Source organism: Primulina huaijiensis, chromosome 12, assembly GCF_012295235.1.
Source record: "Primulina huaijiensis isolate GDHJ02 chromosome 12, ASM1229523v2, whole genome shotgun sequence".
In the NCBI taxonomy this organism is placed as follows: domain Eukaryota; kingdom Viridiplantae; phylum Streptophyta; class Magnoliopsida; order Lamiales; family Gesneriaceae; genus Primulina; species Primulina huaijiensis.
In genome coordinates, this window is record NC_133317.1 from 8,796,146 (window position 1) to 8,868,234 (window position 72,089).

The 72,089-nt window shown below is 36.3% G+C and overlaps 3 protein-coding genes across 5 annotated transcripts; 2 read left to right on the forward strand and 1 right to left on the reverse strand.

Moving 5' to 3' along the window:
• Positions 1–29,610: 29,610 nt before the first annotated feature.
• LOC140990495 (uncharacterized) lies at positions 29,611–34,767 on the reverse strand. Of its 3 annotated transcripts, none has more exons than XM_073460212.1 (7): positions 33,962–34,767; positions 33,338–33,440; positions 33,159–33,224; positions 32,344–32,517; positions 32,155–32,251; positions 29,943–30,084; positions 29,611–29,837 (listed from the first exon to the last, which is right to left on the reverse strand). In XM_073460212.1, exons 1-6 carry the CDS (start codon positions 34,539–34,541, stop codon positions 29,959–29,961), a joined length of 1,146 nt encoding a protein of 381 aa, XP_073316313.1. In that variant the 5' UTR covers positions 34,542–34,767; the 3' UTR covers positions 29,611–29,837; positions 29,943–29,958. The 3 variants fall into 3 exon arrangements, with proteins under 3 accessions (XP_073316313.1, XP_073316314.1, XP_073316312.1); XM_073460213.1 differs by having other exon boundaries at positions 29,611–29,841; XM_073460211.1 differs by having other exon boundaries at positions 29,611–29,844.
• Positions 34,768–52,653: 17,886 nt separating this feature from the next.
• Positions 52,654–62,047, forward strand: LOC140989887 (biotin carboxylase 1, chloroplastic). Its single transcript, XM_073459394.1, has 17 exons — positions 52,654–52,905; positions 53,043–53,134; positions 54,143–54,468; positions 55,948–56,089; positions 56,346–56,444; positions 56,557–56,613; positions 56,848–56,919; positions 57,327–57,416; positions 58,271–58,330; positions 58,666–58,851; positions 58,950–59,042; positions 59,123–59,204; positions 59,494–59,600; positions 60,603–60,678; positions 61,084–61,130; positions 61,225–61,287; positions 61,723–62,047. Exons 2-17 carry the CDS (start codon positions 53,075–53,077, stop codon positions 61,777–61,779), a joined length of 1,617 nt encoding a protein of 538 aa, XP_073315495.1. The 5' UTR covers positions 52,654–52,905; positions 53,043–53,074; the 3' UTR covers positions 61,780–62,047.
• An 884-nt stretch (positions 62,048–62,931) lies between these two features.
• Positions 62,932–64,362, forward strand: LOC140989327 (putative GEM-like protein 8). The gene is made up of 4 exons (XM_073458521.1): positions 62,932–63,364; positions 63,460–63,543; positions 63,642–63,916; positions 64,029–64,362. The coding sequence occupies exons 1-4, from the start codon at positions 63,163–63,165 to the stop codon at positions 64,203–64,205; spliced, it is 738 nt and encodes a 245-aa protein (XP_073314622.1). The 5' UTR covers positions 62,932–63,162; the 3' UTR covers positions 64,206–64,362.
• The last annotated feature ends 7,727 nt before the right edge of the window (positions 64,363–72,089 follow it).

The following is a 72,089-nucleotide window of genomic DNA, read 5'->3' on the forward strand; positions in this document are numbered from 1 at the left end:
GGCGGTGACGATTGAGTGGATCGAGTGCAACAGTACACATCCGAAAACCTTTATGTTTCCGCACTAGCTTGATAGATTCATGATTTAAAGATTTATAGTTTATTGTTAGTTAATCTTTTTAAAGGTCAATTTAGGAAGTTTTTGTTAATTAATGTTTTAGGATTTATTTTATGCACTTGAGATTTTTATATATTTAATTATTATGATTGTTGATGTTGTTAAGTTATTTTATTTAGTTTAGTATTTTAGAATTTATGATTTATGATTAGAAAAAAAAAAGTCGAGGTCTTTTTGTGGGGCCCCGGGTCCGATATCTAATACTAATAATTATAATTGTAACAAACCAAATGATCGAGTAAAATACATAATTTGTGGTTCACAAATCCACATAAACATCGTCAAAATAATTTAATTGTCTCAAATGTTTGAAATATAATTTTCAACATGCCAAAATAAAGAAATCCCAACATCATAAAATAGCTCCTAAGACCCGAGAATCCCACTATAACTCGTATCTCCTCGCCTTGAGCTGGACTCTGGCATCCCAAGCCTCGCCTCACCTACCGTCAAGCACATGAAAACAAGAGGTACCGGACATGCCGGTGAGTATAAACCCAGTATGATACAATCAATAACATATGAGAATTAAAGTGACAAATATTTCATATTAAATTCATAAAGATGCAATATAATGTAATGCATGATCAGAAGCTGTGGGCTATCAATAAATCTCAAGATCAAGTGAATCATCTGGTCATAGGGTACCCAAGGAAAGAGAATCCCCCAGCAACATCCACCGACTCATCCGCTCGAGGTGGAGTGCTGTGTTCTACAATCCCAAGACTATGGTGCGCATAGAGAGAGTGTTCAGGCCATAGCAGCGACCTCCGCATACACTATGCCAACTCAACTATAGCCCCATACGTCCAACAAATCAATAAATCAAGGCGACCTGCGCCATATCAAATCTGAATCAACAAGTGGCTCAATATGCAATGTAATGATTCAAATCAATATCATCATTTCAATATTATAATAAACTCATCTCAAGGCCACAATCATCATCAAATCACAAGTAATTCATCGAGCCATATAATTTTCAATTTAAAATAAAAATGATACTTTTACCTCGTATGTTACCGACCGTAACATACCTTTCAATATTACCAAAAGAAGATCGAAATGTGTAGGTGAGAAACCTTGAACCTTCGAAGTCTACTATAACTCAAGAACTCGGATCATTTATCAAAACAAAGCAATTTCTGTACAAAATTCATAATTAATTCAATAATGCTTCGAATCAAGATCCGCAATTTTGACATTCAAGAAAACTCAAATCCCAACAATTGTGTAAAGAAGGAATCCATATCATTTCTTAACTGTAATATGACATAAAAACATTCATTGAATCATTTTGTCAAACACGTGACATGCGTGCTAAAGAGTTAGCTCCTCTACAATTCCATTTCTTTTTCAAAATATCAATACATACAATACCATCAATCATTATATTAACAACTTTACCTCAACACTTAAACCAAACAACCCATTGTTTTCCCTTCAATCACTAACCCAAGGAAATAAGCTTTCTTACCTTGCTTCTAAACTCTTAAGGAGAAAAACTTCAAATCTCCAAGCAAAGATTAAGGTTTCAATCAAAGATTAATGTCTTGGAAGAAATTGGATTGAAGGATAAATGAAGAACCCTAGCTTCCAAACCGATAGAGAGAAGAGAAGGAGAAGGAAAATGAGTAAAAAGATGATCCCATTCGATTTTATGCCTTCCCAAACACCAAAACACGTTTTTTGTACAAGTGCTTGGCGCCATGGCGCGTGTTTTGGCGCAGGGGCGCGCACCATACTGCCCAACACCCAAAATTTCAGCACTGGGCGCGCCATCGCGCCGGATCCTGCGCAGGGGCGCGCAGTATTCTGCCAAGACCGCATTTTTAACTTCAGAATTTGCGAAAGTGGTAAACTACAAAGTTGTAGCCATATGTCTTGGCTTGCATCTCCAATTGGCTTCATGTCATTTGGAGGTTTGAGTAAAAAGTTATGCTCAATCTCCCAACATGTGTCATTGTAGGAACGACGATACGCACGACACACTTCGGGGCACTTTTGGCTCGTCTTCCCTAATGATTTGACCAAAACTCAATATAAGAAAGTTATAGCCTTATGTCTTATCGTTCTAATAAAAGTAGTCTCACATCAATTGGATCAATATACAAAATATTATGCTAAAAACCACAACTTCTGCCACATTTTTCATACCGTTTCTGCACTTCCATTACCTATTTAACTCAAATTCAACCTTTGATTCTACCCATCCATTATCTATTCCATTCTATAACATTCATTACCATTCATACCATAACGTAAAGCCATAAACCATCACAACTACTGTCACAATTTTATTTTTTTCAAAATTCGGGCATTTCAATTCCTCCCCTCTAAAAATAGATTTTGTCCTCGAAATCAATCATCTCTTTCAAGTCTAAGATGTAATGATCAATACTGAAAATAACACCAAGAATAGAAGCGTACTTCATTTGAATAACTCTGGATATTTATGTCTCATTTTATCTTCTAATTCCCAAGTTGCCTCTTCGACACCATGTCTGTTCCACTGTACTTTAATCAATGGTATCAATTTATTTTTGAGTTGCTTATCTTTTCTATCTAGAATTTTAATCGGTCTCTCAATGTAGCTCAAATTCTGATCTAACTCAACTTCATCGGGTGGAAGTACATGAGAAGGATCTGGATGATATTTCCTCAACATAGATACATGAAAAACATCATGAACACCTGATAATGCAGGAGGAAGAGCTAATCTATAAGCCAAATCACTAACACGTTCCAAAATCTCATACGGACCTATGAATCTCGGTGATAATTTACCCTTCTTTCAAAATCTAACTGTACCACTGAAAGGAGATATTTTCAGAAAAACTCTGTCACCTTTCTCAAAAATCAACGGCCGTCTCCTGATGTTCGCATACTTAGCCTGCCTATCCTGAGCAGCTCTCATACGACTCTGAATCAATTTCACCTTCTCTGTCATATCTCTTATCATATCAGGTCCTACAATTGGTGCTTCAGATAAATCGTCCCAATACAAAGGAGATCGACACTTCCTGCCATATAATGCTTCAAATGGTGACATTCCAATGCTCACTTGATAACTGTTGTTATAAGAAAACTCGACAAGTGGTAACGAATCCTACCAACCAATGCCAAAATCCATAACTACAGCTCTCAGCATATCCTCTAATGTCTGAATAGTACGTTCTGACCGTCCGTCTGTCTGAGGATGATATGCTGTACTCAAATGCAAACGAGTACCAAGGGCCTCTTGTAAACTCTGCCAAAAATGAGAAGAAAATCTGGGATCACGATCTCATACAATTGACTTAGGCACACCATGCAATCTCAAAACTTCTCTGATGTACAATCTGGCAATTTGATCATGCCTATATGTCATCTGATAAGGAATGAAACACGAAGACTTAGTTAATCTGTCAACGATAACCCAAATCGCATTGCAACCCCTCGACGACCTCTGCAATTTCGTGACAAAATCCATGGTGATATGGTCCCACTTCCATTCTGGAACCTTAAGGCTATGCAAAAGACCTCCTGGTCGCTTTCTTTCTGCTTTCACTTGTTGACAATTCAAACAACGAGATACAAATTCTGATATGTCAGATTTCATTCTTTTCCACCAAAATTGTTTCTTCAAGTCATTGTACATCTTTTTACTTCCAGGGTGTACACTGAATTTACTGCAATGAGGATCACGCAAAATTTGTATCCTCAACTCTGAAATATTAGGAACTACAATACGCTCATTCACAAACAAAATACCCTCATTATTGACCTGAAATTCTGATTGAAATCCTGATTTAACGAGTTCAACTGATTTCTGAATGCTTTGATCCAACCTTTGGGCCTCTTTAATTTTTACAAACAACTCGGGCTCTGCCTGAATCATAAATACTCTTACATGTTGAGTATCTACCACAAAATCCAAACCAGAGAAACAACATTCTTTTACTAAATCAGATACACTGCTAGTGATCAAAGACATATTACATACTTTTCTGCTCAAAGCATCGGCTGCTGCATCAGACTTTCCTGGATAATATTTTATTTCGCAATCATAGTCTTTCAACAAGTTTAACCAACGTCTCTGTCTCATGTTCAACTCCGCTTGTGAAAAGAGGTATTTCAAACTCTTATGATCAGTGAATATCTCAAATTTCTCACCATACAAGTAGTGACGCCAAATCTTTAAGGCAAAAACCACTGCTGCTAGTTCCAAGTCATGCACTGGTATCTAGACTCATGTGGCTTCAACTGTCATGAAGCATAGGCAACAACATGGCCATGCTGCATTAATACACCACCCAGTCCTTGATGTGAAGCATCAGTGTGCACTGTAAATCCTCCTACACCTGATGGAATAGTCAGAACTAGAGCACTAGTCAATCTCTGCTAAAGTTCAACAAAACTAGCCTCACATGTCTGTGACCAAATAAATGGTGCATTCTTTTGTGTCAGCTGGGTAATTGGCCTTGCAATATGTGAGAATCCTTTAAAAAATATGCGATAATAGCCTGCCAAACCCATAAAACTACGTACCTCAGGAACTGATGTCGGTCTAGACCAATTGATGACTGCCTCAACTTTACTCGGACCAACTGATATACAAGCCCTTGAAATCACATGTCCAAGGAAAACCACTCTATCCAACCAAAACTCGCATTTGGATAATTTAGCATACAACTTTTCAGTTCTCAAAATTTGCAAAACAGCTCTCAAGTGCTCGGCATGCTCAAATTCAGATTTTGAATAAATAAGAATATCATCAATGAATATCACAACAAATTGATCTATATACCTTTGAAACAGACGGTTCATCAAATCCATAAATACCGCAGGTACATTGGTCAACCCAAAAGGCATAACCAAAAATTCAAAATGCCCATACCTGATACGAAAAGCAGTATTAGGCACATCTGCCTCTCTAACTCTTAACTGATGATATCCAGATCTTAAATCAATCTTAGAATATACAGAAGAACCCTGCAACTGGTCAAAGAGATCATCAATCCTTGGCAAAGGATACTTATTCTTTACTGTGGCTTTATTCAACTGTCTATAATCGACACAAAGCCTCATAGCCCATCTTTCTTCTTCACGAATAAAACCGGAGCAGCCCAAGGTGAAACACTTGGTCTTATATATCCTTTAGCCAATAGATCCTCAAGTTGTTCCTTTAGTTCCTTCAGTTCAATTGGCGCCATCCTATAAGGAGCTCTAGAAATAGGCTGTGTACCTTGCATCAACTCAATGTTGAACTCAATCTCTCGGACTGGAGGAAATCCTGGAATTTCATCTGGAAATACATCTGAAAATTCACTAACAATTGGAATATCTGCCAATTTAGGTAATGACCTTGAAATATCAATTGCATAAACCAAGAAACATTCTGCTCTTTTCTGCAACAAACGAGTCATGGACAAAACAGATATCAAAGGAATCTTAGCTCGAGAACCCTTACCATAGAATGTCCAGTGATCTGTCATATCAGGCCTAAACTTAACAATCTTCTGAAAACAGTCTACAGTAGCCCTGTATCTTGTCAACATGTCAATACCAAGTATGCAGTCAAAATCAGACATCTCCAACACAATACAATCAAGCTCAATGACATTATCCTCATAACGAAATTCACAACCACTTATCATTTCTGCTGACCTCATCACTTTGCCCAGTGGAGTAGAAATAGATAATGTAGATGATAATGGCATAGAATGCAGTGAATGCAATGAGACAAAGTGCTCAGCTATGAAAGTATGTGATGCACCAGTATCCATCAAAACATAAGCAGGATAACCTGAGAGAAAACAATTACCTGCAATGACATTATCTGGAGCATTATGTGCCTCATCCTCCGTGAGTGCAAAAACTCGACCCTGTTGTCTAGGTGGCTGTCCTACCCTGTGGCTACCACTCTGTTTGTTCTGATCTGATCGGTTTGACTGCTGATAGGAATGAACTGTAGGGTTCTGACGATTCTGGTGAGGTGTCTGTCTCGATGATCCCCCACTCTGAGACATATCACTGCCACGGTTAGGACACACTCGAGCATAGTGTCCCACCTGGTTACACAAGTGGCAAGCTCCCGAGATTCCTCTACACTGATCGGTATAATGTCTACCACCACACTGACCACAAGTCGGACTTGAATAACCAGTGCTCTGAACTGAACCAGACTGTCTCGATCCACTAAAACTCGAAAAATTACTGCCATGCCTCTTAAATTGCTTGCCTCTAGCCCGAAACTGCTCTCTTATGTTGCCACTGTTACCGCCATTATTACCCTGTCTGAACTGCTGTCTATACTGTGGCTGTTGGGGTCGTTGCATCTGAGAACCTCTCTGCCTAATGATTCCGGTTTCAGCTCCCTTGGCTCGATCAAGAGCCTCAGCAAAAGTGTTAGGCCTTCCGGTATTAACCAAGGTAAAGATATCAGGGTTAAGACCATTTATGAAGTGATCGGCCTTAGCTTCTTCATCGGATGCTACATGAGGAGCAAATCTCAGTAAATTCGAGAACTTAGCAACATAGTCCTCAATATTCAAATTTCCCTGCTTTAAATTTGCAAACTCGGCTCCCCTATCTTTCCTGTAATAGGTAGGAAAGAAACGCTGATAAAATTCAGATTTAAAAATATCCCAGGTAACAATCGTATCTCGACCCTCTAAAGCTTTCTTGGTCATGATCCACCAACTCTCAGCAACATCCAATAACTGATGAACAACTAACTTGATTCTACGATCATCTGGATACTCAAGAGATTCAAATAATTGATCCATATTCTCCAACCAGTTCTCACACTCTAATGCATTCTCGGTACCCTTCAACATCGGTGGGTGCAAAGACTGAAATCTGACTAACAGTATCTCCATCGGAGTTGGAGTTATATCCATCTGAGTATGAGTAGCACTGCCCTGATCTTGTGCCACTGGTACGTTCTGTCTATGTCTACCACGACCTCTACCTCGAGTAGCCATGTCTGATATACAATAGATCAAACACATATAAAATCACAAAATCACAATCATCTCAATCTTGTATCAATCATTTCTGGCTCTCGAGACTCAACAATCTCAAAAATTTCGAATAAAACTCAACAATATAATATCTCAATTTAAATCATGTATTTCACATCATAGCACAATGAAAATGCTAACAAATATATCACATGATCAATCAATTCTAACTGACTCGATCTACCTTGTTCCCAAATATCTTACGCTCTGATACCACCTAATGTGGGGCCCCGGGTCCGTTATCTAATACTAATAATTATAATTGTAAAAAACCAAATGATCGAGTAAAAATACATAATTTATGGTTCACAAATCCACATAAACATCATCAAAATAATTTAATTGTCTCAAATGTTTGAAATATAATTTTCAACATGCCAAAATAAAGAAATCCCATCATAAAATAGCTCCTAAGACCCGAGAATCCCACTCTAACTCGTATCTCCTCGCCTTGAGCTGGACTCTGGCATCCCAAGCCTCGCCTCGCCTACCGTCAAGCACATGAAAACAAGAGGTACCGGACATGCCGGTGAGTATAAACCCAGTATGATACAATCAATAACATATGAGAATTAAAGTGACAAATATTTCATATTAAATTCATAAAGATGCAATGTAATGCAATGCATGATCAGAAGCTGTGGGCTATCAATAAATCTCAAGATCAAGTGAATCATCTGGTCATAGGGTACCCAAGGAAAGAGAATCCCCCAGCAACATCCACCGACTCATCCGCTCGAGGTGGGGTGCTGTGTTCTACAATCCCAAGACTATGGTGCGCATAGAGAGAGTGTTCAGGCCATAGCAGCGACCTCCGCATACACTATGCCAACTCAACTATAGCCCCATACGTCCAACAAATCAATAAATCAAGGCGACCTCCGCCATATCAAATCTGAATCAACAAGTGGCTCAATATGCAATGTAATGATGCAAATCAATATCATCATTTCAATATTATAATAAACTCATCTCAAGGCCACAATCATCATCAAATCACAAGTAATTCATCGAGCCATAGAATTTTCAATTTAAAATAAAAATGATACTTTTACCTCGTATGTTACCGACCGTAACATACCTTTCAATATTACCAAAAGAATATCGAAATGTGTAGGTGAGAAGTCTTGAACCTTCGAAGTCTACTATAACTCAAGAACTCGGATCATTTATCAAAACAAAGCAATTTCTGTACAAAATTCATAATTATTTCAATAATTCTTAGAATCAAGATCCGCAATTTTGACATTCAAGAAAACTCAAATCCCAACAATTGTGTAAAGAAGGAATCCATATCATTTCTTAACTGTAATATAACATAAAAACATTCATTGAATCATTTTGTCAAACACGTGACATGCGTGCTAAAGAGTGAGCTCCTCTACAATTCCATTTCTTTTCCAAAATATCAATACATACAATACCATCAATCATTATATTAACAACTTTACCTCAACACTCAAACCAAACAACCCATTGTTTTCCCTTCAATCACTAACCCATGGAAATAAGCTTTCTTACCTTGCTTCTAAACTCTTGAGGAGAAAAACTTCAAATCTCCAAGCAAAGATTAAGGCTTCAATCAAAAATTAATGTCTTGGAAGAAATTGGATTGAAGGAGAAATGAAGAACCCTAGCTTCCAAACCGATAGAGAGAAGAGAAGGAGGTTTGACTAAAAAGTTATGCTCAATCTCCCAACATGTGTCATTGTAGGAACGACGATACGCACGACACACTTCGAGGCGCTTTTGGCTCGTCTTCCCTAATGATTTGACCAAAACTGAAAATAAAAAAGTTATAGCCTTATGTCTTATCTTTCTAATAAAAGTGGCCTCACATCAATTGGATCAATATACAAAACATTATGCTAAAAACCACAACTACTGCCACATTTTTCATACCATTTCTGTCCTTCCATTACCTATTTAGCTCAAATTCAACCTTTGATTCTACCCATCCATTATCTATTCCATTCTATAACATTCATTACCATTCATACCATAACGTAAAGCCATAAACCATCACAACTTCTACCACAATTTTATTTTTTTCAAAATTCGGGCATTACACTTTTCATCAACATTCATCTGACATTCGTATACTGCAGCTTTTTCTGAAATGCGGCACTCCTACTATTAGTTGCAGTCTGCTTGAACTGTTTGTCGGTTGAACGTCTTAATTCTTGACGTGTTCAGTTGAAAGATCAGCTGATAAACAATAGCTGATAAGCTTACAACTCTATGTAGCAACTGATCATCAGTTTCCAACTGATCAGTCAGTTGTCTGCGTAGTTAAGTCCAGCTGGTTCATTTTCCGGTGATTATCTTCGCATTACTCTTCAGTTAAGGCAACGGCCAGTTCGCATATTTTGATCAGTTACCGCCAGTCTTCTAGATCAGTTAGTTCGATCTAATAAACGTTCAGTTTGTCAAATCACAAAAATTTAGTTTTCAACAATTTCTCTTTTTTAGGTTTTTGACAAAACTTAGAATAAATGAACTGATCAATTGAATACTTTGTAGACAAAATAATTTCTTTATTGACAATTCTTCCACTATACAGATTCGTACAAAGAATTAGAGAATAAAGAATCTTGTAACTGATTAAAATAACTCAAAATCTGCCATAATCTTTGACTGAATAAGTGTAGAGACTGTGTTCTAACTGATCTATTATTTCTTAGCTCTTTTATCAGCTGGTGGTTGATCAGTTGGTTGAATTGGTCTCTTTTTAGATTCTTTCTGCTGAGATTCCTTCTACTGAGCTTCTTCTTCCCTCTTTTTGTCAAACGCCTCCACCTTTTTGGATAATGTTCGAACTTCTGAGCTGATGTTAGAAACGGCATTCATCAGAAGATCTTGCATTATATCCATTCGCTTTGTGAGAGAATTATTCAAATAATCAAAGCGTTTGTTGAACATCTCCTGAGTGTTGAAATGTGCTTCAGCTGATGCTATGTCTTTTCAGATTTGATCCATATGGAAGAACAAGTTCGTAACATCTGATGTGATCTTTTGTAGACTCTTGAATGTGTTCTCCTTCATGGTATCAGTCTTCATTGTATGCGCCAGTTGCGTTGATTTGATGCCATAAAGAGAAGTCATCATACTGACAAGTTTGGTTTGAATAGCCTGAATCTCTTCGAACATTGATTCAGTTTCTATATGAATTCCAGGAGACATGGCTCCAGAAGTTCTTGGTGTCTCTTCACTATTTTGTTGATAAAATCATCAATGCTCTGTCAATTGATTCAAGTCTATTTGTTTCTGGCACATCTTCTGTTATTTTTCCTGAAGCTTTGGAGGAGAAGAAAGATTTGGATCAGCAGCAATATTGGAAGGTTCTTCAGTCTGAGGATCAGCTGAGATAGTAGATGGCTCTTCAAAAAGCTCATCAGCTGATAAAATAATTGGCCTTTCAGTTGATGGACTAGAATGTTGAATCGCGACTTCCGACTGAACTGCTTCTTCAGTTTGCATCAACACAGTCTGTGCGACTGGTTGTTCAGTTAGACTTTGTTCATCAACATGCACTTCTTTAGTTGTTACGGGCACCTCCTGTTCAGTCATGATGGTTGACTGAAATGGCTTGTCGATTGCTGCTTGTTCAGTCGTGGCAGACGACTGAACTGCCTCTTCAGTTCGAATCAAAATAGCCTCTTCGAATGGTTGTTTTGTTTCCTTTGGCTCTCCAGTGACGAATGTAGATAAAATATTCAGATGAATACAGTGGCAACTGATTGTATAACTTCGTCGATATTCGCCAACGATAAATCAGCTTCAGTGTAAAGCTGAGTTTTTGCAGTTGAAGATAGAGGAGCAGAAGTTGTTGGTTGCACATCCTTGGTCGAAGGAATATTTACTTGATCAGAAGATTCAACAACTGGTTCCTGGGATGGCTTTTGTGGTTTGACTGAAGGTTCAGCTTCTTCTTCTGATGAGTGATCATGAGAACTTGCTAGAATGGTCAGTTCTTGGTCCAGTTCCCACTGTTTAATTGCCGTCTAAAGTGAAATGAGATCCGAGTCCAGCTGATCATGAACTGCTTTGTCATTAAAGGCAGTTGGAATGGTAGGATCATAGTTTTGCCTTAGCTGAACAATCATCTGATTTATTTTCTTGGCACGGATTTGATCAAAGAAATATTTCTTCCTTTGCAATGCTTGACGAATTGTAGCAGCTTTGACCAACTTCAGAACAATAGTCTCCAGTTTGACAAATTTCTTCAAAATTGACTTCTTCTCTAACTGCTTGGCAAACACATCAGTTTTGAATCGGACCATTCGTCATATGTTTTCAGCTTATTCTCAGAAAATTCATTGATCTCAGTCCAGATAAGAACAACGTGAGTTTGAATCACATTAGTGGGTCGGGGCTCTTCTGTCAACTTGCCATTTCCCTTGGTGTCAGTTAGAGCAAGAGGGATGTTCAGCCCTGAAGAAGTTGCATCAATGTTTTCTCTGATCACTACCCCATTGGGTCTGTCAAAAGATAGAGAAATTGGGCCAGTGATAGAGATTAGTAGAGCTTGAACTCCAACAGGTTTCTTCTATCACCAGATTTGGTGATAGACTTCTTTTGTTGTTGAGCAGCTGAAGGAGGTAACTGAACCTCTGTTGCAGTTTTGGTTGCCACAGTCCTTAATGGTATGGCCTTGATCGGCTGTTCAGCTGCAGGTTGCATCAGCCTCTCAGTTGGAACAGTGACCAGTTCAGCTACTAGTTTGATTTTTGGTGCCCTCGGCTGCTTGGGTATCTTTGGAGAAGGATTCGTCTCAGATTCAGTCTCACTGACAATCAGTTTACGCTTGATTGTCTTCTTCTAAGGTAGTTTCTTAGCTTTCTGAGCCTCCTTCATCCCGATTTCTTTCTTTACTTTCAGGAAATTGATAGGGGAGATGTCCAGTTTGGTTTTTGGTGGCAGGAAATTCTTGGCATTAAAGATCTTGAACTTGGATGATCTCTCAGAATCATCACCCACCATCCCCTTTGATTTCAGCAGATAGCTGAGCTGAACAGCAAATCCCTTGTATTGCTAGGAAGACTGAAACATATTTTTCATAATATTGAAGATGATGCTTCTCCAATTCAGTCTTTTCTCAGCCATTATAAAAGTCATAACCTGAAATTTTTCCAGCGTAACAGCAGCAAATGACCATGCCTTGGCCAATAATCCTTTGGCCACTATAACAGCCAGCAACTGCACTTCTGGCTTCAGTTCTTTCATCGGATCGGAAACCTTGATTTTGCATCCGTCAGCTGATAGAAGAGTCTGCATCTCCTCTGTGTCAGAAGCTCTAACTTCAGATATGTTAGCTGGCCCATCAGTAGGCAGCTGAAATAGATTGCTGAAAGATTCCTCATCAATTATCCGCAACTGGTTGTTGACAGTGGAGGTGATATTGTCATCGGCAGAGATAAAACCATTGGCGTATAAGTCTTGAATCTCTTTAGAATAAATCTCTTGGGAAGATAATCCCAAAAATGTCTTGAGTCCAGCCGATTCTAGTTTCTTGAAGATGTTCTTCAGTGCTTCATCAGGAACTGACAATACTGATGCAAAGTCGATTGCCATTGTGTTCAGGATATGAGCCGGAATTTGGTTTGCCATTGCTGATTAGTTTGATATTCTGCGAGAAAGGAGTTTGAGTTTGGATTTACTCTGTAAATCAAAGTAAGCGTAAAGGAAAACTGAAATGGGGCGGGGTGTTGTACATATGCGTGTGACGGTTCAAATTTTAAACACGTGTCAGTCCATGAAAATTTGAATAAAAACGTGTGGTTGTAAGATAAAAACGTGTGTGGAACACGTTGGTCCACATTTTAAAAAGCTATTCAGTGAAAGACAGCAATTAATGCGCACACAAACAGTCACATCACTTATTATGGAATATTTAACGATTAATCAGTTAACTTATTGGAGAAGATCAGTTGGGTCAGCGAATGAGTGATCAGTTGAAAACTGATTAAGTTCAGTTGAAGACTTAACTGACTATTGTCTTCTCAGTTAACCATTTAAATTCTATATAACCCCTCAATAAATGCATATAAATAAAAGAAAGGGTCAGAAAAACTCAGTCTGGATAAGTCAAAAGCTTTTAGTTGACGAGAGTCTCTTCTTCTTCTTCTATTTTTTCGATATCAGCCTGACTATAAATAAAATTAAAAAAATTAGATGACAACAAATTAGCACAAATGTCTAGTTCAAGCAGTTCCAACTTTCATGTTTCTGCATCAACACTTCGTCGATTGGGGAGTTTGAAGAAAACCATAGAGGAATATGTCTTGTTGAAAGTCATGTCCTCTTGGATCAAGGTGTAACAACTCCAGATCGTTTATCTTAACGGAATGATTCTTACTGCCAGACAAAGGGCCGTTGCATGAAAATACAAGCGGCGTTTTCAAGTCAGCCAAGTTTCAGAGCTTGCCACTGATCAAGTTCTGTTGCATGTGATGCTGAGGAAGGAGTGAAATATGCTCGAAAAGATATCCTCTTTAGACGCCTTTAGAAGATTGAATTGCCATGATATTTTTAATCGGACATCCCTCTGGCAAGATGCCGTTGAGAGGGAAATGAATCATGTAACTTGGTTTCGATTTTATTAAAGATAAGTGATGTTACAATTCATTGTTGTCTCTTTACTCATCTGCAAGATTAACTGACATCAGTTGACAAATAGTTCTTTAGCTGAATGGATAATAACTGATAAAAGACTAACTGCTTAAAAGTGAACATCAACTGACATAACAACAATAAAATTGATATATAACTAACTGACTAAAAGTGAACAACAACTGACATATCAACAATAAAGTGATATAATTAAGATAAATCAATTAAACCAAGTATATTGCGAAAGTGAAAAAACTTAGTCTCTGATAACGGTTTAGTGAAAATGTCAGCAGCTTGTAGTTCAGCTGGCACGTATTCGAGTCTGATTGCTTTCTTCAAAGCATGATCTCTGAATGAAGTGATGTCTGACATCAATGTGCTTGGTCCTTGAGTGAAAAACTGGATTGTATGTGATCGCAATTGTGCTGGTATTATCACAAAATATGGGAGATTCTTTCGCATTGATTCCATAATCTTTCAGTTGTTGCTGAATCCAGAACAGTTGGGCACAGCAGCTTCCAGCAGCAAGATATTCTGCTTCAGTTGTGGAAGTAGCTATGGATGTTTGCTTCTTGCTGAACCATGAGATCAGTCGGTCTCCTAGAAACTAATAAGATCCACTGGTGCTTTTTTGATCTAGCTTATATCCTGCATAATCTGCATCTGAAAATCCAACTAAATTGAAAGAAGAATCATCAGCATACCATAATCCCACATTTTGTATGTCTTTAAGATATGTTAAAATGCGTTTGGCAGCAGTAAAATGCGATTGCTTAGGATCTGCCTGAAATTGATATTCCCCCTTCATCTTTGTCTAGTTTAATCGATGAACTCATGGGAGTACTTGCATATGAACATGTTTCCATGTCAAATTTATTCAGCAGTTCCTTCGTATATTTGGTCTGACTGATACAAGTACCAGTTTCCAGCTGCTTTACTTGCAGACCGAGGAAGAATGTCAGTTCACCCATCATACTCATCTCAAATTTTTCCTGCATTAACTTAGCAAATTTCTCCCATAATTTAGGATTAGTTTACCCAAAAGTAATATTATCAACATAAATTTGAACAAGTAAAATGTGATCATTATTAGAAAATTTGAACAGAGTCTTGTCAACTGATCCAACAGTAAAATCATGATCAGTTAATAATTTTGAAAGAATTTCATACCAAGCTCTTGGAGCTTGTTTAAGACCATTTAAGGCTTTGTTCAAATAATACACATGATCAGGAAAAGAATGATTGATAAAACCTTGTGGTTGTTCAACATAAACTTCTTCCTGCAACTGACCATTCAGAAATGCACTATTTACGTCCATCTGGTAGACTTTAGATTTCCTGAATGATGAATAGGCAAGGAACATTCTGATTGCTTTCAGTCTTGCAGCAGGTGCATAAGTTTCATCGTAGTGAATTCCTTCTTCTTGCATATATCCTTGTGCTACAAGTCTTGTTTGTTGCGCACAACTGAACCATCTTCGTTCAGTTTGTTTCTGAATACACATTTTGTACCCATAATAGTTTTAGACATTGGTCTTGGAACTAAGTTCAAAACATTGTTATGGGTAAAATGATTTAGCTCTTCTTCCATATCATTTATCCAGTTAGGATCAGCAAGAGTTTCATCAGTTTTCTTTGGTTCCAGTTGTGAGACAAAAGCTGAATAAATAAATAAATTAAGCATTTGATTCTGAGTTCTTACCGGATCAGATGGATTACCTATCATCAATTCTGGTGGATGTGATTTCTTCCATCTGTACTCATCAACTGTTGTGTCCATTTTGTCAACTGCTTAAGTTGGCAACTGGATGTTTTCTTCAGTTTCAGTTGGTGCTGTATCAGTTGGTAGCTGAATATTTTCATTTTGCTCCATCAACTGATTATCAGTAACAATTTCCTGTTCAACTGATTGATCCAGCACTTCTGGTTCTGGTGTTTGAAGGATATTTCGATTAATGTGATTCTCTTCTTCATTATCATCCTCTAAACTAATATCTGTAAGGGGGTCAACAAACTCAATTGGATCAGTTGGCTTATCAGTTAGCACAGATTTATAAAAAAAAATAACATGAATAGACTCTTCAACATTCAAAGTGATTTTGTTAAAAATTCTATAAGCTTTACTAACTGAAGAATAACCAAGAAATATTCCCTCTGCATATTTAGCATCAAAGGCTTTTAAATGATTTTCGCCATTATCAAAAATAAAACATCTGCAGTCGAATATCTTGAAGTATGAAACCACACGATGGTGTCCATGTCAAATCTCATATGGTGTTTTCAAATGATTCTTATTAATCATTGATATGTTCTGAGTGTAACATGCAGTGTTTACTGCTTCTGCCCAAAATTTTTGAGAAATACCAGAATCAGCAAGCATTGTTCTAGCAGCTTCCTTAAGGGTTCGATTTTTTCTCTCAGCTACACCATTTTGCTGAGGTGTTCTTGCTACTGAGAGATCATGCTTGATTCCTGTATTTTCTAAAAATTGTGAAAGATTTTGATTGATGAATTCAGTCCCTCGATCAGACCTTATTAGATCAATCCCAACTGATTTTTCATTTAAAAGTCTTTTGAAAAGCTTAATCAGTTGTGCAACAGTTTGGTCTTTGGATTTGAGAAAAATAACACAAGTAAATCTTGAAAAATCATCTACGACCACCAAAGTGTATTTCATTCCCCCTAAACTCATTCCTAGCATAAGAACAAATAAATCCATATGTAACAGTTCTAAGCATCGGGAAGATGATTTACATCCTTTGTTTTTAAATGAAGATCTTACTTGCTTACCAAACTGATATGCTGAACAAATTTTATCTTTTGAAAAATCTATTTTGGGCAAACCAGTTACAAGATCATGGTTACTTAGATAGGCAATACACTTAAAGTTTAGATGGTTCAACCTCTTATGCCATAACCAGTTTTTTGAAGAATTGGAAGCTTTAAGACAAACTGGTGCATAAGATTGTTCAGTCCAACTTACATTGTAAGTGTTTCCACAACAATTTTCAGTTAGTATGACCTCATCAGTTGAGTCCCTAACTGAACAAGTATGTCTGTCGAACTGAACTGAGAAGTTGTTGTCGCATAACTGACTGATGCTATTCAAGTTATACTTCAAATTCTCAACTAGTAAAACATCTTGGATAGTAAAATTACCATTGATAAGCTTACCCTTACCAACTTTTTTACCTTTGGAGTTGTCTCCAAAACTGATGTTTGGACCATTATATTTGATCAGTTGTGATAGCAGTTTTGCATCTCCTGTCATATGTCGTGAGCATCCACTGTCCAGATACCAAATGATTCTTTGTGTGTATATGTCACCTGCAATCACATACAATATATAATTTTGGTACCCACATCTATTTGGGTCATGAACTGATTATTCCTTTAGGAACCCAGACTTGGATCAGCCTAACTGGCTTTCCAGTTGCGGTGTTCCAAATGATATTTCTTGGCTTGTGTGTGCTTCGTGTGTAGTGTGTAGATGAGACAATATGAGCTTTAGCCTTTTTCAAATGGTTGTTTAGCCGATATCTTTTCTGAACTGGCTTGGAGTTATAGTTATAGGAATAGCCATTTGAAAAATTGTTGTTGTACCTTTTAGGTGACCAACTACATGAAACATTTGGAGTTTTGAGGCTATAACTAATACCATACCTCCTGGAAGTAGGCTGAACCACTGGTTTACTTGGCTCAAATTGTTCTTGTACCAAAGCCGATTTTACAAAGTGAATATATTTCCCTTTGCTTATGTTCAGCTTTGGTTGAGTGTCACTGGTGGATGTTTCATCTTGGTTGCTGAACCCTAAGCAAGTTTTATCATCAACTGATGTTTGCTTACTTTGCATTTCAGTTAACGTAGCTGATGATTTATTCCATGCTTTAATCATCTCAGTTTGCTTTTAGTTCTCAAGTGCCAACTGTTGAATCATTAACTAATTCTTACTTCTTTCAGCATTGAGCTCAGCAATCCCCCGTTTAAGACTCAAAAAATCAACTGATTCATCAGTTTCAGTTTTATTATCTTTGGGATCAGTTTGCTTTGCCCTGGCCTTCTCAAAAGATAAGGCAAGCTTGTGATACTCATTAATCATGTCGTAGGTTTTCCTTATCTGGTTTGTAGTTAAGGCAGTTGTGACAGCTGGTGTAGAAGGTTCTCCTTCTCCGGTTTGTAGTTCAAACTCATAGGCCTTTAGATCAGCAAACAAATCATGAAGTTCGACCTTGTTAAGGTCTTTTGATTCTCGCATTGCCATGGTCTTGACATCCTATTCTTTGGGAAGACCTCTGACCACTTTTAGTGCCACTTTTTTGTTTGAGTACACATTTCCAAGTGCATTCAGCTCATTTACAATAAAACTGATTCTTTCATCATATTCATGCATGGATTCACCAACTTTCTTCTTGATATTATCAAATTTTTGAACAGCAACTGATAGTTTATTCTTCTTGATTTGCTCATTGCCTTCACATAACTGAATCAGTTTCTCTCATATCTCTTTATCAGTTTTGCACATTTTGATTTTGTTGAAAGTGACTTTATCCGGCGTTTTGTATAGGATGTCCTTAGCCACATTGTCCAGGTTGGCTTTCCTCTTGTCTTCAGTTGTCCATTCCTCTCTGGATTTTAAATACGTTGTTGTGCCCCTTCAGTTAGGGCAACAGTTGTATTAGCTTTTAAAATTTTCATGGGTCCGTTAGTGATAATGTACCAAATGTCGTCGTCTTGTGCAGCTAAATGAGCCTGTATTCTTATTTTCCAATCATCGAAGTTTTCTCTGAAAACATAGGAATTTTGTTGAATGAAGACATGGTAATCAATTTAGTGTATAGGAATATTCAAGGACAAGATTCAACTGCTCTGATACCACTTGATAGGATCGGTTACGAGCTGAAAGAGTGTTTAGAAGGGGGGTTGAATAAACACTTAACGATTTTCACAGCTTTTTGTAATATTGAGTCAGTTTAGTGATGAACTGAAACTCGAGAATCTTGTCAGTCGATATCAGTCAGTTAACAAGTAGTGTGAGAAAATAAACTAACTAAAAGATAGAATATAAACTGAAATAAGAACACAAAGATTTTGGATGTTCGGAGATTTCAATCACTCCTACATCACCCCTTCTATCACAAAGATAGGATTTTTACTAAAATACTTTGATCGATACAAACAATTGCAAAGACCCACTTCAATTTTGGACTTAACACTGCCAAACTGAAACTCTTAGTTTACAAATGAAATTCTTAGTATAAAACAGGACTTGAAAAAAATTTAGCACAACTAATCTCTTTAAGATCAAGTTTTACAACAGCAAAGTTTGTACTAGAAAAGCTCGAAGTATAGCCTGAGTGCTATCAGTAAATACAATAAGTGTGAGCTTTGAATCTTAGTATAATTTCAGCATAATGATTGCAAGTAAGTCGGATATATTTTGTTGCTTTGTCTCTGCTATTTATAGGCTTATTTTCCAACGGTAACAATTAATATAATTTGAATCTTTTATTTATCCGTTGTTTGCCATGTCAACATTCATCTGACATTCGTACAATGCAGCTTTTTCTGAAATGCGGCACCCCCCCCCCATTAGTTGCATTCTGCTTGTACTTTTTGTCGGTTGAACGTCTTAATTCTTGACGTGTTCAGTTGAAAGATCAGCCGATAAACAATAGCTGATAAGCTTACAACTGAATGTAGCAACTCATCGGTTTCCAACTGATCAGTCAGTTGTCTGCGTAGTTAAGTCTAGCTGGTTCAGTTGCTCTTGATTATCTTCGCATTACTCTTCAGTTAAGGCAATTGTTAGTTCGCATATTTTGATCAGTTACAGCCAGTCTTCTCGATCAGTTAGTTCGATCTAATAAATGTTCAATTTGTCAAATCACCGAAATTTAGTTTCCAACATAAATATTTTAACATCTTAAATCAAAAAACCTTAGAAACATTTAAAATAATCATATTAGTATATAAAACAGCATTCAGGACACTGCCATGACGTTTACTACTTTTTGGGTGTGAAATTACCGTTTTGCCCCTAGGTGTAAAACTTCACGTTTTGACATTTTCTTAATTCTGTCGACTCTAGACCATCCCAAATAATTATTTAATCTTACCTTAATTTTTTCGTATTTTTATTTAGCTTAAATCGATGGTTTTTAAATTAATCTTTAAATATAACATATTAATGTGTTTTAATCAATAATTAAACCAAACTTTAATATAACATTCTCATATTAAAATTTAGACTTTTAATAATTATTTGGCCTTCGTGAACCATGACTCGACCCCCGTGAGCCATGTTTCATCTTAAAACCCAATAAAACACAAAACTGAACCCTTCCCTTAACCCTCGAGCCAACTTCGATTTTCACCGAGCCACATCTGAGCCACCCTGAGTCGATCCCTGACCAGCCCCTCTAGGAACCCTCCTGGACCCTTAGAACCCATTGGACTCGACCTTAGCCCCAAAATCGAAGCCACAAAATAAGCTGCAGAAACAGCCGAAAAACCCACCAAGACTACCCTTGAGCCATGTTCGTTTTTCTCGAGCCAAGCTCAAACCACCTCGAGCTAAACCCTGCCCAGCCCCTCTAGGGACCGTCCTATCCATTAGAACCATAGTAACCGACCTTAAGCTCGAGCCAAAACCACAGCAACAGAACATGCCATGGCCGAGACTCCTCTCATGCTAGGACCCCACGTTTTCTGCCTAGCCGCCTAACCATCGAGCCAGCCCTTGAACCAGCCCCTCATGCTGTTGGATCTCGGTTTATCGTACTCAAAACACAGCGGAAGTTTAAAATTTTTATTTTATTTTGACATTCAAAATATATTTGTTTGAGCACTCGTATGGTTTTATGAATAAACATTCATAGGACGTTGGAATTTTATACCTTTTGTGAATTATATCACATGGCTCAAACTAATCCGGTATAGGCAGATCTAGCTCTTGATGAATTCCTACGAACGATATTCAAAAAACTCCTTCCTTCAAACTTCTAATCAGGTCCACCACTAGATGATTTTTCCTCTTCTAATTTGCACTAGAAAAATTAGAAGAAGTTTTTACGATGGACATTAAAAACGAGATACGGCTCAACCAAAACCCTTTTGATGGAGGCCGAAATTTTGAGAGGAGAAGGGAAGAGATTTTCGAAAATTGGAGGTTAGTGGAGGCTAGGGATTTTTTTAAAAATTGTGAATGAATTATTTTTAAACTCAAGCCTAATAAACATATATAGAAGCTTATGGCCCATTAATAAAATTAAATACTTAATTGGCTTAATCAATTAATTATTCTAGTCCAACTAGTTTAATTAATTAATTAATCTTTTAAAGTCCAATTAAGAACCTTAAGAATATGTATGTTGGTTTTATACTCCTACAAGCCCATTATACATATACCCATTATATTTAATTTAAATCCCTTATATATTCAACATTTGAATTTAATATTTAAATTATAAATTCAACTCCTTGTATTTATTACCTCCAAAATTTAATATTTAATAAACTCAACTTTTGAGCTTAATAAATTAAATCCATCAGAAATTCAACATTTGAATTTAATATTTAAATTATAAATTCAACTCCTTGAATTTATCACCTCCAAAATTTAATATTTAATAAACTCAACATTTGAGTTTAATAAATTAAATTCTCAAATTTTATAAATTCAATTCCTTGAATTAATTCTCTCCAAATTTAATAAATTCAACTTCTTGAATTTACTATCTCATAAATTCAACTCCTTGAATTTATTTTCTCAAAATTTAATTATCATAAATTCAACTCCTTGAATTTACTATATCATAATATAAATTCAACTCCTTGAATTTATTCTCTCAACGGGAACAAACGATCCAGTGTTTGTGTGACCCTCAATGGTTCAGGGATACAGCTAGCCGTGGGTTCACAACTCCTTGTGATTCAGGACATAATCCTTTATTCGGGCTTACCCTTATTTACCCCATTCTATCTATCAAAATTTGATCATGAGAATGTCAGAAATCATATTTCTGATTAAACTCATCGAATCATGGTAAGAGCGCCTAGTAGCATCGCCCCATGATTCCCTAGGTATCACTGATAGTGCCTGCAAGAACCAGTCGATTATGATTAACGTATAGTACGGTCACTTCATCTCATATATCCCGATCGAATCTGCAACCATTGTTTCATCGAGGGTTGCATAATAATTCGATAACTATGTGACACATATAAATAGTGGCATTGCATGTACTACAGGAGAACTCCTTCCCCAACGTACATATCATACTCTGGCCAGAGATTCCACGCACTATTATTTCATCAGATCACATAGGATATTCACACCCGTAGGTGAGCGGCGAATCCCTGACTACGATGCACTGGCTCCTATATGTATCGCAACTGTACCCAACCTCGCCACCTGATGACTCCGCTGGAGCCGATAAACGAGTCAAAGCACAGCCCTAGCATATAGAGCCTCAGTGTTGTCCCGGGTCGTAAGGACTAATGGTGTACAATCATAACCACGGACTTATCCTCTCAATGAATTATAACCACTTGGAAAGTTCGAGGGAGGGTTGTTCGGTATAATCATCGTATGACTACCCATCTGCATGGTTGGACATCTCTATGCCCTTACCAAGAAACGCAGTACACAACATCACAGATGTTAGTCTCGAGCTCAAGCGACCTTTATCCATGTTTTATGCGGCTGAATCGACTAGGAACGAATTTAGAATATGCAGTGTTTACAAATGAGTTTCAACATCGAATTACGATTCATTTGTATTAAAGTATAATCAAGGACTTTATCTATGCTGATAGCATGGGTATACAGATAAAGTGAAACGAAATCATTAAAAGTTAAATTATATTAAAATAAAGATTATTTATTACAACTGAGTCAATAAAATCACTAGTCAACATTTGACTTGCAGAGCATCTACTCTAACACATGCACCCTCCTAGGACCCTAAGGACCTAACCTAGCTCAGTCCAAAACCCCCTGGCCGAGCAACTTCCTCCCTACACGCTGCTGCAACCTGCGCAACTCCTTGGCTTGTCTAGGACTCCACTCCAGCCTCTTGTCCCGAGTCCTAGTGTGGCTAAGACTCTTCTCTTGACCCCTCACGGACCCTAGCTAAGCCCTGGTCCCAGCCGAACCCAGGCCCAGCCACCAGCTCTTACAACCCGAGCCCTGAGATCATCAAACACACATGATCGGTTCCAGCTTGTTCCTATGCGTGCATGTTTTCGTGTATGTTCTAGGACCCTAAAACTTGGGTAAATATCCTTGATCAACACCTTAATCATGGCAGCCCCTTAACAACATGTTAAACATAAATTTGGATCAAGTTCATGCCTTAAAAGTTCACATGTGATACAAAATCGAAAATTGTTTCATGATGCAACTTGTTTTCATGCAAAAACGTTTTAAATAATTACTATGGTGTGATAGATGATTAAAAAGGGAGAATATGACGCGTCTTTGTGTTTTTAACGCACTTATTCGTTGATGATTGAAGAACGATGACACGAAGACGATGGCCTGATTTTTCCTTGCAATTTCGAAACTTTCCTTTGCGTGTTTTCCTTGAGTGCCGTGAGATTTGTTGATGAAAGGAGTCTTGTTGATTTGTTGGGGGAAGGTGCGTGAGTTGTGATTTAATTAAGGGGTAGTATGCACTTTAAGTACTAAAAAACTTCTAATGGTAGCTTAGGCCCATTAACAAGGTTAATTATGCCCAATAATCTCATTAGTGTTTAATTAAAATATTTTGTTTAATAATGTTTGTGACATTATTAGCAGGGTTGTCAAAACGTTCGCGTTTTTGTTGAAAAACCAACACCGAAAAAATTACGTCCCGGCGTATAAAATCACATCAAAACTCCTTATTTTCAAAAATAAGAAAAAGCATCAACCATATTTTAAATAATTAAAAAAATTATTTAATAAAAACATTTTTTATTTTTCAGCTATCGGTCTCCGTTCCTCGATCGCAACTTGAATAACCCAAAAAAATACATTTTAATTCAATCATGTAGAAAATTATATTTTAAAAATGCCAACATGCACAACATATTTAATTTATCCAATTAAAACAATTAATTGAAATACACAAGGAATTTAATAACATGTATGCATGTGGTTCGCGTGAACCTTCAAATTTTCGGGACGTTACATTGCGACTCCAGGATTTTCAAGGAGGCACCAATATTCGCCATGTGGGTCTCTAGGTTGTCAAGCCTAGACTCAGTCCTAGCCATCCTCTTACCAGATTCAGCAACAAATGTCCCAAATAAATCCTCAAATGATGGCTTCCCTTCCCCATTTGATATATTGAACCCCGGTAGAGGATTCAACACATTCTTATTATTTGCGTAAGAAAAATTCTCATGGTTTCTTAAACTAGGATGATAAGTATTAAGGGGAGTGTTACCTCGATATCCTCCGTATCCACCAAAATTTCTGTTGTTGATGTATTGAACTTTTTCATAAAGATGTGATTCTTCAACAACAACCGGTGCACCTTCACCCTATGTTGTGCTAACTTTATTCATAGCAGCTATCTGTGTAGTCAGTGCAGATACTTGCGCAGTCAATTATGTAATAGGGTCCATAACATAAACTCCAGCTGTCCTCTTTACTCCTGGCCTCTCAGACGGCCACTGGTAGCTATTTATAGTCATCTGTTCAAGCTAGTCATAATCTTGATCAGGAGATTTGGCAAAGATCGTGCTACCAGCCTCAGCATCCAATGTTTCTCGTGTTTGCCCATTCAGACCATTGTAGAATAATTCAATTTGTACTCAGTCATCAAAACCATGATTTGGGCATCTCCTCAACAACTCCTTATACCTTTCCCACGTCTCATACAACTGCTCAAAATCATTCTGCCTAAAAGTGCTGATCTCGATCTTCAACTGTGCAGACTTCTCAAGTATAAAATACTTAGTAAGAAACTTCGTTGCTAACTCCTTCCATGTCGTGATGCTCCCTAGCGACAGTGATTGGAGCCATCATCTTGATTGGTCTTGAGAGAAAACGGAAACAAAAGTAGTCTAATAATATCATCAGGAACATTATTAATCTTTACCGTGTCAGTAATCTCCAGGAAAGTTCTCAAGTGCACGTGAGGATCTGAAGTGGCGGTTCCACCAAACTGGTTCTACTGGACCATATTTATCATAGCAGTCTTCAGCTCGAATTTGTTTGCATTTATGGTCCACCGAGCAATGCCAGAATAATGTGCATTGATCACTGGTCTGAAGTGATATTTGATAGGTATAGCTTCTGGAGGGTTGCGTCTTGCATCTTCTCTGTTTTCAACCATTTCTTGTATCTCTTCTCTTTTTGTTTTTCTTAATCTCCGTGCAATTCTTTCGATCTCAAGATCAAATATAAGCAAGTCAGGACTTTGCGATATTCGCATACACTGTCAAATAGAGGAAATTACCAAATTAGTGATTATAAAATAAAATAAAAAAACAACTCTAAATTGAAATCTAGACTAACTGATAACAATACTGATATAAATTCAAATTTGATACTCTCCGACAACGGCGCCAAAAACTTGTTGCGTATTTTCCGCTCTCAAGCGCACGGTTGTCAAGTTTTAATATATGAGAGTAAATTATTGTTTCCAGGAGTAGTGTATTATTAATAAACGTATACCAATACTTGTAATTAGAATAGTCACGACTTTATCTAGAAAAATCAATTAATGATTTGGTCTGCTTAAAATGAATTAATTGCAAATAAATATTAATCTAATCACCGAATGGAGAAATATCAATGAGAGAAAATATATAGATGAGTGATTTCACTAAGTTTTCATAATAATTATTCCCGGTTGTATTTATATTCATGAATTTCAATCATTTAATGTCCAAGAATACTTAATTATTTTATTAACCCTTTCCCAAGTGACGAATAAATTGTATCATTCAAACTTCGATTCAAACATTCCTAATAAGAATCTAAGTTTAAATGATAAATGCAAACAATATTCTTACCTAGGCCTCGCTAAAGTTATGCGCCTTCTGAACAATATAAACATTCAACGATGTGTCTCTAATGATCTATAATTCTAGTCCCTCTCCCGAGTTGTAGAATTAATCAGACAACAAACAATTTATGGCCAGTAAATCGCAAGCGATTAAAAACAAAAAAAAAACACAATTAAACCAAAAAGAATTCAATCACATAAACAATCGGGTCAAATTATCGTATCCACAAAGTTACGTCACACTCTAGAATGGAAAATTAGTTCATAGCAAAATTTAAATAAAAACAACACATGTTCGAAAGTTTAGACATCGCAGCACAAGAAATAAAAAAGGACGAAAGATTAGATAGCAAATCAGAACTGGCGTCTCGGTCCCCAGATTCGTCGTTCTTTGTCATTGCGATCAAGTCTTGCGCTACGATCTTTCGTCTCGTTCTTGTGCCCTTGTTCTCTCGCGGTTTCCTCCCAAAAACGGTTGTTGCCTTATTATGAGCCCTATTCTTCTTTCATGTTTCGTTCGGGCCCGTTAATTCAAGCCCATTTGATGAGTCTCCACACATACTACCGCCGCGGCTCTGCACCGTGTGTCGAGGGTGTGGCGCCGCAGTGCTTGCTCCTCAGCGCCTAGGCGCTCATAGTTCTACAGTTGAGTGTTGCGGCGCTCAGTATCAGCTCCTAAGCGCTTATCTCTCGGCAGTGTAGGCGTCGTGGAGCTGCTTATTAGCGCCTAGGCGCTTATTACTCGGCATGATAGCGCTGCAGCGCCTGTCCCCCGCACACAGTAGCGATGTGGCTCTCGTCGATCAACCGTTCGACACCAAAATTGTCCCTAATCGTCCTCAATCATCTAATTGTGGTTTATCTCCTACATGACACAAAAACAACAAATACCAAGCGTAATTATGTCCCAAACTAACATAATTCAAATGGATTCTCATATAAATTAAGTGAAATTCTTGCAGTTATCACATCCCATACATCGATGTTTTTTTTATGATGTTCAGCCCAATTATAGTTTCGCCGCCCTTGTCAGGTGGATTCATGAAATTCATCCCCATCAAACGATGGCCTTGGAAAGTGCTACAACTGAAAAAATTGTCAGAGAACTCGGTCTGTGTGATACATATCGACAATGTTGAAACATATAAGCGGGCACACCGAACACCGATATTCTTTTTCAAATTAATTGGAAGAACACCCATTTAAAGTACAATGAATGGAAAAAATCAACTAAGATGCAAAATTATAAACATATATAACTTGCAATTATATTTAGTTTTTTTATTAAATACCTGGTTGGATTTCATTTGGGATGTAAACGAACCAAATTGTTCGCGAGCTATTCGGATCTCGGCTCGATAAAAAGCTCGTTTGAATTCGTTTGTTAATCATATCAAGTCAAGCTCAAGCTCGATTTCGAACTCGATAATTTAATCGAACCAAGGTCAAGTGAAATGATATTCGTCTCGTGAGCATGCGAACATGTTTGTTAATATGCTGGCGAGCTCGAGCTCGAGCTCGGCTTGTTTAGGTGGCTCGTAAGCTCGAGCTCTGCTCTTTTGTTGAGTTGACAAATAAAAATATTAGCACGGATAAAATTTACAATTTTATGTGTATTTTAAAATTAGCTCATAGATATATTTAATCTTTACCAAACTCGAATCAAGCTCAAACTCGAGCTCAATTGTATGTTTTAAGAGCTCGAAAATGATCCGAGCTCAAGCCAGATTTGTTAAACATGATAAACGAGCTATTAATAAATCAAGCTCGAGCCCGGCTTTATTAACATTATAAACGAGCTTTTAACAAGCCGAGCTCGAGCTTTTTTTGCGAGCTTAGTAATTTCAAGATAATTCGATCTCGAGCCTTATGATAAATGCTCGAATCGAGCTCTAGCCGAGCTCGAGCCTCTGTCAATATTAAACGAACCAAGCTCAAGCCTGATACTATATGTCTTGGTTTGGATTGTTTACATTCTTAGATTTCATCTTATCCAACAAGTCACGAATCACTCGCAATGAGTGTGTAGTAATATGGGCGCACATAAAATAACAGTTCCACCTACATGAAAATAAATTTGACAATATATTTACAACGTACATAACAAAAACGTGTTTGCACAATAATTTATAAATATACATTTCCCCAAACGGAGGGATGGAAGGATTCGGTCATTATGATCATCGTCATCAGGAATGTCGCCAAATGGATCTGAACAAAGAAAGGTAATTCTAGAAAATGCCCAAACCTGGAACAATAATGCATAAATTAAACATAATAATGAGTGCAAACGGAAAAAATTTTTCCGAAATAATAAATAATTTGTAATTAATATATACATGTAAAATGAAAATTGATCATACTATTTCACTTTTGCCAATAGTTGATGCAATACGCAGTTCACCGTAGAGAAATGCTAGTACAACACTTCCCTAACTGAATTTAGAAACCTGATTATTGTCTTGGAGAAGAAGTAAGTACATCAAATTTGCTGAACAACTATCCGAATCAGGTAACATACATCCTCCAAAAATCATCAATGTCACACACTGAGTATACCGCTCTACTTCTAAATTTGAGATATTATTGTTAATCAAATTTGATCTACAATATTGATCTAGGGCTGACATTATCAATTTGTTACCTCTGAAATTATTTATATGTGGTAGAAAACTCAACCAAATTTATATTTGTTAGCTTAGTAAAACGAAAAATAATAATAATACATATTATAAAATTATAAATTTTAATAATAATATTAGCAATAAATTATTATAATTGATATCTTAGTTAATTTNAAAATCATGTAATTAGATTACTAATATCTTTGTTAAAATTTATACTTACATTGTCAAACACACGTGCATGTCTCGACAAATTTTTTAACCACATACTTACAAAAATTTGACAATAAAATTGGAAATGTAATTACATTATTTTGGAAAAATTGATCAAAAAACATAGTTGTATGATTATGATTGGTTCAATGAAACATATATGACTAAAAATGTCACACATCAATACATATAAGACTGAAATTCATATTTTGTCAATATAATACAAATTGTATATATACATTGCTTGCTTGTACAAATGATTTTTTATTAATAATTATTATTAGAGTTAAGTTAGCAATTAGACAGCGAACAAATTGAATTGAAAATATCTGTAATTATTCGGTTATAATTTGTAAAATTATTATGTGGATAATATACTATTTTTTTCTAAAAAATGATGTAATTACAAAAATATTAATAATTTGTTTAGATGGGTAGTAAATTTTTGAATTTTTGTATAATAATTAAGCAATTATATTAAATATACGTGTGTAATTTGTTTATGAGATGAGGATAATATTTTGATTTGAAAATTAATTTATTCGGGATAAAAGTAATATTTAAATTTAGAAAACGATTATATCAAAAGACCAAGTTAGTTAGTAGGGATAGAGACGAATGTCAATTTTGTTATACGAAAAGTTAGAAATTTAAATAACCTTTTCCAAGAATCAACTAATTCGCAGGTCGGAGTGGAAAATAATACCAAATATTTATATAATGTCAATTTCGATATGATGACTCAAAAAATTTCGGTATTTCAAATTAAATAACACCAATTTTTTTCATTTTCGGTATAGATAATATTATATATATACCGTACTGAAATTTCGATACACTACATTTTTTTGGTAAGAACGTCTGAAATTTATGTGGTACCGAAATTTCAATACCGAAACTTCTCGGTACGATATTTGATATTCTTTTAAAACTAGGTATACCATACCGAACCAGGTCTATTATTAGGTCTCACTTGCCAAAATGTCTAGCATTTGATTTCAAAATTTAAAATATTATCAAAGAAAAAGACACTATAAAAATACGATACGAACTATTATCTATTCAATATCAGTCTATTCACACTACTAAATTATAATTTAAAGAAAAATGATCCAAATTTGAGGCCACAATTGCCATAATAGAAAATAAAGGAAAATTAAAGGGAAAAGTATTTATTTAATAAAATAAAATGTAATGAAGGTAAACTGTCTGCGCTTGTTGTCTTGTTCCTTAACCGGGTGAAGTGCCAAACGCCTATAATCTGTCTGCTGCAACGGACGGACAGAACAAAAGTAAGCTAAATATGTAAAGAACACATTTTCAGCTATCAAACCAAAAAACCTAAATCATTCACAGGCTTCTTCACCTGCCTGTTGTGAATGTCAGCGAAATTCGTCGTGGTAATCATAATCGCTATCTTCATCATCGTTGAACACAGCACTGTAGAAAACATATGGGCTGTCGATCATCTCGGTCAACGTCAGACGCCCATCCTTATCTGCATCAGCCTGCAAAATTAGCATTGAATCTTCAACATTGTCAAGACCACAAATACTTTTCACGGGCATCCATCAACAAACACAATTTTGATCCCAGAGCAGCATTTTTGGAATGCAGTTTAAAGACTGACATATAAATACCATATTTGAATAGGTTAATCTGTCTTCGTGAAATTCACTACTTAATATGGGCAGGTGATAGGGGAAGCACAACAGCCCAATAGCAACGGAAGACCTATAATCAACTAGTTTTGAGGCTTCCACAAACATGTTCACGAATCTTATCCATATCCTCGAAACAATCACTAAAAACTCCTTTTGGCCAACTCCATGCTTCAAGGCTGTCAAACATATTCCACACTCCCAACATTCTGGCCTAAACTTAGGGAGAAGGATGATGCACATACTGCCAGTTAGGTTCCAAAGAATGAAAAGATACAAGATACTTGTGTAGCCAATTTTTAGCAAAGTTTGAGTCTTTCTAACTTGGGGAGAAATTACAGAGAGCAATGGGATAGGATGAACCTTATGTGGGAGGATGCTTTAAAAAATCAGAGCTGATATGTTGAAAACCAAACTCCATTTGAGGACAGGATTGAATTCGATAGTGATCAATATGAAAGCTACATGGCCACAATTCGATATTATTGCACTGTGAAGTGTTCTCGGCAATAATTTCAAGAGGCCAAGCTTATTTTCGTTGGTTGTTTCACGGGAAAATATGAGCTTTATAATGTATTGTTTACTAGGTCAAATGAGCAAGACTTGGATTGCTAAATTATCGCCCAAAAAACAAAGAATATTTTGGATGACATAACAAACAGAGAGAAAAAAAAAGTCAAGAAATTATCATTAAATTCCGATAAAATTACACGAGATAACATCAGTTCATAAATTAAAAGGTACTAAGATTATGACATTAAATAATTTAACGACTCACATCTTCAAGATAATTTTATGCGAAGCACTAAATTAATCAAAATATTTTTACAGAAAAAACTTAGAAAACCATGTCTAAAGTTAGTTAACTTGAATATTCTTAAGTAAACATGATCAAGGACTATTTTAGGCAGTGAAATATATTTTCCAATAAGTCTTCATTTTAATCTGAGGAGAAAGCAAATATGACTAGTTATTGAAAAATTGATCGTTTGAGCATGCATCTGGATTCACATGAGTTGAGGAATGACAAATGGGGAGAAGAATGTGGCCAGGAAGATCGACGATAAATAACCTTGTAGGTGGTGAAACAAGGGGTAGGTGGAGAAGGGGCTGCACAGGATTTTAGCAGAGCCTTAAGTTATTTCCGTCCCATTCCATTTTAAACAATACTTATTTACTTCATGTGAACATTTTGATACAGTCATCACTTTCAAAGACTAATAAATTCCATCTGAAGTAGCCAATTACACTATCTCATATATGTCATGATTGTAAAAAATTTACTCACGTGCATTCTCCTCTCCATCCTAAAGTACTCAAACTTGTAAAGCCTGTGGGCAATTTTATTTCAATCAGTAAAATACTTTTGATTAAAGTAATTAACTCTGCCACTTCATGTTCCCTTTCTATTCCATCAAGGTCAAAGTCTCAAATACTACCAAGAGAAAGCTCTGATTCAAGTTGGAACTCAACCCCTTCATCTTTATTAATTATATGATTATTCGTAGTCATAAAGCTACCCTCAAAACACTCCACCAAGAATCAGGAAAATTTAGAGTCAGCTATGAGAGCCACCGATCATTTCAAAAAATACCACATCGTCTACAATATATTAAACGACCAGACCAGAAACAACAAAGACTGTGATTTTCGTCTCATACCACAAATCCACAAAGGACTATCGACCTCAACTATGTTCAAAGTCTATCTGCCATCATTACAGCATATGTTTATTAGCATCTATGTATTTACATGATTATCTATTTCACCAATGTACTTCCCAGCATCACCTCATAAGATCTCTGAGCATCGTAACATACACCCTCATTTTCAATATTCCATAAACATTTTTTCACGAATTTAACTCGTTAAACATAAAATAGTAAAACATGTGAGGTGTCCCAGTGAAACAAATACCTGCTGCATTATGTACTCAGACTGCTGTTTAGCATAGTAATGTTCTGATGGGTGAAGCTTTCCAATAAGGGGTAGCAATTCTACATCAGATAAGTATCTAGGTTGAATAACATTTGGGTTAGTTTCATAGTTGTACAAGCATTTAACATGATCAGTCAATCAATTCAAAGAGAGATGGCAGTTCATTACCCATCACCATCTTTGTCAAGCTCAGAAAACAATTTTTTGGCAGGGGACTCGTTTGAATCATCAGAGACATGAGAAGAATTATGGCCCTCTTCATCATAATTTCTAACCAAGTCAAAGAGTCCATGGAAAAACTCATTGAAGTTCACTTTGCCATCTTTGTCACTATCTCGTTCCCTAAAATGGAAAATAATGGAGAGTGTACAAGTTAAAGAGCAGTTAGCAGATCAAAATAAGTTCATCAGACAAGTACACGCCCATAATGACCAAAAAGGCATTGTCTGATGATGATAGAAGGGAAAAGCTTTTGCGATGGTTAAATATTTTGCATTGTTGACAATCATAAAATAATCTCTTCCAATAATTCCATTTCTTAAATTTGGTAGGAGGGAAATTTTGTGGCTAAATTTGACTCCTGTACATGTAACGAAAATAAAGGGTTCGTAAACTGATATATCAAGACATAAGTAGAATATCACTAGTCACTAGATGTAAAAGTTCGAGTTAATAAGAAGTGGGCCAATGGTTTTCTATTCAAACAACATGTTACTTTTAGATAAAAATTTACATAATTGACACCTTCGGGCTATAAGCAAGATCATTCTTGGGCCATGAAGCAAGCGAGATTGACAATAGATTGATACAACAAACGAGGAAACTTAAAGAAATATTTGACCTAGTAGTCCATACAATCTTTTAGAAATTGAATGGTCAAGCACCGGGTATGCTACTATATAGACATAGTATATACAAAAAAGAGCCACAATAAGATAATGAAAACGAATAGAAGTTAGCTAAATGTTAAAAAAATATAGCACCTTATCTCCTCTCTGCACAACCACTGAAGCAACTTGGGATTCTTGGTGTCAGCTGGATGAAGAAAGCTATAATCAAACAAACAATAGAATTAGTCCATGAAGAAAACTTAATATGCAGAGGCAAGAAAGGCAAATCATTTAAATTTCCTGTAGACAATTTCTAGAAAACTGAAACATACTCATTAAACTCTGTGATATTCAGAAGACCATCTCCATCTGCATCAGATGCATTAAAATGGTCCTCTTTCCACCATCCCATATCATATCCAAATGAATCATTACCTGAAGCAATACAAAGGAATGAAATTAGAAACCACATTACCTAAAAAAGGCACATGAAATTATAGTGAAGATCTATTAACTTGCTTATTCTCACTCACTGCAACAAAGAACCTTTAATTTGCCCTGCATGCCTAATACAGATTATCATACCAAGGACACAAGCAAACCCCCCATCAAACACATTAGGAAACAGACTGGATATGTTTTGTATAATAAGAATGCTTCAAAGTAGCTTAACAGCATTGGAACTCTAAAGTTTTAAATCCACTTCATTAGATACGCTCATAAATCAGTAAGATATAAAAAATCAAAGTAAAACGGTTAACTTTCACTGACTGACATCTAGGATCTTGAAATCCTTAATCGATCCATGGCTTTGAAACGCCAGCACCGTTCAAAGATTCAAGAAAAGCAACAATTTTGTAAGAAACTTTGAGATGTGTTATGAAAATATCAACCAAAGGGAATCCATAACCATAATAGAAACCCTCCAATCTAAATGCCAAAATAATAGCATTCACCAGAGGTCTTGACCCAGTTGGGTGGCTCGTACTCAGCAAAAGACACAAAACCATCTTTATTTTTGTCATGAGTTTCAATCTCCCTCTGTGTTCGATGCAGCACCTCTTTCATACTCTGATGCAGGTTCCACTGAGTCAACTCTCTTTCGGTGACATATTGATCAACAGGGTCGACATCAATCTTGGGGAACAGGAGCACCAGCCTATTAGTGACATTGAAGCGTTCCTCATCATTCACATAATCCTCGGCATCCATGAAATCCTCCCACTCCGGCTGAGGCTCGTGACCCATCGCCGACTGGGTATGCAATTCGGGTTGGTGGGTTTGAAAGTAATGATGCTCCCATTCCTTGTCCTCCCTCTTCCTCTCGATTTCAGCAACAAGTGGGTCAAAGGCAGCAGCCCGGTCGTGATGGTGGTGCGGGTCGACAGGTGGATTGAAGGTGAAGTTGGAACGTACTTTGAGGCGGCGATGACGGTGGCGTTGGCCGTGAGAGCTGCTGTTGTTGGAGGAGCGAGAGATGAGAAACAGTAGAAGTATCCCAACAGCAATGTAGATTATCACTGATGCCTTTCCCATTTATTACAAACCAAAATTCGAAAGAAAGAAAAAAAAAAAAGAGAAGAAAAGCCACAGAAATCGATACAAAAACTCCGTATGAATGAATTCACAATGCGGACTGGATTCAATGAACTCCTGCTTCGATCCCTTTATTCGCAGAAAACACGAAAAAAAAATTTGAAGATGGCAGATCTAATGTAGTTGGACTCTTCGCGAGGAATTAAAGTGGAAAACGAAGAACGAATACTATATATATATCTTGAACATATATTCAAGAAATGTACAGTGTAAATATNATTCACCTTCATTTTATATATATATATATATTCACCTTCATTTTATTCCTATTCACCTTCATTTTATATATATATATATATTCACCTTCATTTTATTCCTTAAACTCCAATAATTGTAAGCCATTGAATTAATTCCACGGTCACGTGTGTATCTTGAATATTTACACTGTACATTTCTTGAATATATGTTCAAGATATGATGATTAAAGGGTTAGAAGAAATTAACTTGTTAGGGATTAGATTTAAATTGAAAAAAGAAAAACAAGAAAACTGTTTCAAGAAAGTGAGGAAAACTGTCAGCTCGTATTGATGTTAATGGGAAAATTATGTGCATTTTTAATTATGAATGACAAAGTTAATTCTATTGTCATTTGTTGAGTTCATATTTCAGATTTCATCGATTTCATAAATTAGTTTCCTAGTTTCAACGCTTAATCAAGAAGATTATAATTCGCCAAATCGAAGCTCATATACTTCTTGATTAAATGTTATATCTCTACAAATTTTTCATATTTCAACACATACCGGTGTCTTATACGCCCGCGACAAATATTGTGCAAACACTATGGATTGCAAAATCGCGTGTTGCCCTAACCAGCTTGACACTCATCTAGAAATTGTCTCCTTGCAAAAGTCAGGAATTTTATTTGGAGATCTCTACAATCTTGTTCACCTACCAAGATGGCTCTACACCGCCGAAGAGATGTAGTTTCTAAATGGTGCCCCTTTTGTCATCATGAGCGAGAAATAGATCTGGTCATGGGCTGGTCCGGGTTCAGGTCGGATCTGGCGGTTTAGGATTAGTAAAATCTCGACCCTTAATTTTAACCATCCAATATGGTTACGGTTTGTGTTGTCATCCGGTAGTTCGGGTCCGAGTCCGGATCAACCTGTTTTTTTTTTAAAAAAAATTATTGTTAATAAACATTTAAAAATTAAAAAAATTAAATTTAAAAAAAAATGAACTTATATAATTAAAATTATATGAGTGTTTATGTATCATCTTTTGATGTAGAGGAATCAAAGCTCATGTAGTTGTTTACCTTTACATACTTACCTTTAGGAGTGAAGTTGCTCAATCACTCACATTTTCTCAAGTCGTTTTTCGAATGTTCCCTCATTTTCATCTTGGTCGTCTTCATCACTTTTGATATTTTATGTTCGGGTAGCGACTTTTGACCAAACATTGAGCATGTATTGGGCTTCCAAATTTTCCGACCTTGAGTTAGAACGTATCTTATCTAATATATTTCGTCACATACTAAAATTTTACTCAACTGCAACTGTTGAAACGATGCAAGCTAGAATTCTTTTTGTCATTATAGACAAATTGGATATACTTGTGTTTTTTGCGACCACCGTGGCAATATGTCAAATGTCTTCTTATCTACATCACTAAAATAAAAAAAAGTAGTTGTAAAATAATTTTCAAATTCATGACTAAAGCATTAGGAACCTCATAAATGTTTCGTCAGTTCTCTTAATAAAGTTATGTTTTAATAAATTTAGATGTAATACTATTAGCGGTAATGAACTGAGATTCATGTAGAATAATTTGTCCATCATATTTGGTATTATATTCATTATAAATATCATATAAATGAGTTCTAATATTTAAAAAAAACAATGAGACAGATAAAATTGTTTCCATCGTAGGGGCTAAAGAATCATAATATAATTGGCCAAATCGAGGCTCAGACACTTCTAGATTAAATGTTATATTTCTACAAAATTTTCATATTTTGGCATGTACCGGTGTCTGGAACACCCACAATGAATATTGTGCAAACATCATGTATGGCAAAATCGCATGTTGGCCCCTACGGTCTCGGATACCAACTGGATACTCATATAGAAATTGTGTTGTTAGAATAAGCGTTCAGCGAACCAATTTGTGGCTTTGGCTTTATTGAGTATAATGTAAAAACGATATTTATTTCAATAATATTTTATGGTTTTATCCAATTATGTCATTTACTTTATATGTATACCAATGCAAGCTGCATAAATAAAATTCTTGAATATATAATAGGTACTATGAGGTCTGTCTCTCAACGTAAGGTCATGAAACTCATTAGAAAATGTATCATATATTCTAAATAGGTTCTTAGTCGAATCAGCCGCCTAAAATTAGGATAAAGGTCGCTTGAGTTTAAAACTAGCATATGTGATGTAAATGTCATGTTTTATTGATAAAGGTATGAAGATATTCATTCATACAGATGAATGATCATTTAATGATTCACTGAACAATCATCCATCGGACTGTCCAAGTGGTTATCACTTATCGAGTGTAATAGTCTGTGGTTATGGTTGTACACCATTAGTTCTTTTACTCGGAACAACGTAGAGTCTCTACATACTATCATGCACTTTGATTCATTTACCGACTCCATTGAAAGTCATTAAGTGGTGATGTTGATTGTAAATTTGAAATATGTATGAGCAAATACATTGTAGTAGGGTATAACGCCTCAAATCTTAGTTAGATATGTTGATATATTTAATTTCAATACTAATAAAAGTAAATGGGGCTTTAAAATAAAACATTAAATGCTTGAATTTGGCCCATTTGTGGTTAAACATAAATTGAGGACCAAAAAAAAAAAAAAAAAACCTCACACAGTAGTCGTGTTCCATCGGTGTGGGGAAAAGTAGGAGAGGGGGAAAATAGCTCATCTTCTATTCTCATCTTGATACCACATGGATGAGCCCACTATCCCTTGCCCATCCCTAGCCCAAATGGAAGACAAGCCCATCAAGGGCCCATGTATTCTCCTATAAATACCAGGTTTGAGCGTATGATAATTCATTCAATATATTACTTTTCAGAAGCACCATTAGATGCTCCCCCCATATATCCTCAGTCTCTGACTTGAGCGTCGGAGGGGCTACGCCGGGACACCCTCCCGGTCGGCCCCCTTCTAACGGTCTTATTCGTGATTTCAGGCTCAGGACGAAACCTGCGTCTGGACTAGTGACACTTGCTGGAATCGGACCCTAAATTTCCCGTGAGTATCACTTAGCCCCGTCTATGGGAAGCTTTGAGTTGAGACGTAGAGATGGTAGAGAAGAGAGGGAGTGGAAGAGCCACCTCAGCATCATCGCATCCTCGGAGGGGACCCAAACCATCTCATGCTGAGGCAAGACAGGAACAACCGCATTTTGAGACGAGACAGGAACAACCTCGTCAAGAGACAAGAGCCGAGCAGCTCCTTCACGAGACAAAGGTCGAGCAAACCCGTCTCAATGAGAATGTGGGGAACTTGACCGTGGAACAGTTGGGCCAATTTATTACCCAGACAGTAGACGAGGCCATGAAGAGAAACCAAGAGTCTATGTTTGCTGAAGGACGAGCCAATCACCAGGAGCGAGAGTAGAATGTTGAGGGTCATCAGAGCAGGGTTGAAGAGACGCAACCCCTCCAAGGTGGGGAGAATCCAGAGATGGAGGAGATGTGGAAGGAGATAAGAATGTTGAGGCAGCAATTTGGAAACAGAGCTTCAGTGTCCAAGAAAGAGAGTCCTTTTTCCCTCGCCATTTTGGAGGAAGGGCAGCGTAGGGGAGTATGACGAGCATACGGACCCCGAAGAACATTTGGAGAAGTTTGAGAACGCAGCTTTGTTGCATCAGTATTCAGATGGAGTCAAGTGTAGGGTGTTTCTGGGCATGTTGGTGAGGTCAGCCCAGCAATGGTTTACCACCTTGCAGCCCAATTCCCTACGATCTTTCGAGAATTTTTTCGTTGCTTTCTCGCATAGATTCGCAAGCAGCAGAAAAGCACCAAAGAAATTATTTGAGCTTGTTTGTGATGAAGCAGCAAGAAACTGAAACTCTGCAAATTTTATCCGACGTTTCAACGATGCAGCGCTGGATATACCAGATGCTTCCCCTGAAATCATGATAAGTGCCTTTATCCAAGGACTGAGAGGAGGGGAGTTCTTTAAATCGTTGGTCAAGAAACCTCCATCAAAATATGATGATTTGTTATCTCGGGTGGAAAAATATGTAAATTTAGCATGCAACGCCCCAGATTCGACGACTATCCTCACTGTACCAAGACGAGTCTTTTCAGCGTGCTTATGTCCTCACTCAAACGCACCCTAGAAAACTTTTCAGGAGGTCACCCATCCCAAAATTTCTCCAAGTCAAGCACGCTTAACTTTGGAGTTCTTGTGCGATGAGCTACCGAAAAGAAGATGCACTTTCGTGGTATGAGTAGTACATATCAAATCTTTTAAGCCCTCTTACACTGTACAGTCCATTACATTGAACAGTCTCGAAATCCCTCTCCTTCCTGTGTAAGATCGGTTCATTCATGTTCCCTCCGCCTAGAAGCCTGCCAGGGGCCACTCATTGTCCGTTCAACCTCATGGCACCGGCGATCACCTCCCGCCCTCTTCAGCCCCGAGCCTCACATGCCCACCAGCTTCCGCTTGGTTCGTCCCCGAACCCACACCGTACTAGGAGAGGTCGGCTATGATACCAAATGTAACGCCCCAGATTCGACGACTGTCCTCACTGTGCAAAGACGAGTCTTTCCAGCGTGCTTATATCCTCACTCACACGCACCCTAGGAAACTTCTCAGGAGGTCACCCATAACAGAATTGCCCCAAGTCAAGCACGCTTAACTTTGGAGTTCCTATGTGATGAGCTACCGAAATCTTCATTTCGGTAGCTCATCACATAAGAACTCTAAAGTTAAGCGTGCTTGACTTGGGGCAATTTTGAGATGGGTGACCTCCTTGGAAGTTTCCTATGGTGCGTGTAAGTGAGGACATAAACACGCTGGAAAGACTCGTCTTGGTACAGTGTCGGTAGCTCATCACATAAGAACTCCAAAGTTAAGCGTGTTTGACTTGGGGTAATTCTGGGATGGGTGACCTCTTGGGAAGTTTCCTATGGTGCGTGTGAGTGAGAACATAAGCACGCTGGAAAGATTTGTCTTGGTACAGTGAGGACAGTCGTCGAATCTGGGGCGTTACATAGAAGATGCCCAGAGGCATAAAAAGATGAAGCAGCGGCATGGAGGAAGTAGAGTTGAGGGAGCGGAAAGAGGAGGGATAAAGAGAGGTGCGGGTGAGAAGGAGGAGGATAAAGCTGGGGACAGAAGACAATTCGCATCACATGTTCCTCTGGTTAGGAGTCGTGACGAGGTGATGGAGGTGAGGGAGCCCGAGGGGAGGTGGGAGAAATCGCGAAGGGTTAAGAGCAGTGCTAGATTGCCTTCGCGGGACAGACGAGAAGGATCCGCATCCAGGAGTCGACAGAGGTCTCGCCCGTCCCCTAGGCGTGGTCAAGGCCCTCCATGGATAAATCAGAGGGTCGGGGAGCAGAGAGGGGAAGGTCGAGGTCAAGATGTTCCTCAAGAGCCCGTCGAACCGAGGAGGGGAATGAATGAGGATAATCACCCTACGAGAGGAATAATTCATATGATCTCGGGGGTGCTACTGATGGAGACTCTGAGCAAGCTCGGAAGGCACACGGGAGAAGGTTGGAGAACTTTGAGATATCTAGGGGTGCAGACTTACCACAAGACCCCGTCATCAGCTTTGGGCCGGAAGACCTTCGATGCATTGTGACTCCACATAACGATGCCTTTGTGGGGACGGCCACCATTGCCAATTATGATGTGGCGAGGATATTTATTGATAATGGAAGCTCCGTGAACATCTTGTTCAAAAGCACGTTGGATTAAATGAAGGTGGAAGGATTTGAGTTTGAGCCGGTCTCCACCCTGCTGTATGGGTTTGCAGAACACTCCATCCTGCCTTTGGGTCAGATGTTCTTCCCTCTATTTTTGGGACACGAACCTCGACGTATAACAAAGATGACAACATTTACCGTGGTGGACACCCCATCCGCTTACAATGGAATTCTGGGGCGACCAGCCCTAAAGGATTTCAGAGCAGTACGTCCTCATATCATCAGAAGCTTAAGTTTTCTGTGGGGAAGGGGGTTGGAGTCTTGTGCGGGGACTAGAAGGTCGCGCGTCGGTGTTATGAAAGAATCGTGAAAGAAGAAGAAAAGAGAGGTCGCGAGCATTCGCATGGAAGCTTAAGCTCAGTCTTACAGTTGTAGAGTCTTTCGGCGAAGCTTCTAAGTGGGTAACTTTGTCCTGTGGAGGTACAAGAGGAGCAGAGAGGAAAGTTGGAGAATGCGCTGGGTAAGGCCCTAAAGAGGTCCGGGAACCTTTACCACCGTAGAGAATATTAATCTTGACTTTATTTTTGGTGTATTTTGTTTCTGAATTTGTCTTACTTTATTGGTTGAAATTTAATAAAGCCAAGTTCTTATATTAAGTTCGTGGATGTTCTTGTATTATGAGAATGATATGAATTAAATTTTACCTACTTAGATTGTGCCTAATAGAGTAGAAGAGTGAGGGAAGAGAAAAGTTAAATTTTTCCTGCTAAGGCATCGCCTAGCAGAAGAGCAGATCGGAGGAGGAGAATAAAATTTTCCTGCTAAGACATCGCCTAGTAGAGGAGTAGAGTTGGGGATGAGAAAATTAAATTTTCCTGCTAAGGCATCGCCTAGCAGAGGAGCAGATTGGGGGAGGAGAAAGATCTTATTTTCCTGCTAAGGCATCGCCTAGTAGAGGAGTAGAGTAGAGGGGAATAATTTTATTTTCCTGCTAAGGTCTCGCCTAGCAGAAGAGCAGAGTGGGAGAGGAGAAAGAATTTTCATTATCCTGCTAAGGTGTCGCCTAGAAGAGGAGTTAGAGGGTGATGGTTGAGGAAAAATTTTATTTTCCTGCTAAGGCAGCGCCTAGTAGAGGAGAAGAGTGGGGGAGGAGAAAAATCACTTTACCTGCTAAGGCGTCGCCTAACAGAGTAGCAGAGTTTGAGAGGAGAAAAATTAAATTTTTCCTGCTAGACGATGTTCCTGCTAAGGCGTCGCCTAGCAGAGGAGCAGAGTGGAGGAGGAGAATTTAATTTTATTTTCCTGCTAAGGCGTTGCCTAGCAGAGGAGCATAGTTTGGGAGGAGGAAAATTAAAATTTTCCTGCTAAGGCATCACCTAGCAGAAGAGCAGACTTTGAGAGAAGAAAAATTAAATTTTTCCTGCTAAGGCATCGTCTAGCAGATGAGGAAAATTAATTTTTTCCTGCTAAGGTATCGCCTAGCAGAGGAGCAGAGTGGAGGAGGAGAATTAAATTTTATTTTCCTGCTAAGACATCGCCTAGCAGAGGAGCAGAGGGGAGGAGGAGAATTAAATTTTATTTTCTTGCTAAGGCGTCGCCTAACAGAGGAGCAGAGTTTGAGAGGAGAAAAATTAAAATTTTCCTGCTAGGCGATGTTCCTGCTAAGGCATCGCCTAGCAGAGGAGCAGAGTATTGAATGAGAAAAATTTTATTTTCCAGCTAATGCATCACCTAGCAGAGGAGTCACAGGGTGAGGAGGTGGAAGTTTTATTTTCCTGCTGAGCCATTGCTTAGCAGAGGAGTCGAAGGGTGAGGAGGTGGAAATTTTATTTTCCTGTTGAGACATTGCCTAGCAGAGGAGTCAGAGGATGAGGAGGTTTAGTATGATTTTTCCTGCTAAGACCCGGCTTAGTAGAGGAGTTAAGAGATTTTGAGGGGATAGTTTTATTTTCATGTTAAGGCCCGGCTTAGCAGAGGAGTTACGAGATGATGAGGTGAGAATTTTATTTTCCTGCTAAGGAATCACCTAGCAAATGAGTTATAGGGTGAGGAGGTTGAAGTTTTATTTTTCCTGCTAAGGACTATTTTAGTAGAGGAGTCAAGGGTGCGGAGAAGTGAAAATTATTTCCCTTCAAAAGCTTAACAGAGGACTTTGAAGATAGGGGCGACGAGGGCATACCGTGTTAGAAAAATTATTTTGGTTTGTCGATAACGAATGATGTTTGCCGCTGCGAAAATTACGGAGATCGACCTGCCCGATCAGGTCGTGGGGGTGTTGCCCCCCAAAAGCTCTTCAGAAACCACACAATCATTCGAAATGGAATATCTACATTTCCTCTATATCGAAATAAAATTCTCAACATGCGGGACGAATGGTCGATCGGGCGAGGGGCTCCTAGGCGAGGCTGGTAGGGCGTGCGTTCAGAGCTGTTGTGCGAGTGCGTGCGGGGGCTGACAGCTGGGCGAGCGTGGGGCATCTGGGCGAGCGCGTGGACGTCTGGGCGAGGGCAGGCGGCTGGGCGAGCAAGTGGGGGCGAACGTGCAGACATTCGGGCGAGGGCAGGAAGCTGGGCGAGCATGTGGGGGCGAGCGTGCAGACGTCCGGGTGATGGCAGGAGGCTGGGCAAGCATGCGAGACAACGTGATGGGAGAGGCTGGCAAGGAGGGGCAAGGCTGGCTGGCTAGCGAGAGCGCAGAGCTGTTGGGCGAGTGCGCAGAGCTGTTGGGCGAGTGCGCGCGGGGGCTAGCAGCTGGGCAAGCGTGCAGGCGTCTAGGCGAGGGCAGGCAAGTTGTTTGGCGAGAAGGCTTGGGCGCGTGAATGCGGGCTGGGGCAAGGAGGCGTGGGCGTGTGGCGGCTGGCAAGGGCGAGGGTGTGAGCGCTCGAGGTGATGATAGCGAGGCGAGGGCACCGAGTGCGGCGGTGGGCGAGACGGTGATGGGGTGAGCGCTAGCTGTGATCAGGCGAGCACGAACGTTGGTGAGGGAGAGGTATGGAGGAGGAGAAGAGTAAATTCTGTGTGGGAATAATAAAAATTGAGTGAAGAAATGACTCTTACTACAGGAGAACCCAAACCAAATCTTGCAACGAGATTGCAATTTGATTTGTTTCCAATTTTTTGGAGACTGACGAGCGGCAGGAAGAAAATGCACAACTCAGGCCCCGTAAACCGAGGACAACACAATTAATCGAACTTTGAACCTACGATTCAGTTCGACTCGGGAGGGGGAGACCGGTGATACCCCATGGATGGGCCCACTATCCCTTGCCCCTCCCTAGTCCAAATGGAAGACAAGCCCATCAAGGGCCCATGTATTCTCCTATAAATACCAGGTTTGAGCGTATGATAATTCATTCAATATATTACTTTTCAGAAGCACCCTTAGCTGCTCCCCCAACATATCCTCAGTCTCTGACACCCTCCCGGCCCCCTTCTAACAGTCTTATTCGTGATTTCAGGCTCAGGGCAATTTCGAAATCTGCGTATGGACTAGTGACACTTGCTGGAATCGGACCCTAAATTTCCCGTGAGTATCACATCTAATTTCTATTTTTTTAAGGTAAGTTTAATTATTATTTTATGGGTTGTTATGTTATTATCAAAACTTGATGCGTAGGTAGGAAAATAGTTTAAAGAGGATAACAAGTGAATTTGGGAATCTTAAGATTTTTCGATTATAAAATATAATTTATTAAGGTTTGTTTGATGATCTAGGCTCTTAGTAGTTCATAAATTACAGTAACCAATTTCAGATTTCAGGCTACGTAAATGATGGGTTTTAAATTATTTTGACAACTAAATACGTTTGTAAATGGAAATGGTTTGTTAAAAATCATTGTTGGGTATTAGGTGATGTCTTGATAGCTGGTCGATTCTATAGAAGAAGGAAATGAGTTGCTGAATTTGTGATACAAAGATTACTAATTAATCGAATGATTAATTTTAATGTTAACCACGTTTTAAAAAAAATTTCAATTACATATATACATATATTTATATACTAGAATAGTCTCAATTTATCATTGATGGTTCAAGGTTTAAATAATTGGTATTTTATGTTAGAAGATATTAGTTCAAAATTAAGTATCAAGTATTATATTAAAATTTAATGATAGCATCCTAACAATGACGCTTGGATAGAATGCTTCGGTCAACTAGCTTCTCAATATTTAGGATATTGTATTGTATGGATTTAAACAGTAATATATATAGTTGTGCAGGAACTTTATTTACCAAACACCTAATCTAATAACCTTGCTTTATAGATTTTGATATTGCTCAATATTCCTGATTTAGTATTCACATTTAAGCTAAAAATCTCAGGTGCGTACACTCATATTCTGGCATTATTTTGTAAAAGCTCCACAATAATGAATTTGGATGCACATCGTTGTTATCGATGCTTTATTGTTTTTTTATTTGTTGGAATTTTGTATTTGGTTATGTTCTGGTGATATTCTGGATGATACCACCTCTTGGTTCCTGCAGGTCAAAGTGCTGCATGTGGGATATATGTTAGTCACCTTGTTGGAACATTTCATGTTCGCAATCTTGATTTTGATGTTAACAAAACTTGTTATTTTGTTTCTAATGATTTATCGAATTGCACAGAAAACTGTAACTGATCAGGCTTCGAACTGATCAGTTAACCGAGCCAAAACTGAGGCTTTCGAAAAGCAAACTGAAAGTGCCAACTGATTGCTCAAACTGAACCAGTCCAACTGATGTATCAAAGACGAGTTCAACTGATTGTTCAGTTGATAGGTGATTCAGCAGAAAACCTTCAGAAGCCCGGCCAGCTGATAAAGAATTCAACTGATGAAAAGCCAAACTGTCCAGTTCAACTGAATCAGTGAAATCAGTTCAGCTGACGAGGCAATTGATTTCACCGTACCAGTTCAAGACCAGTTCAACTGACCATTTCAAAGCATGAGTTAGGAATCAATCAGTTTGCAGAACACGACAAGCTTATCTAATGGAATCCAGCTACACACAACGATACAAAAGAATCTGTACTATCAAATAGTACAATAATGGATGTTGCAGAAAAGCTTAAAGCCAAAATGTTTCAGAATGGTTGTCGGAAAAGTCGAGACACAAATTTCAAGGAACGCATTCAAGCTGCAACGGATACAATTATTGAGTCTCATTGTACGATCAAGTTTTCCGTCTATAAATACAAGATGAAGATCAGTGAGAAGAAGAGAGAAAAACAAGAGAGAAAAGAAAGGGCACATATATTGCATATCAGCTTACAAAGAAGCAATCAGCCTAGATGAGGGAATACATCAAAGTTATATCGGCTTAGTTTAGAAGCTTATTTTCTTCAGTGTGTGAGAACACCTTCCCGTTGTAATCATTGTTCAGTTCTCACACACACACACCACCACTCACAAATACAGAGAGTTGAGCTTGTAGAATAGCTGAGTAGGTCTTGCACAAAGACGTAAAACTTGTGTATGTAGTCTTTGACACACAGACGTTAAACAAGTGTTGGCTGAAAGGTGATGCCTTCAGTCTAGGCTATGAGTTCAGTTAGGCAGTAGAGTAAGTCTTAAGGTGAATGGGTTTGTACAAGGTGTTGTATAAATCAAAGTTTTTTAGTAAATCCTACCCGAGGTGGTAGAAAGGGTGACGTAGGAGCAGTTGAAGTCTCCGAACATCCATAAACATATCTTGTATACTTTCATTTTTAAAACTGATTTGATCAGTTCGAGTAGTTATCAGTTCAGTTCTTACCATAAATAAACTGATATATGCAAGAAATGATTCCCTTTACTTAGTTAATCAATTAATACAAGTTAAATTGCTTTCAAATTAGTCAATTTTCTTAGCGAAAGATTACTTCGAGTATTTTCCGCTTGGTTTAATACCAAACTCGTTTTAATTCATCGGTGTATACGTTCTTAGAACACGAGCTATTGAAGCTCATGGAGAATATTGTGTCTGAAGCACCTTCAAGGGTGCCTGAACCGATCCTTCACACCTCTTGTTTCTCTATGGTCAAAGTGCTGCATGATGGGGTCCCATTGTGGATGTTGTTCTGTTCAGTCTGTCATGTGAGCCACCTCTTGGTTCCTGCGGGTTAAAGTGCTTCATGTGGAGAAGCATGTGAGCCACCTCTTGTTTATCTATGGTCAAAGTGCTGCATGATAGAAATTATTTTATGCGTTCTGTCATTCTGTTATTATCTCATTTTGTCATTCTATTTACATGTGTATTTATTATTTATTTTTGTGAAAACTTTTGTCGCTATCTTTGAGATCGAATTAGTGGCTAAATACAGGAGTGTACTGAATAATTTTGTTTTCAGGTAATAATCTGAATGAGGAAGACGAATACGTAGAATATATAGAAGAGATCATTGAGGATGATGATGACATAGAGGATGTTCCGTAGAGTTTGGAGATTTGAATTCTTTCAGTCGAGTTCTTTTAGAATTTGTGGATTATTTCCTTTTAAATATTTTGGCTAATCCTTTGAAAGACTTATTTATTTACTCATTGATGTGATTGAGAGATTGACTCATTATTTTCTTTTAATAAATAAGTTATTATTCTTTATAAATTTTAGGCCTTGTGTTGATTATATGAGTTATCGATACTTTATATAAGGCTTGACCTCTACAAATATTGCGTGTGTTTGGGTGTGCGAAATCCGGGCCTTACATCGGGGATTCACTGTTTGCCTATAGGTGAAAATATCCTATGTAATCTGATGAGTTAATAATGCAAGAATCTCTGTCCAGAGTAAGACATGTATATTTTTGAAATGTGTTTCCTCAGTTACACATACCATGTCATTATTATTGTTCAAAGATACAACACATCGTTATAGAATTTATATGCAACTCTCAATATACAAATGGTTGCAAATTCGATCGGGGTATATGAGTTGAAGAGACCATACTGTATGCTAACCATAACTTAATATTCTTCCTGACACTTTCATCGATACCTAGGGGATCATGGAACGATGCTAGTAGATGCTCTTACCATGATCTGATGGGTGCAATCAGAAATGACTTCTAACATTTTTGATAAATGTGTTGATGAAAAGAATTAGACTAATTAGGATAAGCTCAAATAAGAATAAATGTTATTTTGAATCACATGAAAATGTAAACCCACATCTAGATGTATTCTTGAATAATTGAGAGTCACACAAGTATAGTTGAGATAATCAAAGTTCAAGGAGTTGAATTTGACGATTGTAATTTGATATAGATCAAACAAAATGCTTATAAAAGATTTTATAAGCTGATTTCATATGATGAAATAAGTGAAAGTTAGCTTAACTGCTAATTAAGTAAAGAGAATAGAACTGCATGTTTTGTTGAAAAGTTCACAAAACTAGCGGCTGCCAAAAATAGATCGGTGGAAATTTTGATCTTCGAAATTTTTAATTTTTATTTTGTGAACAAGATTTGTACCCTTGATATATCGGCGCTGTCAGATCGTCGATCGAGCTTATAACGAGTTCACAATTATTTATTTAGTAAAATTAGAATTTACTAATTAAATAATAGTATTAGTAGTTGTGACTATTAATATTACAAAATTCTCATAAAATATTTTAGAGGAATATAGAATTAATTAACTAATAAGTTAATCAAGAAAATTAAATAATGATTATTTAATTTATAANTATATATACGCACACTTTACATGGAGATATAAAGATATGTATATAATATATTATGCATCATCAAGACTTAATTGATATATGATATAATAAACATGAGAATTTTAATTAATGAAAAAAAATCTTGATGGGAGTAGGATAATGAATCATAATAGGAGAAAGACTCCTGATGTGATCATGAATCAAGCTCTATAAAAATTTCATTCAGTGTCATATGAAATAAAACTATTTTTGCAAAGAAAATTTTGGCCTAAACATCATATGGATGTTTAAATTCATACGACGCCCATGAAGCTTTTCGAACATCGAAACAAAAATTTTAAAATTTTCGCTACACTTTGAGTGCGATAAAACGATACTCCAACAATAGTATAAGAGCCAGGTTTTCCCAATCATATGTCTTGTTTAATTCATGTTGAGCATTTTTATTTCGAACCGTGTTTGAAATTCCTGAAAAATAACCGCCTTTCAAATTTAAATTTTCAAAACCAAAAAAAAAAATTTCTCGAACAGGAGCGCGCGCCTGCCCAGATTTTTTTAAAGGGTATACATCTTTGGCATCCTTTAGAGTAAAATAAGATTGAAACGCTCGAATATATACATATGTCGTTCTCTAGTACTCTTATTAGAGGGGATTAAGGTTATGACAATCCCTACTGCTTATATTAAAACTTTCCAAGGCCCGCCTCATGGTCTGCAAATGATGCACGAACTGTTCGGGCAGGCTGCCTCAGATAGTCCTGGGCAGTCCTGCGGCATTTTTAAAATTTTCAAAATTTTTGGATCGAAATTTATAATCTATAAAAATCAATCAAATCAATTCTCGAAAATAAATTTTGATTAAATTATGGAATTTTCTCACGAAATAAATTTTAATTATCTATGATAAAAGTATTTCTACAAGATTATTTAATTGAAGTTAAATACAAGCGTTTGTTTAACTTATTAATTATGACGATTATTGATAATTTATAAGATATATGATTTGTTGATAATATGTGATATTATAAAATTAATATAATATTTGATATAATATGATAAAAAAATAATCAAGAGTTATGACCAATTTTTTAGGTGTATGTTATGATATTTTACATGTTATTTTTAATTATTTGATAATTATTTAAAATGTGACTAGTTTATGACATATTCTCATACTTAAATTTGTATCTCAATGTGCAATTGAAATTTAATGTAAATATTAGATTTAGTGGGAGATCAAGATTTGAAGATTATGGTCCCAGAACCTCGAAAGGAGTTTTGAAGATCGAAGACATATAAAATATTAGAAACTTATGTAATATTGCATTTGCATCCCTACATTTACCTAGGTTTGGACATTGATTCATATATGACTCGTATGTATCATTTAACTCTCGGTTATCAATCATCCTTTGTTATTTATAATAAATACATTTGATATATTATAAATAATCAGTATGCGCGTTATTATTAACATAATAACAAGAGTTTCATGAATCTGACAAACATACAAACAAACATGTCACAAGTTTTTAAAATTAATAATGAGACAAGTTTTTAAAACAAAATCTTTCATTTTGGATAAGATCTAAAATTTAAATTAAGCTAGTTAAAAAGAAAATTAAAAGAAAGTTTAATACTTCATTTTCTTCCATCAACGATGATTGCATGATGAACGCTACCCACAGTTAGTGTCACGTGGAATTGTAAATGTACCCCTACTGTCCAAATCTTCCGTTCAGCCATGGATCTTCGTTGACAATGGCAAGCACTTTTTGTTTCATCCATCCACGTTTTGTTTCTTGACTCTCTTCATTTCACTTAACAACAATAATTTCTACATATATGCGATATTATGTTTGGTCCAGACGGCTGAGTTATTCATTCGCCTTCTTTAAAATTTTTTTTTATGTAATTTTGTCTGGCTTGGTTTAATATAATCGTCTTGTTTATTTCAAAAAAAAAAAGAAGTCGAATCATATATGCGATATTATGGTTGGATTCCTTTTCTGTCGACTTTTTATGTTACTAAAATTAAAAGTAGTTAATACTTTTTTTTATGAGTGGGTCTCATGTGAGATCGTCTCACGGATCTTAATCTGTGAGATGGGTCAACCCGACCCATATTCACAATAAAAAGTAATACTCTTAACATAAAAAGTAATACTTTTTCATGGATGATCCAAATAAGAGATCCGTCTCACAAATACGACCCGTGAGACCGTCTCATATAAGTTTTTGCCTTTTTTTATTTAAGATATTTTCTCATTTGCTATATTTTTTTAATATAATTACTAAGTTTAGTTTAATTTTTTGTGTTCTCTGAATATTTTGTACATTAATTATATATTATTATATAACATCATTGGTTCATTAAATTCTTACATAACATTATACTTATAATAAACGATTTTTTAAAAAAGATATATAGTTTTAAAAATTTCAATATTATGTCTTAAAAACTATCCTCCAAAGAATATCGAAATAAAATATTCTAATTGTTATGAATTTAATTGACTTGTTTGGCTCCGCCACTGGGCTAACACCACTTATATGCATATAGATCAATAATATATCATGAATGATTTTCAAATAATAATAATAATAATATAACATGAATGTCCGGGTGTTCGAATTGGTGGAGTAGTTGAGTGTTTGACCATTATTTACAATTAATCTATGAAATAATGAGCACTTAAGGATAAAAATACGGAAATCGAACTCGTGAATGGCCTTGATGGGTGTCCAAATTGGTGGAATAAGTGGACATTTGACCAATGATCATGAGTTCATTTCCATATTTTTATCATTAAGTGCTCAATATTATGTGAGACTAATTGTAAAAACAATATGCTCAACCAATCTAAAAGTTGTATCCGTCAGGGTAAGCATTTGATCGGTTCGATTACCAACCGAAACATAAATTTAAAAACCAAATTAACCAAAAGTTTTTTTTTTATCAAACCAAATCGAGCGAATATTTTATCAAAACAAAAAAAAAAAAAACCGAATTAAAAATCAGTTATTTTTGTCTATAACCAAAGTAACCAAATTTTCAGGGGGGGAAAAGTGAAAATTGAAACATGTAGGATTTAAAAATCCATTATTCTAATTCAAGGTATATGGACCATGGTATGTATATATGGAAGTGGAGCAAGAAGTGTCCAAGCAACTCAGTCATGTGAATATGTATACAGATCATATACAATGGAAGGAGAACAATATGTGGTGGTGTTTAGGCATAAAGACATCGTTTCGATATAAGAAGGATCTTTCACAATGTCCGACGTAGTGCAGACCAATTGAATTATGTAGACATCACATGAGGTTCACTTGATCCAACAGTGATGTTATGCACAATACCATATCCAAAACCGTTTCGACATGATATCAATATCCTCTTTCAGTCATGTGATAAACGTTACTTTCTCCACACCTTTCTTTTCTTCTATTTTTTTAAAGTATTTTCTCCATTTCTTTTTCTTTGTCTTGTCCACCCTTAATATCAGTTCCCCTGTAGTGGCCATTCCCAAGTCAAATGGTTCGAAGTCCGCTGTGTAATGAAAAAGTGTGTCAATCTAGTAAAAGCAGAGAGTTTTTGAAAATTAAAAATCTAAAGCTCATACAAGCTAAAGTTTGAGTGTTTTAAGAAAAATTGCTTACAAACTTAATTTTAATAAAATGACAACAATATTTTTAACATATATAACATCGATATACTTTAATTAATCTAAATATTGGTTTATTATTACATTTTGAATATTTTTTTATTAAAATTAATTTATCTTGTTTTTTGAAAACTTATATAATATTAATAAAAATTAAGAAAACAAACAGAAAAAATATGTAAAAAAAAATTCTGGAAATGAAAATTATAAAAAATGTAAAATATTGTTTTTAAAAATAAATGTTCATTATAAAATATGATTGAAAATTTACGAATTCCATTATAAATTCTTAAAAATTTATATATAAATAAAATTTAAAATTTTAAAAATCTCCAAAAATATTTATAAAAAAGGACGTGAATCTGAGATAAACGTGCGGTAAAAATAACCGAGAGCGATTATGGAATATGATAAGTTATATATATAAAGTTATAATTTAAAACATTGATTCTAATTTTTGGTTAAAAATTAACAGCATTAACTAACAAACACCCAACATATTTTGAGACAAATATAATCTTGAAAGAGCTCCTTACAACCTCTTTCGAACACTCTGTTGGGTTATTAATGAAATAGGTCCTCATATTATCATATAAATCGTGTAATTTTGTACTTATTGAATATCATACGATGAAGAAATATATTGTCTTCAAGTGGCGTTTTAAGTGCAATCATTACGAAAATTATCGGAATTAAGATAAATATACACTCATATATAACTTTTAATTCAGTACTAACACAATGCCAACAAAGAAATACATTACACGGAGACATGCAATATGCACAAGTTCAATTAACGAATCAACTATTTATTTAAGAAAATGACATCTGTATAATACGAGTATATCAAAATTTCTTCTTCACGTGTGATCTTCGTAATAATGAGAAGTTGGACGGATAGAATCACATAAAAAAAAATCGAGATATTTACTTTTGAGATTTCTTAGGGCTCAATGCAAATAGTTCTGGCGGAGAATTCGATAATACTTCAAGCTAGTTGCAGCTCTACTTAGTTTTTATCGACACCCACTTCTTCAAATTCTTCGCCACCCCCCCTTCTTACCCGCTCTCCATCTGCGTACAGGGAAGAGAAAAAAGGCTGAATCTTGATAACTGTGGTTGGGTTTTTTCGCTTGCATTTCAAAGGTACGAATTGCTGTGTTAACAGATCTATCATGTGTGAACCAGCGAAGAGATGATTTATCCTGCATTGTCCCGTTTTTATGACTCGTTTGTGAAGATTCTATGATGGGTTATCTTCTGATTTTGATTTGTTCTTCCAGGGTGGTTGATTAGATTGATTGTTTGATCTGCAATGGACACTGCAGCCATGTCATTTTGCACTAAATCTGTCTGCTCTCCTTGCTCGCCTCCTGTGAGCAATTATTTACTTTTTTCTGTCCGTCAAATCGTGTTTACCTCGTTCTTTTATCATTTCTACATACAATCGTTGGTGTGTGCCGTCAATCATGATGTGTCTATGTGATGTATGATCAGGGAAATTTATGTATGCTTTTGCATGTGCTCTGGAATGAATTTTGATTGGTGTTTTCTTAAATTATAAACGCAGACTCGATTGTAAAACCATGAAATGTGAGCTGCTTTTCTATCTTATTTACTGAATTATCGGGCCATTTTCAAGTGCTTCAAGGTCTCTTCTGATGGTTTCTTATAAAAGCGCTGGATTTGTCTGTTTCTTGGAAAACCTTCAAGTGTTGAATTTTGGAATGAAGACAAGATCATTGTCATCAATCAACTTATAGATGGACCCTGATTATTGATCCACAATATCAGGACACTAACTGAAAAGCAAAGGAGAAAAATTTCTAATAATAACAAACTATAAAATATCCTAAAATTGAGCAGATAACCAGAATCACGAATGCGCTAGTGGTATTAGTCAGGATTTCTGCTACACATTATTCCATCCCGTTGTCTATCATGATGTTACAAGGGTATATTTTCAGGAATAATTTTTGTTGCTAATTAAAACTTATGAATGGACTTTGTTAGTCCAAGTGTACAAAGTTCTTTTTTGCGGAATGACTCCAGTTACCCAGTAGATACCTATTATTTGCAACCAGTCTGACTTCACGATTATAGATGTGGCATGTTAGTACATTGTTGATTTGCTTTTTGTTATGTTGATTTTTGGAATCGGAATGTTTTTCCTATTACGTTGTGATGTCATAGGAGCTTCATGTTTTTTAGTTGAATTCGTGCTATCAGCTATCTGTTTTTTGATACTCTGCAAATTGACATGCTTTTTATATTTGTAATCTTAATATTTCTGCAATGCAGCCTAGCTATGTTATTTATTTTTAGTTCCTATATTCCTATATTTTTCCTGGGATTCTAATTTCTATTTGATTACTTCTTGAAGGGTTTGTTCCTTGGGAGGACAACAGTTATCAGGAGCTCACAGTGCAGCTTTGTGGCGGGAAGTAGGGTCTCTTTTCCTAGACAGAGGACTCAAGCTTCTCGAGTTGCTAGTAAATCTGGTCAACGTGGGGGGGCTCTTGCTGCTACATGTCGGGATGATAAAATTTTGGTTGCAAACAGAGGAGAGATTGCTGTTCGTGTGATTCGGACTGCCCATGAGATGGGGATCCCTTGTGTTGCTGTTTACTCAACAATCGATAAGGACGCTCTTCATGTAAAACTAGCTGATGAATCTGTTTGCATAGGAGAAGCACCCAGCAGTCAATCGTAAGCCATCATGATATTTTTATTCCTTTTGTAAAGATTCATACCTTCCCCTCATGTTATGTCTGGAACCAGGGTTACAAAAGTTAAATTGTATCCAATCTGTCCTACACCTTTTTATTAGAAAACAGTAATTTTAGTGCTCGATGTTCCATTAATATTTCATCTTTAGACAAAGGCTAATTTATATGAATCTCACCCTTGCTCAAGAATCAATAAGCACAAGCTGCTCAATATTTTCTTTTCCACGTCATGGAAATATGTTCAGCTTGAGCTCCTTGTGGTTGGCATAATACTGAAGGTACACTAATGAATACCTTGTTTTGGAATGATTAGGAAAAATAGAACAGGTCTATATCTGTTTAAAGCTATGGTTTGTACTGGGAAGAAATAAAATTTGAAGCCTTTGACCTCTTCCTCTATGAACCATATAACTAACAGAACTTCTGAAAATCCTTCTCAATTTGGGCACACTGGGAGATAGCTGAGATTAGGAATATCGATGGGTTGTAAGAAGAAAATTTTTATTTACTCCAGGGGCATCTGATAATAAAGTTGTCAGAGAATTGTAATAGGTCCAAACAGATAGATTTTCAGTAAGATTCTTTGACCTCTGTGTCGCCTCTAACTGTACAGACAGTTCTACATAAAAATGATAGAAACTATATGCAGTAGAATGGAGGGAGGGGAGGGAGTTAAAGTATTTTTCTCAGTGTGTTCATTTGTCACATAATGCTCTCGACTGTCCCCATTGTATCATTTGTTGTGAATCTGTGAGTCTTATCATTCACGTTGTAATAGTCATCTCAGCAGGAATAGGGATTAGCAAATAGAAAAAAGGTCGTGCTATGCCTGCTTTTGATGATCCTCTAGCATTTTTGACAGTTCAGTCCCATGCTGCCTTCCCTGTTAAAGAGAGCCAGACATTCCTTTGTTCATCATTTGAACAAATTTTTTCTTTTGGTTTGCTGAGTTTAGAAAAAAAATACATATATGTGATTGTGACATTGAACCACCCCAGTTATTATTCATTTACGGTTTGATGTTTTACTACAGAAATATACATGTGGAGACACTTATGATTATACAAAAAATATGATTGCCTTGGCGTAATTTATAAATAAACTGGTTCTATCTAGATATTTGGAACGTCCATCGGTATCATATGTTTTCTCTTCTATTGCTTGCCAATCTCTCAAAACGAAAAAGGGAAAAGAATAATATGTTATTAAGCAGTCTTCAAGTATTTCGATGTTTCTTTTTCTTTTCTTTAAGTGTGGTTGTAGGTTATGTATATGAACAAAATACATAAGGATGATTGTTAAGACACCCAAAAGCTTCTTTTTAGAGATTGAAAAAGATATATGGCAACGAATATTTTTTTCATCTTTTCTGACTTTTCCTATGAACTTTGAAGACAACTGTCATACTCATTTCACATCTAGTCGTAAACAATATTTTCTTGTTTTGGTTTTCTTACAGGTATTTGGTGATTCCAAATGTGTTATCTGCTGCCATCAGCCGTGGATGTACTATGCTGCATCCTGGATATGGTTTCCTTTCTGAAAATGCTGTTTTCGTTGAGATGTGCAGAGAACATGGGATCAATTTTATTGGACCAAATGTAAGTTCTCAAGATTAAAAATGTTCGCACAAAGTCGTTTACAGTCACAAGTTTTTGTAGGCTTAGCAGGGGTAGTGTTAGGTATGAACAATGTAATGGCTGTATGATTAAAAATTTAAATCAGTGAGTTGTTCTCAATTAGAATAGGGGGGAAAAGTAACTTGACAAAAGACTCCAGTTCAGCAGCTAGCCTCTTCTATTTGTAATGGCTAGAATACAACAAATATTTGAATATTCAAATTTGAGGCTTTTGCAGCCGGAAAGCATTAGGGTTATGGGTGATAAATCCACTGCTAGGGATACAATGAAGAATGCTGGAGTTCCAACTGTGCCTGGAAGTGATGGATTGTTAAAGGTACTTCCCTTTGGCAGAATTATTTCTGTATGGCCACCATATCTTGGGAATTCGCTATCAAAAATCTGTGAACAACTTCTTGTCTTTGTATGTGAACTTCTTTTCAATGCAGACCACTGAAGAAGCTATTAAACTAGCAGACGAGATTGGTTATCCTGTTATGATCAAGGTAAGTTTCGCATTAATATGCATATTCTCATACATGGACACATAGACAGACATGGAATCTACTGAATTATTTTCTATATATTTCTTCTTGTATATCCGTTGTACGTTCTCATTCCATGTTATATTCTCAAGATAGATATAGAAGTGTTTTCACTACAGTCATATTTTGCATGGACTAAATTCCAAGAAGTTATCACAAGCTTCTCCATCTGAATTATAACTAATTCTTTTAAAGGCAACAGCTGGTGGCGGAGGACGTGGAATGCGCCTTGCGAAAAAGCCTGATGAATTTGTGAAATTGTTGCAGGTAGTCCATGTTTCCCTAAATTTACCTTGTAGTTATATGTTGCCTGTTACGTCCTTGGGAGATTAATTATTTTCTATTTTATTAGGGTTAGTATCTACTCAAATATGTATAGTATCTACTCAAATATGTATAAAAACTATCTTTTGGTTAGACCTATTTATTTTGTGAGAATACCGAGCAACAACCTTCCCTTTGAGGTCTTTATGGATTTTATTCTCAATCTAGGTGTATATCCAATCATGCGAAGTTGTCACAAATGTGTTCTTCAAACATTTATTTATCTCTTGATGTCAAATAATCAGTTCAATGGTTTCAAAACAAAATCCGTGCATGCCGCAGCTATCTAACTAAATTTTGCATTAGTTCTTTAGCTTAAGATCATTCTAACTAAATTTTGTGGGTGGCAGCAAGCAAAGACTGAGGCTGCAGCTGCATTTGGTAACGACGGTGTTTACCTGGAGAAGTATATCCAGAATCCAAGGCATATTGAATTTCAGGTACTATTAACAAAAGCTTACATATTAAATTTTTTTTTTTTGAAAAGTACATATTATAGTATTTAACCTTAAGCACTTGTGCTTTAAATATGGCATTTTTTGTAGAAGGAAAAATAGATTTTGTTTGGGTTACATCAGATGATTGTATCAAATTGCGGTGAATGTAATTGAATCGTGTGGAAATGCCAAATTACAATCTAGAAATATCCTCAAAAGTACCTAAGGCTATATTTGTTTTTGTTAAAACAAAACATTTTCCGGTCTTCAAAAAATAAAAAACAACATTACTATCTCATTTTCATTTCATGTTTTAAAAACTTATTTTCATATCTCATAACTTAAACATCACTTTTAATTCAAAATTGTCTCTTATGAAAAATACCGTAATATAACACAGTATACTATCTTTACAATTTTTAACTGCCCACATAATTTAAAAAATAATTACCAAACAATAACCTACAAGATTTGGCCACTATAGTAATTTTCTATAAACAAAACTAACATTAATTTCATTCCCCGTTATATTTTTCAAAAACTCTTTTTCTGAAACGAACCTCAGGAAATAAAACCATACATACCCTCAAGTTTTATGAAATTTAATCTCGAGCAATTATTTAACTTTGATATTTGTTTAAATTTGAATAAAATTCATTTAGACATGGATGAGTATATTATACGGGATAAAGCACAATGGCATCTCCATGTAACTGACCTCATTTAGTGGGATAAAAGCTTGGTGGTTGTGTTGTATTTGTTCAATTTTGAGTAACCATGATTCTGTGTTGTTTATTAGCATTATTGGTGCTATCATTGTATTTACATTTATGCTGACGCCTTGTGCAACTTCTCAGGTTTTAGCTGACAAATTTGGTAATGTTATTCACTTTGGGGAGCGTGACTGCAGTATTCAGGTAAAACATCACCTAGCACTTATCAAATTTTGCCTCTAATTCTTGGTATATGCCTCAATGTTGCAGTTCTTTCTGTCCAAAAATATGTAAACTGACCTTTAGATTTCTTCCTTGTACATGGACATTATTGAAACTTTTTAGTCAGTGTTCGTATCTGAGCACCTAGTAATCAATATTGTTCCAATTTATAATAAACACAGTTTTTCCCCCCAAATAGTTACAAACATATATTGCTGAATAAGTTTAGGATGTGGTTTTTCTGAGTTGAGAACTGTTGAATTAGTTCAGGGTGGTAGCTTTCTGTGGTAGTAATTAATTGAAATGCTTATTTTCAGAGAAGAAATCAGAAGCTGCTAGAGGAAGCACCTTCCCCTGCATTGACACCAGAGTTGCGAAAAGTCATGGGTGATGCAGCAGTAGCAGCCGCAGCATCCATAGGCTACATAGGCGTCGGAACTGTTGAGTTCCTTTTGGATGAAAGAGGTTCCTTTTACTTCATGGAGATGAATACTAGGATCCAGGTGAAAGGATGGAGGCTTAGATAATATACTTGAACTACTCATCCAAATTTCCATCCTTGATACGGACAAGTAACTGATTTTATCGACTGTTACTTCAGGTGGAGCATCCTGTTACAGAAATGATATCCTCGGTCGACCTAATCGAAGAACAGATTCGTGTGGCTAGGGGAGAGAAACTTCGTTACACACAGGTAGTTTGCCCGAAGGGTATTTCAAAACGTGGGGTATAAGCTGCAACCTTTGATTTATATGAACTATTTTTTATCTATAGGAAGATATTGTTCTTAGTGGACATTCAATAGAATGCCGTATTAATGCAGAAGATGCTTTCAAAAACTTCAGACCTGGACCAGGTATGTTGGAATTGCGTGATTGGGGTACTGCTACCTGTAAAGTTTTTTTCGTTTTGTGTGTGGGTATTTTCCTGCTGAGTCACGGAATCAAATATTTTCAATTGAAGTTCTTTTTCTGGTTCCTCAAAATGACAAGCTTAGCAAAAACTATGGGATGGGGAATTGTTAATTTATCATAGTCAAACAAAAACTAATGATTCATATGGATTCTTATTTATCCTGAAAGCTGGCACAATCAACTAATATGGTGTCTTCTTTCATACACTAATCCCCTCATGTACTTGAATAGGGAGAATAACTGCTTACCTGCCACCCGGAGGTCCATTTGTGCGAATGGATAGCCATGTTTATCCAGATTACGTTGTTCCTCCAAGCTATGATTCCCTGCTTGGAAAGGTTTGGATTTTGTGTTCATTATGTGCTTAAATAACTTCATATTTCCCCAATTAACAAAACAAAAGTTAGTGAGAAAGCCGCTCATTCAAATGAATGCATTTTTATTGCCTACATGATACATGATAAATATGTAAAATAACATATGAGGGGATAGTTAGGAACATTTTCTCTTGAGTTCAGCTTAGATTAATCAACTCAAGCCCCCTTGTCTCTGGCACGAATACTATATTTTATAAGTGGTAGATGCATTTTGATGGATCAAATGTTATTTAGTGCATCATTGTGGAATGCTATTTTTATGGAACCCACAGTAATCTTAGGTGGCTGCAAATAAATTGAAACTGCTGTTATCTAATGCACCATACACTTCTGCTATTCATCGTACGGGAATATATGCTGACATTTAAAAACTGAATTAATATTTTCTTGGCAGTCGATGATACTCAGACATTGCACTTTTCTAATGTATATATCGATTTGGAATGCTATTTTTATGGAAGCCAGAGTAGTGTAGGCGGCTGCAAGGAAATTGAAACCTGCTGTTATCTAGTGCAATAGAGGACAATTCTACTATTCATCTTTTTGAAATATGCGCTGACAATATAAAACTGGATTGATATTTTCTTGGCAGTCGATGACACTCGAACATGGCACTTTTTACTGACTCGAACCAGAATGGTTTGATTGCAGCTGTCCAAATAAATCATGAAACTGAAATCCATGTTATCTTAATGTAGCAGCTTTGTGTCAAGACACGAAATTCATTGTGTTCAGAAATTTGTTAATTTGCTTGCTATATATTTTTCATCAGCTGCCTAAGCATCTCGCGCTGCCTTTGATCGTGCATTGAGCTGAAGTAATTATTTAATAAAAATGTTGTTATGTTAAAATATCCATCAATATAGTAGGATACTAGATGTCATTTTATTCTTGGTTTTCTTATTATATCTGAAGAATTGGCTTACCCTTGCTCTAACGTACATAAAAACTTTGCTATTTTAGCTTATTGTCTGGGCTCCAACAAGAGAAAGGGCAATCCAACGTATGAAAAGGGCCCTTGACGACACCATTATTACAGGTAAAGAATGAAGTAGATCAGCTGTCTCGAATTTTCTCTTTGTGTTTGACATTGTGTCAAGATGCACCATAAGATGCTTCAAATGGCTTTCAAAATCTGTAGAGAATATCTAGTGTACTCTGCCTCTTCGGTTGCAGCATCTGTCTGAATTCGAAATGAGGATAATTAATTTGAATTTCAGCTGGAAAGATAGCTCTTAATTCGCCACGTTCAATTGAGTGTAACTTTTTCTTTTTTTGAGCATCAACTGATTGAAACTTGAGCAAACAGTTTTGTCTTTTGAGTTCGTTTCATGTTACATCCATAAATATCCACCTTTAACTGTTATATTACTGTGGATTGATTTGATACTAACCTTTTTTGTGGTTGGATCTGTATTAAAATAATATGATGATTAATCGCCAGGGGTTCCAACAACAATTGACTACCATAAGCTTATCCTTGAAGTTGAGGTAGGCACTTATTATAATCCTCTAATCCCTATTATTAATTTATGGATTCACATTTGATGGGCATTTGCGAAACTTAATTTTCCATGTCATTCAGGACTTCAAAAACGGAAACGTGGACACTGCTTTTATTCCGAAGCACGAACAGGAGCTCGCTGCGGTAAGAACCTGTATTGACACTGATATGATAACAAGAACTTTGTTCTCTTTAATCATATGGAACCAGGCAGTCAACAATTATCATTATCACATGAAAGTGTGATCATTTTGCACGAGAACAAACCCATTTTTTAGTTATCCATTGCTTGAAAACAAGCCCGCCCGGTTTTTATACAAAATTAATTATTGATCATGATTAACAATGTCTCTGTATGCTGCTTAAGAGATTATAGTATAACGGGAAAATATGCTTAAAATAATGAATCAGGGAAGTTTTTATAATCTTCATTACCACAGTTTTCGTTCTTTTCCATTCTAAGCCGTCTTACTTTTGTCTCTGATGCCATCTAATTCTTTAAAAGAAGTCATAGACTTTTGCCTCGATTTTTTCCCCTAAAGATGGATAGCAATTGATTTTGATACTTTGTCGTTGCAGCCACTGCCAACTGAACCCGCCACCAAACAGAAAGAGCTGGTTAATGCTTCTGCTTAATGTAGAGGAGGCACGTCCCGTTTCGTTTTACCAAAACCAATCTATCTCTAAGAAGTTTTTTAGATCTGGGTATAGGTCGATTTTGCTGCTTTCTCGCGTTTATGGTCAGGTGTGTTTAAATGTACGAGTAGATTGAAGTGTTGATCCTATTTACTTTGTCCAATGTGCTTCTGAGGCGCATGCATACCACCAACATAAACCTTAGCAAAAGTATGAAATCGCTACTTTATCCTTGAGGTGTATGAACTTCATAACCCAATCTTTTTAAGCTTGTTATGTTCATTTTTACAAAATTTTATTCAATATATGTTTGTATATGCATATTCTGTCTCGTACTTTAAGGCACTGCAACGCCCTTACAATATTTACTCAAATTGGAGTTAAAGATAATTAAATTATTTATATATTTAATTTATTATCTCATTCACGTGTAAATTTTTCATTATATTTGATACTATGTTTTTTAATACACTGATTGAATTTTTAGTGAGCAATGAACAATTTGTCATTGTATGAGATTGGTTAAACGAGAAGGCATAAATTAGGTCTTATTCATAAGTGAAAATGTGACCAACATTATATTAAAAAAATAATTATAATTCGTCAAAAAGAAAATTAAATAAAAGTGAGAAAATTTGAAAAACATAGTAGAACAAAATTATAATTTGTGTCTAAGTCAGCATCTATGGCCTTGGCTACTAGAGATGATGACTGATATCTGTACAAAAGTTGGAATGCCAGCAACCGCGGTCAGCCACATGGAGGTGAATCGACTGTCAAGCGATTGACACGGGATCCCATAGTTATTCTTATCCTCACAGAAAGCATCCAGTTGTAAATATGATGCTTTCTTCATATTGAGGATTTTGAAGGTGTTGGCTACATCACAAAGCAAGAATGCCAACTCAAAAGGCATGGATAACACCTATGAACATGGTCAGAATCCACAAACAATGCAAAGTATTTGAACAGCTGACCCTAACATGACATTGTTTACCTAAAAAAAAAGGGGTGATCCCACAGCTAGCTTTTGTCCTGAGAAACATGAGTCGATGGTCCACAAAATCAAAGAATCATAATGAATATTAAATCTTATCTGCATAACATGTGCCAACCTTTCACGAAAATGAAAAAAAGAAAAGGCGAAATTTTGGCTTTCTGATGCTTTTTTCGTCGAAAAGATTACTCAGAAGCTCATATCTGCACCATTTGGTGTTCGATGATCCAAAGCTGACACATACAAAGCAAAAGTCAGTAACAGATAACTTCTTTTTCTTTGCATAAATAGAGCAAGAAATAATCATATTTCGACCAGGGCAAGATTGAGGTTGTAGCATACTGGTCTTTAGATTCAAAGCATACAACGGGACGGAGTTGAGTGAAATGGAACAACTGAAACACAGCAAATCAAGATTTGTTAGGAAAAATGGGTATAATGAACATGTTATGGGGATTCCAGTTACTTCAGCTGCAGAATACGCACTCTCTATGAAAAGCTCAGGAAAAGCATTTTTACCTGACTCTGCTGCACAGTACCAGCTTCTGCCTTCTCCTTCCAACCATCATTTTCACAAATTCAGACACAGTACGTGATTGTTCTTAATTATTCCGATCAAGAACTCGCAGATTCATGGTTAAATAAACTCCTAAGTCAGCTGTTTTTGTGACAAAAAAATGCAGGTGGAAGAGTAGATTCAGTAGTTGCTAAGATGATCCAACTCGGACAAAGCATGGATACTTTTGCTCAACGAATCCGGGAGCATGGTAATTACTCATAAGAAGTTCAACACAAGATATATACATAAGTAATAATCGTAGAATCAACGTTTTGAACTTAAGAAATCTGATCTTTTTTCCCACAGTGAGGTTAGCACCAAAGATAAGTGAAGCTGTGAAGGGAAAGTTGAGCCTGGGGACAAGAATCCTTCAAGTAGGTGGAGTGGAGAAAGTTTTCAAACAGATTTTCAACGTTAGAGATGACGAAAAATTGTTGAAGGCTTCCCAATGCTACCTATCAACGACATCCGGACCATTAGCCGGAGTCCTCTTCATTTCCAATAATAGAGTTGCCTTCTGCAGTGACAGATCCATCAAAATCTCTTCTCCAACTGGAAATAAATGTAAACTCTATTACAAGGTACAATAACAGCATAATAAGCCTTGATCAGCTTATTTTCTTTGATCAAATTGTTCTATGTCGACGAAAACTGAATAAATTCAGTTTTTCTTTTCAACTTCTATATATGCAGGTCATGATCCCCCTGAGAAAAATAACGGGAGCTGAGGAAATCGAAAATGCGAAATCGCCAACCCAGAAATATGTGCAGCTAGTTACTGAGGACAACTTTGATTTCTGGTTCATGGGATTTTTGGGTCATAAAAAGACATTGAAGTATCTTCGACAGGCAATCCATCAAGCTAGATGAGTTGACGGGCGAAAAAATATTCATGAAATATGGCACATAAATATGTTTAGTTTAACAATCCTCTCCAGAAAACTGTAAAAATGATCATGCTTGTTTTGTTGCAAAGATGAGTTCACATTTTAGTAAAAGTACATAACCAGTTCATTCTCTTGTTTCACACTTTTGAAGAAAACCAGATGCATCTAAGTTTTAATCAGAAGCAACACGAAGCTTCACGATCAAAGACTAGATTACCGTGTACAACAACTCTTAGAATCAACGAAATCGAGTTTGATTCTATTATTGTAACATATGAAGTGAAGAATATAGATATTGTTACATGGCAAAAAATTATCATACACACATCATAAAATAATTCAACAAAGTATTATACCTGCTTTGAGAATTGAAAGCAACCAACAAAAATTGAAGAACTTGTAATATATTTACAACAAGATATTATATCTCCTTAAAACAAACACAAATAAAAAATAAATCAAGGAAATCACATAACAATTGAGATGTATCTAAAATTCTGTATTTTATGCTGATTAAAACTTGAATAGAAGAAATGTTTCCATGGATGAATTGTAGAATGGATGAAAATGTATGGGAAAGAAATCAATGTTAAGACTCGAATGGTTTTCAAATAGCAGTGTCATTGCTTTGAGTCGTATAGAATGCATGAGCATGACAAAAAAATTGACGCTCCAACATTGTTCGGAAGCAACTGGGCTTCACTAGTGATCCGTTGCACGTATTATGTGCTTGTACAATTCTTTATTTTTTAAAAAATTATTTGGATTTTAATAAATAAAAAATTGTAGTTATTTTGATTTCTATTATAAAAGAAAGGTAATATAGTTGTAAAATTTTACTTTGACGAGGGATATAATATTAATAATATTTTGGTGTAATTTCATAATTTCAATAGGGTGACTTAATATATAGTATATATAGGCATATATATCAATGTTGATGATGAATACTATGAATTTTTTTTGGGAAATTTTGATTTTTTGGTTATACAAGCTTGTATCATTCACCTATGTGCCTACAAAGAATATTCTGGATAAGCTTGGCAAACTTTTTTAGATGATTAGAATCATGATTTTTATGTAAACATTTTAGTCGTGCAAAATATATATTATCTACACATTTTTCATTGTATCCCGATGCACGGAAGATCCAATTGAAGCCACCAATAAAATGTATGTGTGTGTCGTGAATTTTTGTGCAGGCGTGCTAGGTGTGATGTTCACTTACCAATCAAAACTTAAGCATGTTAGAATTTTTCTCAAAATTCATATTTCTACATATTTATAAACATGATAAACAATATGCGGAAGCGGATCGAACGTTCCTCGAGCCGTCAAATGATTTGTAAGTTTTCTGATTTCCTCCGATTGAAACCTTCTAAGCACTCCAACATTCTCTGTAGATGATGTATTTTGTTCTTATGAGGTGTGTGCTTAGGGACCTCAATCAGCGGTATTTATAGGTATCTCATACCATCAATGAATGATTGCGGGAGCCTTATTGTCAAAAGAAAAAGCGCATGCGCGTCTTTATTTTCTAAAGTTGAGACGGCGTACGCATATTTTATCAAAAGATGTAGGCAATGGCCGTCGTCATTTCTTACACGTTTATTCTTCTTCTGATACGTGTCACTTTTTTTTACATTCTCCTACTTGACCCATATATCTCATTTATCATAGGAGAAAACAAAACACATGAATCATGGCGATATGTCTTCTAAAAGCGAGTATTATCTTCCATGTATTATTGTAACGATCATGGGCCATTAGGCTGAACCAACATGAGCCTCGGCCCATATCCATGCACCACTACTGATCATGGGTCGTTAGGATGGTCCAACATGAGCTCTAGCCCTAGCCCATACACCGTCACTCATAGAATATCCCACCCCTGAAAGTGGTTTCTTTCGCCTTATCCAACACTTGAACCCATGACCTCTAGACATAAGTACCTAGATTCTTAAAGTGTTGGTACCATCAATAAATGATTGCGGGAGCCTTATTGTCAAAAGAAGAAGTGCATGCGCGTCCCAATTTTCTAAAGTTGAGGCGGTGTACGCATATTTTATCAAAAGATATAGGCAATGGCCGTCGCTCTTTCCTACACGTTTATTCTTCTTCTGATATGGGTCACTTTTTCTTACATTCTCCTACTTGACCCATATATCTCATTTACCATAAGAGAAAACAAAACACATGAAACATGACGATATGTCCTCTAAAAGCGAATATTATCTTCCATGTATTACAATGCATTATGTAATCTGTATAATTGGATGAATAAACCCTATATTTATTCGAAGTCCAGCTTTATTGATATTTCTCGAATCAATGAATGTGTGCACAATAAATATGAGAAAAGATCACATCATAGTTTCATTAATTTGTTCTTACAACAAAATTACATAAAGAAACCAAGTCTCATTCTTCTACATGATCCTTAAATTTCAATGGTGGCATGTCTTTAGTCAAAGGATCCGCAATCATCAATTCAATGCTAATGTGCTCGATAATTAATTTTTTTATCTTTAACACGTTTTCATATGGCTAAATACTTAATGTCGATGTGCTTGCTTCGACTACCACTTTTGTTATTTTTAGCCATAAAAACAATAGCCGAATTGTCACAATATATTTTTAATGGCCTAGATATAGAATCCATAATTCTATGCCTCGAAATGAAAATCTTCAACCGTACACCATGTGAGATTGCCTCAAAACAAGATACAAACTCAGCTTCCATAGTGGAAATAACAGTTAATGTTTACTTTGCACTCCTCCAAGATACTGTTCCACCAGCTAGCATAAAAATATATCCTGAAGTAGATTTTCGTGAATCAATGCAGCCAGCATAGTTTGAATCAGAGTAGCCAATTACTTCCAAATTCTCAATTCGTCTGAACATAAGCATATAATCTTTGGTCCCTTGAAGATACCTCATCACTTTCTTTGCAGCTTTCCAATGGTCTAAACTTGGATTAATCTAATATCTTCTTAACATCCCAACAACAAATGCAATGCCAGGTCTAGTGCAAACATGAGCATACATCAAGCTTTCGACAGCAGAAGAATAAGGAATGTTTTTCATTTATTTCTGCTCTAGATCATTCTTTGGGCATTGGCTTAAATTGAACTTATCTCCTTTCACAATGGGAGCTATATCTGGTGAACAATCTTTCATCCAATATCTCTCTAAAACTTTGTTGATATAGGTTTCTTAAGACAGACCTAGAATACCTTTAATTCGGTTTCTATGTATCTTAACGCCAATGACATAAGATGCATTACACATATCCTTCATATCAAAGTTTTTAGAGAGAAATTGTTTCACCTCATATAACAAGTCATTGTCATTGGTTACAAGTGATATATCATCCACATATAGAATAAGGAAACAAATCTTACTTCACTGACCTTCTGGTATATACATTGATTCATGGGGTTCTCTACGAATCCGAACGAAGAGATAAAATAATGAAATTTCAAATACCATTGACGAGAAGCTTATTTCAATCCATATATAGATTTATTAAGCTTACATACCAAGTGCTCACCATTACTAGAGGAGAATCCTTCAGGTTGTTTCATATAAACTTCTTCCTCTAATTCTCCATTGAGAAAAGCTGTTTTCACATCCATTTGTTGTAAATCTAAGTCAAAATGTGCAACTAATGCTAGAATGATAAGGAGAGAATATTTTTTAAACAAAGGAGAAAAAGTCTCATTGTAGTCGATTCCTTCTTGCTGAGTGAATACTTTAGCTACGAATCTTGCTTTATATCTTTCAATGTTGCCTAATGAGTCTTTTTTTGTTTTGAAGACTCATTTACATCCAATGGCTTTTACACCATTAGGAAACTGAACAAGATCCCAGACTCCATTAAATTCCATAGAATTCATCTATTCTTTCATAGCATTAAACCATAATTTTGACTAATTAAAACTCATGGCTTGTAAAAACGTTTCAGGATCATTTTCGGCTCCAATGTTAAAATCTGATTCTTATAAATACACAACATAATCACTAGATATAACTGATCTTCTTATTCTAGTAGATCTCCTTAGGCTGTTTAGTTGATTAACATTTTCTTATTGTTCTTCATTAACAACTTAATCTACTGGATTTTCATCAGCGATTTGTGGAACTTCAGTAACCAATTTCCTAACACCTGTTTGATCTTGAGGGGTGTGAATAACGATGAATCTATCATTTGAATAATAGGTTTGTGAATTAATTTGATCTTTCTCAAGAACTATATCATTTGAATGATCACCCCCACTAATTAAGTCATTCTCAATAAATTTTGCATTTCTTGATTCCACAATTCTAGTGTTGTGAGATTGACAATAGAATATGTACCCTTTGGATTTTTTGGCATATCCGATGAAATATCCACTTATAGTTCTTGGGTCCAGTTTCTTTTCATGTGGATTGTAAACTCTTATTTATGAATGACAACTCCAAATGCGTATATGTTGCAAACTCGGTTTCCAACTTTTAAATAATTCAAATGACGTCTTTGGGATATCTTTAGTCAGAACTCGGTTTAATATATACACAGCTGTCTTAAGAGCTTCAATCCACAAGGATTTAGGAAGTTTGGATCTACTAAACATGCTCCTCACCATGTCCAGCAATGTTCGGTTTCTCCTCTCAGTTACGCCATTTTGGTCCGAAGAACCAGGGATAGTATATTAGGCAACAATCCCATGTTCCGGGAGAAACTTTGTAAACGGACCAGTTGCCTGTCCATTCTCAGATTATCTATCATAATATTCTCCACCTCTATCGGTTCTAACGATTTTAATCTGTTTTTCACATTGCTTCTCAACTTCAGCCTCAAAAGCTTTAAAGGCTTCAAGTGCTTTGTTTTTTTATGAAACATATAGATATATATATGTATCGTGAGTAATCATCAATGAAAGCGATGAAATAGTTCGAACTTTGCATCTCCGTATCTGAACAACAAATATCTGAATGTATGATTTTTAATATTTTTGTACTCCTCTTGGCACCTTTTTTTAGACTTATTGGTCTGATTTCACTTTATGCAGTCCACACAAGTCTCAAAATCAGTAAAAATCTAAAATACTAAGTACTCCATCATTCTCTAATCTTTCGATCCTCTCTATGGAGATGTGTCCCAATTTCTTGTGCCATGATATAGAGGAATCTTCATTTATGACACATCTTTTAATACCTATTTGAACATGCATAGTGGTATTATTATTTTGTAAAGAAATAGAGAAAATGAAACGTCTACTGCTAAAATTCTACTGAATTTTTTTAAAAAAAAGCCTTGACCGAAATAGGTGTACACACATACATATATTTATGTAAGTCCAACCACGCATAGTGTAAGGCCATCAAAACACTGAATAAAAGTAACTGCAGTTAATCAAATCCTTAAGTCTATTGTCTTAGAAAAAAACTCAACAAGCTCCCAAAATCCATCAAATCCCCAGCGTGTTAAAATTCATAAACACATAAAAATACTGTTTTAACCCATGACACCAAAATCATAATATCATAAATGCGGAAGAAACGCGAGGTTCTCGGGTTAACGTGCTCTACCAGCTCAGCTAGATCAGTCCTCGGCACCTCTAGTCTCCTCAAAATAATGCTCACCTGCAACAATCACACCTAGTGAGTCTAAAGACTCAACACACCTGTACCGTTATAATTAATACATATACATATCATGCAACAGAGAAAAGTACTGTAATTAAAATAAGTTTCATGATCCTTAAAAATGTAAACATGTCGAGTCATATCAAATCGTATCATATCATATCATCATATACGTGTTTGATGGATCGGTTCTAACACCAACAAGGGTGTTTCAAACACAATATTTCAATGAGCTACAATAGCTCGTGTTCTAAGAATGTGAAATCGATGAATTAAATCGAGTTTGGTTTTAAACCAAGCAAAAAATACTCGAAATAATCTTTCGTATAAACCGATTAAATATTTTGTAAAGCATTTAAAATATATGAAAGTTAAAATGAGTAAAAATATTTTGGTTGAAGCATTTTATCAAACACTTGGTATACAATATTTTGATATTTGAAGAACACATAAAATGCTTTCAAAATGCATTTTTAAAATAATGGAAATGATAAGTAAATGCAATAAACAAATAGACACGAATTTTTTTATGGATGTTCGGACACTTCAACTGCTCCTACGTCACCCCTTCTACCACTTAGGGTAGGATCCACTAAAAGACTTTTCTTTATACAACTCTTGTACAAACCCACTCAGCTTAAGACTTACACTACTGCCTAGCTGCACTCTTAGTCTAAACTGAAGGCAATACCTTTCAGCCAACAAAAGTTTAACATCTTTGTGCGAAGACTACATACACAAGTTTAATGTCTTTGTGCAATACTGACTCAACTAAACTTGTCTTTCTGTATTTGTGAGTCATTGTGTGCGCGTGTGTGAGAACTGATATATGAATACAACACGAATATCTTATTACACACTGAGGGAATTGTGCTTCTGATCTAAGCTGATAACACGTTGAAATGTTCCCCCAAATCTGGACTGGTTGCTTCTTGTAAGCTGATATGCATTATGCGTGCCCTCTCTTATCTGTGTTCATCCGCACACACTTGTTTTTCTTTGTTGATGGTCTTGATCTTGTTTATATAGGGGCAATGTAACCGTACATCAAGACTCATCAAATATGTTCGTTGCAGTTTAAATATGTTCCTCGAAATTTGTGTCTTGTACTTTCTGACAGCTATTTTGGAACGTCTTGACTTTAAGCTCTGTTGCAACGTTTATTATTGTCGTGCAAAGTTGGATTTCACTTAGATAAGCTTGTCTTGTTCTGTAAACTGATCGGCTCCTAACTGATGCTCTGAACTGGTCAGCTGAACTGGTCTTGAGCTGGTCTTGTGAAATCAGTTGGCTCGTCAGCTGAACTGATTTCACTGATTCAGTTGAACTGATCAGCTGGGCTCTTCAACAGTTGAACTCTTCATCCGCTGGCCGGGCTTCTGAAGGTCTTCTACTGAACCACTTATCAGCTGAACAATCAGTTGACCTGGTCTTTGATATATCAGTTGGACTGGTTCAGTTTGGTCAATCAGTTGACAATTTCAGTTTGCATCTCGATAGCTTCAGTTTTGGATCGGTATCTGATTAGTTTGAAGCTTGATCAGTTTCAACTTTCTGCGTACTTAGGTAATTCGTTAGAAACAAAACAAGTTTCGTGAACATCAAAATCGATTTTGCGAACATGAAATGTTCCAACAATGTTCATTTTTTTCTTATTGAATTCAGGTCATTAGTTGTGACTTTCGTATCACCTCTAGGTCGATGGATCTATCTACGTATAACCATGGTACCCGACGACGTGGACAGCAGCGACAGTTTTACCTATCCAATGAGCCTTGACCTTACATGTTGTGTTTGTGTTCGTATTAGTCAAAACTAACGACCTCCTTCAAAAATATGTCATCGTATTCATTACTTGTAAAATTCATGCATATACATACATTTTCTTAAAACCAAGCATACAACGTATTTTCCAGCATTTTCATAAAAATTCATATTCATAATTAACATATACATTTTAAACATGTATTTTCAGTCATCAGGGTACAACCAGGACTACTAACTCGACCCGGGTGCAAAATGATCATTTTGCCCCTGAAAATCCTAATTGACCATTTTACCCTTGGACTTTAAAATTCGGCCTGAAGCCAACCAAACTTATAAAAACACCTCAATACATCCTTATAATCATTTCTTAGACGTAAACTCGAGCCCATGCATTAACTTTTATAATTCGTTATAAGACTTAGACCGGTGTCCCGGTTTTAACCCGAATAAACCCGAAACTTAACCAAA

Excerpts from the sequence above, each read along its gene's own strand:
- LOC140990495 (XM_073460212.1), bottom strand. The coding sequence starts at position 34,541 with ATGGGAAAGGCATCAGTGATAATCTACATTGCTGTTGGGATACTTCTA. Across the intron at positions 32,518-33,158 it reads TTGTGCAGAGAGGAGATAAG|GGAACGAGATAGTGACAAAG; the intron begins GTGCTATATTTT and ends TTTCCATTTTAG. Across the intron at positions 32,252-32,343 it reads CTTGACAAAGATGGTGATGG|ATACTTATCTGATGTAGAAT; the intron begins GTAATGAACTGC and ends TATTCAACCTAG.
- LOC140989887 (XM_073459394.1), top strand. The coding sequence starts at position 53,075 with ATGGACACTGCAGCCATGTCATTTTGCACTAAATCTGTCTGCTCTCCT. Across the intron at positions 56,614-56,847 it reads GTTATCCTGTTATGATCAAG|GCAACAGCTGGTGGCGGAGG; the intron begins GTAAGTTTCGCA and ends ATTCTTTTAAAG. Across the intron at positions 59,043-59,122 it reads AGAAACTTCGTTACACACAG|GAAGATATTGTTCTTAGTGG; the intron begins GTAGTTTGCCCG and ends TTTTATCTATAG.
- LOC140989327 (XM_073458521.1), top strand. The coding sequence starts at position 63,163 with ATGGAACAACTGAAACACAGCAAATCAAGATTTGTTAGGAAAAATGGG. Across the intron at positions 63,365-63,459 it reads TTTTCACAAATTCAGACACA|GTGGAAGAGTAGATTCAGTA; the intron begins GTACGTGATTGT and ends AAAAAAATGCAG. Across the intron at positions 63,917-64,028 it reads AATGTAAACTCTATTACAAG|GTCATGATCCCCCTGAGAAA; the intron begins GTACAATAACAG and ends CTATATATGCAG.